Source organism: Hylobates moloch, unplaced genomic scaffold, assembly GCF_009828535.3.
Source record: "Hylobates moloch isolate HMO894 unplaced genomic scaffold, HMol_V3 SCAFFOLD_3, whole genome shotgun sequence".
Lineage (NCBI taxonomy): Eukaryota > Metazoa > Chordata > Mammalia > Primates > Hylobatidae > Hylobates > Hylobates moloch.
The window spans coordinates 151,939,989-152,012,077 of NW_026652278.1; the positions used below are offsets into that span (position 1 = coordinate 151,939,989).

Here is a 72,089-nt window from a genome sequence, read left to right on the forward strand (position 1 = left end):
CCTGACCCCCTGCCAACAGGCCCCAGTGTGTGTTGTTCTCCTCCCTGTGTCCATGTGTTCTCATTGTTCAGCTCCCACTTATGAGTGAGAAGATACAGTGTTTGGATTTTTGTTCCTGTGTTAGTTTGCTGAGGATAATGGCTTCCAGCTCCATCCATGTCCCTGCAAAGGACATGATCTCATTCCTCTTTATGGCTGCATAGTATTCCATGGTATATATGTACCACATTTTCTTTATTCAGGCTATGATTGATGGGCATTTGCATTGATTCCATGTCTCTACTATTGTGAATAGTGTTGCAATAAACATACATGTGCATGTGTCTTTATAATAGAATGATTTATATTCCTTTGGGTATATACCCAGTAATGGGATTGCTGGGTCAAATGGTATTTCAAAGTGGGCAAAGAACATGAACAGGAACTTCTCAAAAGAAGACATTTATGCAGCCAACAAACATATGAAAAAAAGCTCAACATCACTGATCATTAGAGAAATGCAAATCAAAACCACAATGAGATACCATCTCATGCCAGTCAGAATGGCAATTATTAAAAAGTCAAGAATCAACAGATCCTGGTGAGACTGTAGAGAAATAGAAACACTTTTACTCAGTTCGTGGGAATGTAAATTAGTTCAACCATTATAGAAGACAGTACATCAATTCCTCGAGGATCTAGAACCAGATACGTCTTTTGAAAATATTTTCTCCTAGGTCTTTGGCTTCTCTTCTCATTCTCTCTTTGCTTTTTTTACTTTTATTTCAGGTTCAGGGAGTACATGTGCAGGTTTGTTACATGGGTAAATTTCGTGTCACTGAGGCTTGGTGTATGAATGATCCCATCACCTAGGTAGTGAATGTAGTATAAGTAGCCTTCCAACTCATGCCTCCTTCCCACCTTCCCCCATCAAGTAGTTCCCAGTGTCTATTATTCTCATCTTTGTGTCTATGTGTATTCAATATTTAGCTTCCACTTGTAAGTGAGAACATGTGGTATTTGGTTTTCTGTTCCTCTATTAGTTGGCTTTGCTGAGAGTTTTTATTATAAATGGATGATAGATTTTTTCAAATGTTTTTTCTGCATCCATTAACATGATCATGTGAATTTTTTACCCTGTTGATGTGATAAATTACATTAATTGATATTCAATTATACCCAGTTGATTGATGCTGTTGTTGAGTTCAACTATGCCCTTACTGAATCTTTGCCTGCTGTATCTGTCCATTTCTAATAGAGGGATGTTGAAATATTCAACTATAATAGTGGATTCATTTATTTCTCCTTGTAGTTAAATCAGTTTTTACCTCACATATTATGCTACTCTTTTGTTAGTCATATAAATGTTAATGTTTTTATGTCTTCTTGGAGAACTGACATTTATCATTATATAACGGCCCATTTTATGTCTGATAACTTTCCTTCCTTTGAATTCTGTTCTGTCTGAAATTATCATAGCTATTCCTGCTTTACTTTGATTAGTATTAGCATTGTATATCATTCTCTATCCATGTACTTTTCATCTATGCATCTTTATATTTAAAATGGTTTCTTGTAGACAACAAATAGTTGGATCTTGTTTTTTGCCCACTCTAATAATCTCCATATTTTAATTGGTGCATTTAGATCGTTGATGTTCAAAGTGATTCTTGATATTGTTGGATTAATATTTGTCATAGTTGCTGCTATTTTCAGCTTGTTGCCCTTATTCTTTGTCCCAATTTTTTCCACTTTTTTTTGCCTTTGTGGTTTTAATTATTCATTTCATATAATACCATTTTATCCTTTCTCAGTAAGTCAGTTATGATGTTTTAAATTTTTTAGTGGGTTTTTAAAACTATTTTTAGTATTGTAGTTTTTTTACTATTATAATATTTTTTCTAGAGTTTGTAATAGGCATTTACAACTAATCTAAGCCCACTTTCAGAAACACTGTATCACTTGTATTAGTCCCTTCTTGCACTGCTGAAAAGAAGTGTCCGAGACTAGGTAATTTATAAAGAAAAGAAGTTTAATTGGGTCACAGTTTTGCACATTGTACAGGAAGCATAATGGCTTCTGCTTCTGGGGAAGCCTCAGGAGGCTTTTACACATGGCAGGAGGCAAAAGGGGAGTGATGCACTTCTTACATGGCAAGAGCAGGACTTGTGGGGGAAAAGTGCTCCACACTTTTAAACAACCAGATCTTCTAAAAACTCACTCACTATCACAAGAAGAGCACCAAGAGGATGGTGCTAAACCATTAATGAGAACTATACCCACATGATCCAATCACCTCCTCCCAGGCCCCACCTCCAACACTGGGGATTACAATTCAACATGAGATTTGAGTGGAGACACAGATTAAAACCATGTGATTCCACCCCTAGCACCTCAAAAATCTCATGTCCTTCTCACATTGCAAAATACAGTCATGCCTTCCCAACAGTCCCTCAAAGTCTTGACTTATTCTAGCATTAACTCAGAAGTCCAAAGTCCAAACTCTCATCTAAGACAAGGTTAGTTCCTACCACCTATGAGCCTGTAAAATCAAAAACAAGTTAGCTTCATCCAGCATACAATGGGGGTATAGGCATTGGGTATACACTGCCATTCCAAAAGGGAGAAATAAGCCAAAAGAAAGGGGCTATAGGCCCCCAGCAAGTCCAAAACCCAGCAGAATATTTATTAAATCTTAAAGCTCCAAAATAATCCCTTTTGACTCTATGTCTCACATCTAGGGCATATTGATGCAAAGAGGGGCTCCCTAGGCCTTGGGCAGCTCTGCCCCTGTGTCTTTGCAGGATCCAGTCCCAGTGGCTGCTCTCAAAGACTGATGTTGAGTGTCTGCAGTTTTTCCAGGCACAGGGTGCAAGCTGCTGGGGGATCTACCATTCTGGGATCTGGAGAATAGTGGCCTCTTTCTCACAGGTCCACTGGGCAGTGCCCCAGTAGGGACTCTGTGTAGGGGCTGCAACCCCACATTTCCCCTTTGCACTGCACTAATAGAGGTTCTCCATGAGGGCTCTGCCCCTACAGCAGGCTTCTGCTTGGACATCCAGGCATTTCCATCCATCCTCTCAAATCTAGGTAGAGGCTTCCAAGCCTCAACTCTTCTTACACTCTGCACACCTGCAGGCTTAATGCCACATGGAAGCAGCCAAGACTTATGGCTTACATCTTCTGAAGAAGTGGTCTAAGCTATACGTGGGCCCCTTTGAGCCACAGCTGGAGCTGGAGCAGCTGGAATGCAGAAAGCAGTGTCTAGAGCTGGCACAGGGCAGTGGGGTCCTGGCTCTGGCCCACAAAACCATTGTCTTCCTAAGCCTCTGGGTCTGTGATTGGAGGGGCTACTGTGAAGCTCTCTGAAATGTCTTAGAGGCCTTTTCCCTATTGTCCTGCATATTAGCACTTGCCTTCGTTTTAGTTATGCAAATTTATGCAGCTTGCTTGAATTCCTCTTCTGAAAATGGGCTTTCCTTTTCTACTAGATGACTAAGCTGCAAATTTTCCAAACTTTTAGACTCTGCTTCCCCTTTAAATATAAGTTCCAGTTTCAGGTCATTTCTTTGCTCATGCATATGAGCTTAGGCTGTTAGAAGCAGCCAGGCCACATCTTAAATACTTTGCTACTTAGAAATTTCTTGTGCCAGATACCCTAAATCATTATTCTTAAGTTTAAAGTTTCACAGATCCCTAGAACAGAAGCACAAGTTCTTTGCTAAAGCATAACCAAAGTGAGCTTTGTTCCACTTCCCAATAAGTTCATCATTTCCATCTGAGACCTCCTCAGCCTGGACTTCATTGTCTATATCACTATCAGCATTTTCATCACAATTTAAAAAGTCTCTAGGATGTTTCAAATTTCTCTTCATCTTCCTTTCTTCTTCTGAGCCCTCCACGGTCTTACAACCTCTACCTGTTACCCAATTCCAAAGCTGCTTCCACATTTTCAGGTATCTTTATAGCAATGCCCCACTTCTCAGTACCAATTTTCTGTATTAGTTCATTATTGCACTGCTATAAAGAAATATCTGAGACTATATAACTTATAAAGAAAGTAAGTTTAATTGGCTCACAGTTTTGTACACTGTACAGGAAGCATATTGGCTTCTGCTTGTGGGGAGGCCTTGGGAAGCTCTTACAGAAGAAGGCAAAGGGGGAGTGAGGCATTTCTTACATGGCAGGAGCAGAACTTTGGGGGGTGGGGGGAAGTGCTACACACTTCTTTTAAACAACCAGATCTTGCAATAACTCACTCACTCACTATCACAAGAAGAGCACCAACAGGATGGTGCTAAACCATTAACGAGAAATACACCCACATAATCTAATCACCTCCCACCAAGCCCCACCTCCAACACTGGGATTACAATTCGACATGAGATTTGGGTGAGAACAGAGATTTAACCATATCACCACTTCACAGGTAATGTATCTTGTAATAAAATAATTTAAATTATTTCCTCCCATCCCTTGTATCTTGGCTGTCATTCATGTTACTTGTATATAAGCAAACTGAAGCATATACATTGTATATATATATACAGAAATGTATATATAATCAAATAAACTTTTTCTATTATTATTTTGAGCAAACTGTTATCTGTTAGGTCAATTGGGAATACAAAAAAGTAAAGTTTTATTTTACCTTAACTTATTCTTTCTTTGATGTTCTTCCCATCTTTATGTAGATTTGAGTTTCTGACCTATAATATTTTCCTTCTTTCTAAAAAACTCCTTTTAACATTTTTTGTTAAAACAGGCCTATTTTGATTTCTGATGATTTGTTTGCCTGAAAAAGTATTTATTTCTCGTTCACTTTTAAAGGATAATTTTAAAGGATACAGAATTCTAGCTTGGTAAGTTTTTTTTTTCTTCTCAAGATTTTAAATATTTTGCTCCATTCTATTCCTGCTTACATGGTTTCTGACAAGTCAGATATAATTCCTATCTTTGCTCCTCTATAGGTAACATTTTTTTCCTCTGGTTTCTTTCAGAATGTTTTGTTTACCTTTGATTTTCTAAAATATGAAATGATATGCCTATATATAGCTTTTTAGATATTTATCTTGTGTTCTCTGAGCTTCCTGGGTCTGTGGTTTGGTGTCTGTTATTAATTTGAGAAATTCCTTATTGTTATTGCTTCAAATATTTCTTCTGTTCTTTACTCTCTTTCTTTCTCTTCTCATATTCCCATTTTGCTTATGTTATACTTTTTATAGGTGACCCACAGTTTTTGTATATCTGTTCTTTTCAAAATCTTCTTTCTCTTTACCTTCCTGTCAGGTGTTTCTGTGCCATATGTCCAAGCTCAATACTCTTTCTCAGCCATGTCCATTCTACCAATGAGCGTGAAAAGCATTCTTCATGTGTGTTAGTGTTTTTGCGCTCTAGCATTTCTTTTTTATTCTTAGAATTTTCATCTGTCTGCTTGCATTGTCCATCTGTTCTTGCATGCTATCTACTTTATCCATCTGAGCCCTTAGTGTATTAATTATAGTTGTTTCAAAGTATTGGTCTGATAGTTCCAATATCCCTACCATATCTTAGTCTGGTTTTGATGCTTGCTGTCTCCTCAAACTGTGTTTTTTTGTCTTTTAGTATGCCTTGTAATTTTTCCTTGATGGCTGGATATGAGGTGCTGGGGAATAGACTTGCCTTTAGTAATGTAGTGGGAAGGTATGGGGGATGGGAAAGCATTCTATAGAACTAAGATTTGTCCTCAGTCTTTTAGTAAGCCTTTGAACTGGGAATTTCAGAAGTGCTTTTCAGTTTTCTCTCTCACAAAGTGAAACAGGATGACTACAGGAGGCAGGAATTGGATATTTCTCTTCTGCCAGGTCACTTAAGTGCTGATAAAACTGTAACAGCTTACACTATAGTAAAATAGTGTCTCTTGAGGGCAGACCTGTTAGGAAGAGCAGAATGCTTTGGTCTGTTTCAGAGCATTGGTTTCTTTTCTCCTCTCCCTGGAATTTTTCTCCAATATTCATTGTGATAGTTGAACTCCTAGGGGTAAAACTCACAAAAGTGGGGGGGATCTCCCTATGACCGGTTTCCCTGGGAATTTTTAATGCTCACACTTGTCCTATTGTAGGAACCACTCAGGTCTCATACTCAGGCACTGGTTGGTTCCAATGGAGGTTTCTTCTTAGGGGTTTCTGCTATGGTGAATTGTGATTTTTTTTATATTGGTCTGTCTAATTTGGGGGGCAGCAGATTTTCCTTCTGACCTCACTTTTCTGAAAGATCTAAGAAGAGTTGTTGATTTTTCAGTTGGTTCAGGTTTTTGCTTGTTAGGACAAAGTGACAACTTCCAAGCCCCTTACATGTGAGACCAGAAACCAAAACTTGGAAATTTTTTTTGGAGTAGTGAAAATTCTCTGGAGCTAGATAGGGATGATGATTTAACAACTCTGTTAATATTCTAAAAACTACTGAATTGTATACTTTTAAAAAGTGAATGTATGTCACTTTTTAGTATGTCAATTGTATCTCAATAATAAAATCATACAACGGATTAGCCAGAAATACAAATAACCTTCACAATTTTCATTCCTGATGACAAAACAAAAAGATGCTTGAGAAATGCTATTTACGACAAAAGTAGTCCTATAATAAAATGTATTTAAATGCTATGTCACAAAGCACAGACCACAATATAATGCTGTTAGGTGACAGGGCTGTAGTGTCATTTTATCAATTACTTTGCTTCAGTATGTTTTTTGACTTGAATAAAATAGTGTTCACCATTAGTCAACAATTTTAACTGATAGCCCTTTTTGTTACCTCCCAGACAATATTCAAGATTTAGAAGTCAGATAGGCAGCAGTGTTTGTTCTAAAACTGAATTCATAGATGTTTTTCTAGTCTGTGGGCTAGAATATGGGACCATGTAGAGTAATACTCTAGACTTCAAAGGAGAGAGAGTTGATCAAAACTAGTCAGGTTTCAAAGCCCCAGCCGTTTACTGGGAAAATGATCCCAGAAGATGCCTCTGACATTGACTAGGAAACTAGAAAAATAAGGATTGTGTAAACCAAAACGACAGAGGAAATGAAGACCTGCAGCTTTGCAGTGATAATTTTTGGATGGAACAGATTTGTGTCTCAATTCTGCAACTGTGTCTAAACCACCATGGTTAGAAGTTTGTCTGAGATCTCAGAGAGTGACCTTAAAAATATCTTTTATTTTTTTGAAATTATTAAGTCTCAGAACAGACCTGGACTGCAGATGGGGTCATGTGTGGATCCAGTAATGGAAAGATACGAGATGCAGAGGTTGAGGAATTCAGGCAGAAGCTGGCGTATGGGGAAGATTTTTAGTGTGTGCTGGTTAAAAACTTATTGTCGTAGTAAGACTCAGGAACCAAACTGCCTGGATTTGAATCCTAGTTCTATCATTTACTAGCTGAGTGACATTGGGCAAGTTCATGCCTGAATTTCTTTATCTGTAAAATGAGAAAAACAAAAGTACTACTTCACAGGGTAGTTTGTGATAAGCACTACATATGTAATAGCTTTGATAAGAGATCAAGAAGTGAATAGCAATGAAAATAAACTCACTGTAGAATTATATAGGACATATATCTATATATACAAATATATATATTCTTAGCCATATAATGTGTGGCATGTGCACACACATTTACACAAAAATATATTAATAAACAAATCATTAAATAAACACAGTTTGAGAAATCTTACTAATTTGCCCTGGTAAGTCATGTTCTCATTCTCACTAGCTGCTCTCACCTGCTCAGACACTTAAGTCCAACATGTTGTTTGATGGATCATGGAGATAAGTAGAAAAAGAAAATATGGAGACTATCAAAGAATTCAAGACTCATTGAGAAACTACCTTAATTCCAGCACAATCCTTGATTGCTGAGGAAAGCAACCCTGGCTGTGATGAAACACCTAGCAGTGCCTATAAACTCTGAATTGCGGTAACGACACAAGGCCAGACATTCCTGAAGCCCCAGCTTAAACTGCCTCTTTCCACCACTATTATTGTGTGTAGATATTTAAATCGTCAAAGTCTCTATTTGACTGTCAAAATTGGAAATTACAGTATGTATTTATATTTCCTTGAGAATTTGTGGAATAAATTTCAGTATAATATGTACTTATATTTTCTTGGAATATGTAAAACAAAATAAGAGAATAAAGTTAACAGTACAGAAATAAAATTAATGTGAATAATGAAATTCTATTTTTAAGCAGAATTGTTTAATTCAGAAAGGGAGATAATGGGTACATATAATCAAAATGACCATTTTCTCTCAACTCTTCTACTTCACTCCATTCCTTCTGCAGCTAAAAATCAGAAAGAAGGTGGATGGCAGTGTTATGCCCTAAGATTGTAACTTGTAAAGAGAGAAGAAAATTATTTTCTAAACTGTTGCAGGTATAGTTCAGTCATTAGTTTAGTAGCACTGGACAGGCCTGGATTTGATTCCTGCTCTACCTGTTATTCAATGTGTGCCTCATACAGATATTTCAACTGGAGCTTCAATCTCTTCTTATGTGAAGTGGCAATAACATTAGTCCTCACAGGTACTTAAGTACTTGACACAGTACTTGGCACATACTAGTTTAAATATTCTAACTATTATCAATTTACTTAAAATTCATATAAGCTACATTATCATTATACTTTTCTACTAACTTGATTTTTTTTTGTTCTTGGGTTTAAGAAAACCCAGTGGTTCGTTCCATAGTTCATGTTTAATATGGCCATTTTTTTCTTTTTGAACTCCAATGCATCTGTTGCTGACCCTTGACTTTACTAGTAGCTCATCAACATTTTTGGACAAAAGAAGAATTTGATGTTTGGTTCATTATTTATGTGAAGTCAAGGGGTCGGCAGCATACACAGCTGAATGAGAATTCTAGAAATGGCCCTTTCAGCAAATGTATGACAAAGAAGCACTTACTTATTAAGACTCTTCCCAAGTAACAACTTGTTTCCATATTACCTAGACAGAGAAAGAAAGAAATTCCCATTTGTCCCCAAAAGCAGAAAAAACATCAAGTAGTTCAAAAATTCAGGCTTGGGTAAGGAAAAATTATGATATTTTCCAGTAAGTGTTAAAAGATAATTTTAGAATTTTATTTTATTTTATTTTTGAGATGGAGTCTCGCTCTGTTGCCCAGGCTGGAGCACAGTGGCACGATCTCAGCTCACCACAACCTCTGCCTCAGCCTCTGAGTAGCTGGGACTACAGGCACTACACCCAGCCTATTTTTGTATTTTTAGTAGAGACATGGTTTCACCATATTATTGGCCAGGGTGGTCTCAAACCCCTGACCTTGTGATCCACCTGTCTCGGCCTCCCAAAGTGCTGGGAGTGAGCCGCTGTGCCCAGCCGAATGGTTTTTTTTTTTTTTTAATTTGGTTAACTAAAGGACATTCTTAGGCTATAATTTTATTTCATATTACCATTCAATGCAAAAAGTGTGATATTTGTTTTAGTTAAAGGACCGATAATGCAAATTTCTAAAATCTAAAATGCCCTTTTGCTCAGTTTAGAAATGAAAATAATATAATAAAAGAGAAAACATCTTCTTGGTAAAGAATAACTTAGGAGGAAGGATCCAAGAATACTGCAGGACGTGAGTTGAATAAGATTATCAACGAGAAGGAAGGAAACTTGGTCATTAATCATTTGTTTTGGAAATATATTTTGAAAATATTTCTAAGTATTTGCACTGTGCTATATGCACCGCGGACAGCCATGTTAAACAATTCTTGCCTTAAAGAAGCTTACGATCTAGCAAGAGAGGGAGACTGAGCCATTAACGGCTATACTACATCAATGGTTATAACCATTGATGGCTATACCACAGCCATCAATGGTTATAGCATATCAGTGGTTATGTTTCATTAGCAAGCAGATACAGGATGCTTTGGGAACGTCATGGGAGGGAAGTCATGGGATGAGAAAAAATGAAACTGAAAGAGACTCCTCAGAAAAAGCAAAAACAATATTGATTTTAATAAAATGTCCGCCCTTTTAAAATCAAACACATTTAATACTTTATCTGTATAATACATTGAAGTATGTCTTGTTCTTTAAAATATAGTTTCTCCAAATGATTCTGAGGCTCAATCATGATTACAAGATACATGAAATTAGGAATATTAACATGACACAACTATTCAGTAATCTTTACAGTGCAATATTTATAAGACGCCACAAGTCACACAGTTTATACAAGTTAAAATGGGCTATATGAAGTATTTGCAGTTTTTGTGTATTTTTCCCTGCTAGGTGAAGTGAATATTCTTTTAACATTGTACCTTGGTGTTACTTCCTTTGAAAGATGGACATTGAAAGTTAAAAATCAGTCACTACATAGGCACTGCTGTATGGAAAACACATTTTGTGTTTCTATATATTGTAAGCGGAAATGCCTTTTGAGTACATATTTATGCCAGAAAGCTTGACAAACACTGAACAGTCTAAAAAAAAATGGAAAATCTCTTGACCATCAATTCAAATAAATGTAACTATTTTCAGCAATACTAATTTACTTTATTAAATTAATTACTCTGAAATGCTCTTGTTGTCAGGTACCAAAATAGTTTTGAAGTTAGGGAGCTGCTTTCTCTCTTCATTCCTATGGGTGCCCCAATTCTCCATACATAATATTTGCAGCTGAGAAGTATGTCTTTTTATTCATTTTTAAATTTTCATTTAAGTGACAATCAATTGGGAACAAATTAAATCCTCCCTTAAGGTGAAAAAAAAAAACCACCAAAAAACAGAAACCTCAAACCACGTCTGAATAACTTCAGGCTATCTTTTGGCTCCTGAATGCTGCTTTTGCATACTGTTACTATTGCAACACACTAAAATGATGCCTATCATAAAATAAGGATGGCCCAATCTGTTGACAATCTAATCTAATCTAATCTAATCAAGATGACCCAATCTAATGACAGTATTGGATGGCAAGTACTTCTGAAGTCAGTTAATAGTAATACTTTAAAGAAATTTCATTCCAATAAGTACAGTATAAAAGTCTTTATATTATATGCATAAATTCACAAAAAGCACTTCAAAGATGTCTGGTCAAAACTATTTCCAGAAGACCCCAAAACCCACACCTTTTGTTCCAAATGTAATTATGACAACTACAACAAAAGCAGTAAAAAGCAAGACAAGAAAATCTTAATCATTTTCAAATGATTTCAACCCCATTCCTTGGGAGAACAGGTAATCAAAGTATGTTGCAGGTTGTGCTTGTTTTTAAACAGATGTCATCCGGGACCATAGGCTATAAGTAGTTTCATATTTTTTCATTATCATCATTGTTGATTTTTTTAAATGCGACTGGGCTTGCTTGCTTCAAAGAAGTCTTGGAAACATCTGTGTGCATGGTGGACATGGCTATTGTTTCATAATCATCATCCCGAGACCGGAAATCACAAAAGTTGAAGAAGAACTGCAAGTCCCTCTGGAAGTTTTTGTTCAGGAACCCATAAAATATGGGGTTGACACAAGTGGATATCATTGCTGTGAGGTGGCAGAGCAGGAATAACAGATTGTGGTTGCAGGTTGCAATGATCTGATGATTCCAATCAAACACAGTGTTAAAGATGGTAAGAGGCAGCCAGCAGACTGCAAACGCTACCACAATGGAGAGCAGCATGATATTGATTCTTTTGGTTTCACTGGACCTGTACTTATTGTCTCTCATCTTGTCCATCATGTTGTTTCTCCTTTTTAGGCGTATATATATCTATGGAAGAAAAAAAAGTTTAAATAGAAAGACTCATTTGATGAGGAATTCTGTGTAAAGAAGGTAAAAATGGAAATGATAGAAAAAAGTTTTCTTACCTTGAAGTAGCAAATAAATATAAAACAAAGTGGACCAAAATACTGCAGCACCAAGAGGAGAGTGGTATAAGACAACCTATGAGAGTCCGATGGAAATTGATCAAAGCACACGTATTTGTCTTTGTACGCATCAAGTGTTACATTTTGGAACGGCTCATCAGTCATTACTTGGTAGATCAGGAAAGGCAAAGAAGAAGCCACAGCAAGGACCCAAATCACAGCAATACCTACATAAGCATGTCTATTATTTGGTCTCCACCCTCGAGGGTTGATTATCAGCTGATGTCGTTCCACAGCAATGAGAACCAGAGAGAAAATGGACACAGTGATTGAAACACATTGCACAAAAGGATTCAACTTACACATCGTCTCACCAAAGACCCAGTGGTCCATTAATGTGTAGACAAATGTAAAGGGGAGACACATGATGGCAACAAGCAAGTCTGAGAAGGAAAGGTTCACAATCAGGATGTTGGTAACATTTCTCATCTCCTTTTGTTTCAAGATGATTATGATCAAGGCCAGGTTTCCAGAGACACCAAGAATGATCACAGCTCCATAAGCAAGAGCTAAGGTAAATATCATGGCCAAGGGCAGATGACAATCATCATTTTCAAAAGCCAAAAGCTGGGCATTCTTCTCTGAGAAATTAGAGTGGACTGAATGATTTTCAACCTGGGAAAATAATGTTGAATTCATTTTGATTGGTTTGGTTGTTATAGATTATTTTAGGCAAATGGACAGTATGTTTCTTCAAAGCAGGTCAACTGTTCAGCTTATTCTTATTCCCCATATTGGAATCCATTTACCAAAATTATTCTGAATTCTTCATTCCCTTGAACTGAACAATCTGTAAAGAGAAAATGACCAATTGCATTACTAATTTTATTGAGGGCAGTCAAAATGACTTCTGACTCATAGAACTCTTTAAAGTGAAAACACTGAAATAAATAAACAAAATGTAATCTTGTAAACATCTTTCTAAAATAGCAGAAATAGTGAAAACATACTGCATAAAGAAAAAAAAATTTTAATTGGACTTGTTTACAGAACAAGTCTTAGTAAAACATAATGGTCTATAAGTTAGTAAGGAATATATAAATCTTATGCCCCAAGTCTTTTATAAACAGTAATAACAGCACATTCCTAAACATTGTAAGAATATGAATGTATAGAAACCACTTAATGCACAGATTAAAACATAAGAAAAATAAACAAACAAAGCAAAACCAAATAAATTACCTAATTCTTCCATATGCTATAGAAATGGAAGAATTAGTGTCAAGGTTAAGTTGTAGCAATAGCTCCACCATACATACGCTGGACTGCTTGCTTTTTAGGGCAGATGTTATTCAGCACAAGTATATTCAACAAAAGATGATCACTACAGTGAAACATCAAAAAACTTTGCCATGAATGACTATTGAGAGACTAGACAATGTTTAATCCGGAAAATACTTAGTAGGAATGGTACAAGAATGTCTTCTCGTATTTTAATGAGTAGCATGTAGAACACAGTGTTGAGCTTAGAATGTTACATCTAATTATATGTACGAGTTAAAAGTAGGACCAAGAGGTGCACATTATTTTTTTAAATCACATCGTTGTGAGGAACAAAAGTTTGATAAAATGTAATTATTTGCCTGCAAATCTAGCAAGTGTTCCACATACAAATTTTATAACCACCATATGAAAGACCATTTCAGAGAGTTCCTATATTGTGTAGGAGATTCTAACTTTAAGAGTCTGTTATTTTATTAATGTGTTAGAAGCTTTCAAGGATTTCTAAGGTATTATTTATGTAAATATCTTCCCTACCCACCAGACTATATGTATGTCCAATGCAAGGATCTAGATTTTAGTTGTAATTTTGATTTTTCACAGCATTTTGTGATATATTTTTCTCTTATTAACAACACAAATCACAGACTTGTAGAGTTTTAAAAAGTTTGAAATTATTTTAAAAACTCCTTTTCAAAAATAAGTCTGATATTCCCTAGATTACTCAGTAAATATGTGAGATGGGGTTTCTTATGTTAATTAACAGGCCATCATGCTTTTATTAAGAAACAGAATTTCATTCTTTTCTTTCTTAAATAAGACCAATAAAGAAAATTGTGCAGAGTTACTTCCATCGAAAGAAAGATAAGAAACTTAATGAACAAGAAATGCATTTGCCTTTTACTTAATGCCTCTAATAAACCTTTCCTTTAATTTTTTTGCTTTCTAGAACATGAGGTTTTTTTTTTAGTATGAAACCATGATTTGGCCTTAAAAACTTAAGAAGAATAAAGCTCAATGAAGTCAGAATGAAACTATTAAAGAATGGTAATGGAATGATTTCAGGTATGAATGTTATTAGAAACGTGGCTCTCTCTTCCTCTATGCATCAACCTGTAATGACTCCCTAATACTTATGTGATAACCACACTTTTTCTCTCAAGAATTCCAAAGGCAGAGAGAATGATCAGTGATTGTCAGAGTTTGAAAACAATCTCAAAGGAGCAGTAATAACTTCAAATTATTTGGAAATGTCTTATTTTAAGAATTCAAGAAAATTTACCATCATATTTCCTATTTAAGTTGCTATAGAGATATTTAACATGACTTATCAATTAATTATAAGTTTCCCTTCGTTATTTGAAGTAAAACTAGCAAAGTAGGGAAAAGCTTTTTATCCTTGTCACCAAGTACCAACAGGTGAATGAGGACCCTGGCTTGAGACACATGAGAGAGAGAATACTAAGTACATTCCCCAGCCTGACACATTAAGACCTCTGCATTATACCTCTTGTCCACACTTTACTCTAATAATCCCAATGTGAATACACTGCTCTAGGTAGGTGAGTCTGTTCACAGCCTACCAAATATAGCTCTGCATCTCCACCTCTGCCATTCCTCTTGCTGGGTGTTCTCTCTCTCCCACCACCAATCCAAACTCTACCCATCTTTCAAAGCACCATTTAGTCCCTAAAATCCTTAGTTGGCTCCTCTCATTTTTAATATAACATCTTTGAGGTAGGCATTGTGCATATTTCATAGTACCTTGCAAATATTAGATTTAGAATAAAACTGTTGACTGATATAACTGATGCATGGTTGGAATAGTAGGTTCTTGGGTAAATTAATCCTAACATCAATAGCTCAATTCCATCATAGTCCTTGAACAGGCAAAATGTATGCTAATCACAACAGCCGCACTCCTAGGTCATGTATATAGGGGAAAATGTTACACTTTATGTCAAAAAATTATTTCTGAAAGAAAATGTATTTACTCAACAAATATTAATTAAACATTTATTTTGTGTTAGGCATGGTTTTACTGGAGAGAATGTGACCTTTTCACTGAGTTTCTAGTCTTGTGTGCAGAGAAAGACAAGAAAAAAATTAGTAAAAGATATAGTATGCTAGACGATAATAAGTATTATGAAGTGAAACAAAGCAAGAAAGAGGGACTGGGGCGGGGCAAGGTGGCTCACGCCTGTAATCCCAGCATTGCGGGAGGCCGAGGCGGACCACCTGAAGTCAAGGGTTTGAGATCAGCCTGGCCAACATGGCGAAACCTTGTCTCTACTAAAAATACAAAAATTAGCCAGGCAGACTGGAGCACACCTATAGTCCCAGCTACTCGGGAGGCTGTGGCAGGAGAATTGCTTGAACCTGGGAGGCAGAGGTTGCAGTGAGCCAAGATCAGGCCACCGCACTCCAGCCTGGGTGACAGAGCAAGACTCCGTCGCAAAAAAAAAAAAAAAAAAGAGAGAAACTGGGATTTGGGGGAGCTGCAATTTATTACTTGACTGTAAAAGATGGCCTCTGACTGAGAAGAAGGCATGTAAGTTAAGACCTGAGAGGAGTGGTGAGTAGGGAAGCTACGCAAGTATCTCAGGGATTGCATCCCATATGGAAAGAACAAAAATCCCTAAGGCCCGTGTGTAACTGGTGTGCTAAGTAGCAATAAGAAGTAGGATAAATAAGGGAAGGACTCTTAGGAAATTAATTGGGAAGGCTAAAGAGGGGGGTACAGACTGTAGAGCCTTTTTTTTTAATGGTCTTTGTCTATAATCCTGAGAGAGCTGGGGAGCCTCTGGAGAGTCTTTGGCAAAGGTGTGAAGTTTTATTACTTTTGATTTAAAATTACTATTCTAGCTGCTGTTTTCAACACACTCAAGGAAAGAGAAGAAATGGGGAGATTCATTAGAAAGCTAGTGCAATAATTTTGGCGAGAAATAATAGGGACAGAGACCAAGATGTATACCATGGAGGAGAAGAAACAGAAATATTCTATCCACTGACTGATTTTGGCAAAAATGAATACATGTAAGAATTCACACAGACATTAAATTATTGCAAAGTACAGGCTACAAACATAGCTTTCTTACAGATGAGTTCAGGTAAATGTACTGAAACTCTAGTCTGATACCTTTGAAATTGTATTTAATACGCATGCCCAATGAGGAAGCATTTTTCTTACTAGGTAGAAGTTAATTTAGCTACAGAGAAAATGAAAACTTTATTTTTTTAAGGTGTTTTCAAGCCTGTTTTACTAAGTGCACATTTGATAGTTATTCCAGTTGTGTAAACCAATTCTGCATTGGATAAAGTGTGTATTTTCAGTTTACCTTAGTGTAATTTCAAGAAAGAATAACTGTCAGAAAACAACAATACTAAGAGAGAATTTACATACTTTATCTTTGCAAAAGAAAATAATTTGATATTTACTATTCTAATATAATTTGTAAAATAAGCTATGCAGCTACAGAAAGTGCAAAAATTAAACACTGTTAAATCTCAGTGTAGCTGCCATGTGCATATAGAGACAAAACACAGACATTACATACATCACCAGTTGGCAAATTAGCCCCCTTGCAGAGGGAAATTTCCTCTTCTTTCTTTCCAGTTAGAATGCTGGCCCTTAATTGCTTGCTCTTCGCAGTGCTGTTACTACTTGAAAATACAGCTCCCTGATCATAACCTGCTGCAGATAAATTTTTTCAAATACTCAGGATTGGCTGTTCACCTCACTTGTGTTGGAAAAGAAACGTCAGCCTTGTTACATACAGCCTCCCAAAGTTACTGCTAGCGTATCTAAATGAATTACATAATTCTCTGCTCCTTCCTTGCTGGGGAGGGCTTCTTCAACAGACTGCTGCCTTAAGACAATAAAGACTAATAAAGTAGTAGTCACGGAAGGGCACTCAGTCTAGTCCTGGGTGGGGAACCTGGTCGGGTTAGCTTTCTGCTCCCTCGCTTGCTTCGCCAGAGAGCCGGCCCAGGGTAGAGAACAAACAGCTACTGCTTTTCTGTTCCAGACCTGACAGACAAGCTCCACATGTCCCCTGCTTGTGTGTGCCATCCCGCCCGTCATGCTTTCTCATAGGATGGGGAGTGGGGGAAGCAATGCGTGCTCTGTGTGTGTGTGAGTGTGAGTGTGTATACATGGAAACACACTCTCTTTTGCTCCTCTCCCCTGGGTTTTTCCTGTGTTCCAGAAGTTATCAAACAACGAAATGGGAAATGGGACATGTTCAGTCAAAATTCCTGTTGGCACGCTTACCCACCCACCTTTTTCATATTGTGTAACTAGGTGAATCGCCCGAAATTTACTCCATTCGGGACTCCCTACTACACACACTCTCTCTCTCTCTCTCTCTTTCTCTCTCTCTCAGAAAACCTTTCTACCAGTGATAAGAGACTGGCAAAAGAGAAGAGATACAAACAACCAAAAACAAGCAGATCCCAAACCGAAGTCAATTATCTCTTTGGCCCAACATCAGATCTTAAAGCATTCTCATCTCTCCAGTCTACCTGGGAACCAACGGCACACCCTATCAAGACACCGCTACCTCCTGTCCATTCCCAATCTCCTAACCCAGCCACGTTCCGTTCCATCATTACTTTTCTAAAAGAAAGAACTAAAGAGTTCCCTGATTAGAACTCCGATGATTAAAAGCTTCGGATGTCTATCCGGGCGCAGCGCCACACTCGAAGCGCCCGGTACTGCGGTGCGCGGCTCGACTGCAGCCGAGACGCGCGGAACCCGCAAGTGGGGGTGGGCTGGGGTCCGCGCCGAGGGCCACTCCCACCTCCGCCAGCTCCCAGCCCGACACCTGCCGCAGGACCCGGGCGACGTTGGGCGACGCGCCAAGCCCACCCTTCTCCGGCTCATCCCAGCCAGTTACTCCGCGAAAACTCCGGTGCGGCCAGAGCCAGCGCCTCCAGCCAGCTCAAGACACATAAGGAAAAGGAGCGGGTGCGGGATAGACGAACTGGGCGCCTTCCCAGTGCCTCGGCCTTTTAAAGAGAACCTGGATAGAGGAAAACTTGGATCCCCATCCAGAAATTCCCCGGGAGCAGGTGGTGGGAAAGCCCGAACTCCGCGTAGGGTACGCTCTCCTTTCACCCGTGTCGGCCCCATACCCTTCGGCAGGAGCCCGCGAACGGTCCGGTGATTTGGAGCAACCTGCGACCTGCCTGCACTGGAGACCCCACCTTGGTCCCCCAGAGCCAGTTTCGGACACTCGCATCGTTTTTCTTCCCCTCTCATCCTTCACCTTGTCAATTAGAGATTTCGCAGAAGTCTCTGGAAAGGCATAAACTCGCAACTTACCCTCTTTGGAATTTGTCTTTTTCGCTCCTGCTTATTAAAGAAGGAAGGGTGGGAATGGAAGGGAGCAGAGTGGGGAAGATCCGCTGGTATTTCTCCTGCTCAGATCCTAAAGATTGATGAAGCTAGGAAGAGACGCCTCCTTAAAGCCGAACTCCACCTCATCCCGGATCACGTGACGGCGTCCCGCGAGTAGCGCCTGAAGCTCCCCCAACCCCACAAACACCTCACAAAGGTGCACACCTCCGGGAAGCATTGCCTAGGAATTTTGGAAAGAAAAGCAATCCAACAGAAGCCACACATTATTCGACACAGACGCCCCGCGCAGGGGAAAGGAAGCCCTAATCCCCACAGTCCTTGACTCGGGGGAAGGCAGGGCAGTTTCCCGAGGCTTGAAAAAGTCGGTGCCACTGTGCTTTTCTTTGTTTGCAGGTCAGTGCCATCTTGTGGCCGAAGTCATACCCGGTTGGAGAGCTCGAGCGCCAGCCCAAACCAGGAATCAAAGGGCTCGCTGGGAAACATGAAATTCGCCACAATATTGGCACTAATATTTTCTTTTGCTTTCTTTTGTGACGCTCAAATAACTCTCACGCCAGTGCCGAGAATGTGTTTTCCTCAGTTTATAAGTGAACAAAGAGAAGACGTTTAAAAAGTCAAAGCAGTCAATCGGCCCTCCTTTCTTTGGCCCACTGATAAAATGCATTAAGTCAGGTTTGTTCCCAGTGCTTAGCAGCTTTTTAGTTTTTTTAGGGGAGAACCATGAGCTGAATATTTCCCTGGTGGTCGAAAAGAGTCAATGCAATTTTCCTGGTGATTGGTACTACAGTACTGAACATTATGAAGAAAAAAACAGAATGTACACCGAGTACGTTGAAGGCGGCCAACCCCATCATGGTGCCCGATGATTCAGGCCAATTACTGACACACTGATCTTAGATGTTTTACCTGATTCTATTCTAGTTTCAAAAGTCAAAGTTGTAAACACACACACACACACACACACGCACAAATTATGTAGACGATGAACTGATGCAAATGAGACCTTCTTCCAAATAAAAGTGTTAAAAATAAGAAGTCTTTCTAATAAAGATATAGGGCACTGTCCAGAGAATTTATCAAGATTTCATTACAAAACAATTCTAATGGCAGTCTTTCTTCTAATTAAAATCAAAATAAAATTCCAAGACAAATGGACTCATCTGAACTTTATACTGTTAAAAAACGTTTTCTTTTTCTGATTGTTAGGCTGAATAAACATATTTAAGGTTCAATATAAGCTCATTTATATAGTGATGAACACAATTTCTGGATGTTTTTCCAAGAAAGCTTTCCAAAATATGTGTCACTAGACATATTTTTATATAGTTGGAAAGGCATTGTAATCAAGAATTAAAATGTCATGATTATGTAATGATTGTACTATTAGTGTATAACAACAGATATAAGCATACATATAAAAATCAGAGTAAAATGACAACATAACAGATTCATTTACATATATGCACACACATATACACACACACATACTTTTTTTTTTAACCGAGGCACAATAATTTTTACCAAGGCACAATTTAGGAATTTCAACTCTTTCAGGGAAGAATAACTAATATTCATTCAGGTTTCTATGCATCCTCTGTCTACTCTATTGCCTTAAGTCATATTCTGTTCTTAGAAGGAAGTTTTCCCCATGGTTTTGATCATCAAATTGGCTATCTTTAGCCTGCTGTAAGAATTACAAATGAAGTAATTTAATTCTCTACTGAGAATATATTTTTATGTAGAAACTTTTATTATGTCAGCAAATATTTTGGACTTGAGAATATAATTTGGACTCAGGTACAATGCTTTCTCTATTTCCCAAGAATACTAATGAGGCATGTCTGCAAGAGGTCTAAACTATTATGGCCATTGTATTTTATCATTTTATTAACTCAATTTTTATGAAGTGTTCTCCCTAAGGAAAATTTGTGAAACTGCATTCTTGAGTTATTAATGTCAAATACCAATCTTTGAAAGATCATTGGTCTCAAAGACTCTTTTCTATGACAACTTTATGATACAAAGAGAAGTTCTGAAATGCTCAACAGTGGCTGGGGACAGTGGCTCACGCCTGTAATCCCAGCACTTTGGGAGGCCGAGGCAGGTGGATCATGAGGTCAGGAGTTCGAGACCAGGCTGGCCAACATAGTGAAAGCCCGTCTCTACTAAAAATACAAAAATTAGCCAGGTGTGGTGGTGTGCATCTGTAATCCCAGCTACTCAGGAGGCTGAGGCAGGAGAATTGCTTGAACCCGAGAGGCAGATGTTGCAATGAGCCGAGATCGCCCCACTGCACTCCAGCCTGGGCAACAGAGCAAGACTCTGTTTCGGAAAAAAAAAAACAAAGAAAAAAAAAGAAATGCTCAACAGCAAAATTATATAATTCTTTAGGAATACCATTTACTAGGATTCTTTCCAATGTGAAAAATAGAGAAATTAGGCATAGTCCAATGGCCAAACACAACATGAAATTCTCCAATAATGTGATCTTATAAAAGATTTAAAATATGCAAAGTAGTTTGAATTTCTTAGAAAATATTTATTAAAGAGTTTCCTCATTCCAATTTTAAGATCATTTATTTTTCTACTCTTCAGTGAATCTGGGATTCAAATTAGATAAAACTTCATCTTTGCTAGGGAGAATTTTTTCTTTAATTCTGTATATTTCTTTCTGTAGTTTCATAACAGCCTGACCTATAAATCAAGGGGAATGATATTAATGGCCTATTATCATGTTCTCTTGAACAACAGTCTTGCTGTGTGATATAAACTGAGGGATAGGATCTACTCATTAAATTTCTGTAAATCTAAGTTTTGTATTCTAAACAATGGAACAAACTTATGGCCTGGCTCAGCTTTTAAATTCCATGATTCAGTAACTGTTTAAATAAAAGTGTGACAATATGCTTGCTACTGGAATTGAAACACACTAATTACTTTACTAGTCTTCTGAGGAATTTCTGCTACGTGAGTTAAAGTTTCTGAAATGCTATCAGGCCTTGATACAGGTAAATTATCATGGACACTCAGAAGAAACATAATAGGCGTTAATACTACACGTGAAAACTAAAATGTATGACATTGATAAGGGGGTAATTCCATGGGGGTAGAACTATAATGAAGCACCTCAGTGAATCAGTTCATACTCTGTGAATTGATTTTGTGTCAGGATTTTCCTTCTTTCTGTGACTTACCTGCTGCATTTCTTTGGATCTTTGATGCCCAGGAATGTAAGGCACAATTTTATTTTATGGACCACCAAGAAAAAAAATGCTTTCAGTAAAGCAATGGCATCCCATCAATAGCAAATGAATATTAAAATACTAAAATGCTTTTTAAGCCCACATCTTAAAGCCAATGAAATATAGTTGGTAAAGAGTTTTGACTTAATCAGCACAATCAAATTGTCAGTACAGTCATTTTATTCATCTGACTTTTGGAGAGCATTAACTAGCAGAAAAAAAGTGATGATTAATTTAGTTAAACATGTGAGTATACAAGTGCACAGACAATTCAATGATCTCCTTTGTGCAGAAAACACACAATACTATTTGTGGATTTTCTCTTGATCTTGATTTGAAATGTGAATGCCTTTCAGTAAAGTTCACATTTTCTTACATGGGCTGCATATTTCGGGGCATTTTTAAAAACTCTGTCACAATAAGGCTCTAGACAAGTAGGATCTTAAAATTTAGTAAATGGCCAAATCTTTTTCTGCATGCCTCATACTGTCAGATACCCTTTAGGCATTCAAAAAAAAAGTGTAATGTTATATTACAAAACCATAAAATTATGTTTTTACTATATGACATAATGAAAGGAGCTTTGCCACTGTTACTATTATTGTTTTTAGTTGTTTTTATTACTATTCCCTTCATATCTTCTTTTGAAGAGACAAAATAAAAACAGCTGGTAAAAAGAATAAGTGTGAATGCCACCACAACAGTTCTCATCATCTGTGACAAACATCTCTAATTGTTCGTCTTGTCCCTGACTCCTGCTCCCCAAAATCTCAAGCTTGGCGTTAGACTTTCTCACAGCACAACATTTCAGATGGCCAATGTCAACAAATCAGACTTGGCCTATGAAGAAAAGCTATGAAGGTATAATTTTTTCTAAAGAAAGGAGAAAGTTAGGCTGGGTGCGGTGGCTCATGCTTGTAATCTCAGCACTTTGGGAGGCCGAGGCGGGTGGATCACCTGAGGTCAGGAGTTCAAGAACAGCCTGGCCAACATGGTGAAACCCTGTCTCTACTAAAAATGTAAAAATCAGCCAGGCGTGGTGGCATGCGCCTGTAATTCCAGCTGCTCGAGAGGCTGAAGCAGGAGAATCACTTGAATCTAGGAGGCAGGGGTTGCAGTGAGCTGAGATTGCACCACTGCATTCCAGCCTGGGCAACAGAGTGATACTCCATCTCTAAATAAATAAATAAATAGGAGAAAGTTTTTTTTTTTTGTACACCTACATAATAGCACAAGCAGGTGCATGCAAAAGTGGCATGAAATGTTCTGAGGCATCATTTTGCTAAGGTAAGTATCTTCCTTTCATTCCTTTGTTTAAGGTCTAGCTATTGCTTCCTTTCCCCAGATACAAACACATCTAGAAAGAGTACACATATCTAAGGATGGTCAATGGTATAATATGATCCATCTGATCTTATGAGATTGTTTAGCTGCCACTCTCTGCTAGCATAGCATGTAGGTTAAAACTCAACTGTGCAGATTATTGCAACTACAAATTCAAAACCTTCATTGAGCCTTAAATATTACCCAGAAATGCCTTGGCTTGGGTGATTACCAATCTCTCTCCTCTTAGAAGCTATTTTGAAATTCCACCCCTCTCCCAGCCTCCTACCTCATACCCTCAGTCTCAACGGACTCCTTCTTTTTGGGATAATTAAAGGCCATAGGGTATTTACCCTCTAACTTTTAAGTCCCTCCTTTTGGCAATAGTTCTCCAACTCAGCTGTTTCAACCCCAGGCTTTGAGTCAGCCTGTCCCGCTGAGGTTTCCCAGCTGAGGCCCCAAGCACCATGTGACAGACAAGCCATCTCAATCTGCTCCTCTGAGGTGCTGTCCCACCACACAGTCCATGAGCATAAAATCCATGAGTTGTATTCCACTAAGTTTGAGGAAGGTTTGTTAAACAACAACAAAATAACTATAATACCTGTTTAGTCAACAATTCACTTTTCTTAGCTTAGGACTAAAATAAAGACCAAAACAAAATTGCTCATCTCTTTCTCATAGTAACTCCTAGCTGCTTCTCTTTCCTGGCAAGCTTTTTTGAGGATAAGGTACATATATTGTCACCTCATTTTTTCCTCAAATATGACCCACCTGAAACTGTTTCTGCCCAGGACACTAATGATCAAAGCCAATGAACACAATTCAGACTTTCTTGTATTTATTCTTTATGTAGCAGTGGACTCAATTGAGCATCCACTGTTGCTGGAATCTTTTTTTCCTTTGACTTCACCAACTCCACACTTCAGGCTTTTCTTCACTGGCTGTTGCTCAGTCACCTCTCCCAAGATCTATTATTTCCATCTACTTCCTAGGCGTTTTTTCCCCCTAGGATCCTGTTATGTAGATGGGCGAGAGATGGCCCGTGGGTGATGGCCTAAAATGGTCCCCATACTGTTTGCTTCTTCACAGCAAGCTAAGGCCCTTAGCCCAAAGCCTGCCAGCACCACCTCAAAATCTCACGCATCTAATTGCTCTAAATATAGTCAAAACCAAATTAATTTTAGCCCATTTAGAGCCTACCTTCTTAAATGCCCCATGAAACTCCACCCAACATCTGCTAACGATAGATAAGACAAATCTTGTAGCTGTGAAAGACACCAAACCACAGCTCCCTTCAGAGGACTCTGACCCAGAGGCTCCCCAACTTGCTGCTGAGTGACATCACCCAGATATGTAAGTCTCCTCTCTACTTTCCCCTTCAGCCCCTTCTAGGTGGTAGCCCCACATCATTGTCTCTAGAAGTTCTCTTGCTAAGAGGGACTACTCTTGTCATGCAACCTCCTACAAGTGCCACCCAAATAAACTTGTACTTTTAGTGGTCCTGTTTCTTCCTTGATCAACCCCCAAATTACCAGAATTCACCAGAGATCCCAATCTTAATCTTCTCCTTTTTTCATTCTTAACACACAAATACACCCTCTGCTATCAACTACATGCTTGCATGTACATAACCCTCAATCTTTACCAAAAGTACAGATCCCTCTCAGGTTTCCTTGGATATTGTGCTTCTCTGCTCACGGACCTGATCAGCAGCGTCATTCTTCTCCCTCAAGCCAGAACCTAAGAATCGTCCCACGTATTCCCCTGTCTCTCACTCTCACTCACAAATCCAACTGGTCTCAGATTGCCATTGATTTTATCTCCTAAATATCTCTCACTTGTGTTCTTTCACCTCTATCAAGCTCTACTTATTTCTCTTCTAAATAGTCCAAATCCATCAGCTTCTTTCAGAGCCATTCAGTCATATCAGCTTCCCAGTTTAAATCTTTTAGCTGCTTTCCATCCAGATGTCTCAAGTGAAGGGCCAAAGACATCCTTTTTAAACAGCATTTTCAGTATCATCCTCTACCCTATACACTGCAGTCATACGAAACCATTTACATGATTCTGAATGCCTCACACTCTCTCACCTTCATGCTATTACAACACTTCTCGCTTCTCCATCCCCTCCATCTGCCTGTTTAACTCTTACCAACCCTTCACATTTCAGTTCAAGTGTCTTCTCAGCTATAAAGCCCTCTGTTACATCCCCAGTTTATTTTTAAAAATGAATTACCCAGGAATATAAATAAGAAATAAACCTAGAGCCTATTTCAATTGCAGAACTTACCACATTGTATTGCCATTAATTACGTAGCTGCACATATCTACAGCTATACTCTGATTTCTTACTGACAGTGACTGGTTTTTTTTCATCTCTTAAACTTAGGAGCCTGGAAGGGTATCTAACACATCATAAGATACTGAAGAAGTTTTGTTGAAAGATTGAAAAACTAGGAATAGGGTAGGACTACAACAATTTTGAATATCACAAATCAAGCCCATTTGTTCATCTCAAACATTAAAAAAGTGTCTTCAGCATTTACAGCTATGATGGATGATTGCTACTTTATGCATATACATTTTATGCATAGTTTGCTTACTAATACACTCCTTCTGATGATCTGCCTCATATTTTTGGATATTCTTATGTGTTAGCTCTGCCTCCTCTATTAGGTATAAACTTGAATATGAACCCTACTTCCTTTGAAAATGCTTATAATGTCTACTTGAGGAATGGTCTCACATTTTTTTCTACCTGTTCAATAACATATTTTAATAGCTGTATTACCTGTGAGAATGATAAGACTAAGAATGTGGTAACATACATTTTGAAGAGTATATCATTCGACTTTTGATCCTGGGCTTATGCTTTGAACAGTTCTGTAAACATTCTTTTTAAAGATTAAAACAAACCAATATACCAAAAATAAACAAACCGTTTCCCTTTCATTTCCACTTAAATATAGTAAAGCTATATTTAGACTTATAATTAGATTTAAAATATTAACTACAAAAAATAGATAGGAAATGGAAACATTTAAAAAAATATTACAGGATACTTATCTTTTCTCAGAGGAGTTTTGAACTACAAAAGGAAATAATTGTATGGCCTATATATGGATTTACATAATAAAATGTTATATCGTCAAAGGAATCCATGCTCTCTTCTTGTACATATATACAAATTTGTGCTGCGAAACTGAAAAACAACATAATTAAAGAATAAGGTACTGATATGTAAGACAGCCATACCTTTTTGAAATGCGTAAATGAAATATAGTTAATACTAGCTGCAGAGAAGAGAATGTACCAATAATAATGGAAAACTTTAGCATCAGTATTTTCTTTGTAAATTTTAATATAGAGGGAAAATAAACAATGCCTATGGCTATCACATTTTTTTGAAGATCTAAAAAGATGATTTTTCTACACATATGTTTGTAATGAATGCTCATTAATGGCATAAAGTCGTAAGTAGTCAGGTCTCAAAGGGGACTCCAGATCTTCGATTCAAAATATTTCATTTTACAGCAAAGAAAATGAAGACTAAAAAATCAAGTGCCTGTCTAAAGCCACACCATTAATTTGAGATCAAGCCTGGCTACAACTCAGGTGTTCTGATAAGTGTCTATTATAAAAATACATACGTAATACATGAACATATAAAATACATCTGTATCACATCTATGTGTGTATGTATTTTTAACATGAATATTTGCTAGTAAAAAGAATTATACATTCTTTCTGAAAATCAGTCACTGTTTTATGGTCTAATCATTAGAGCATCAAAAGGATAAATAAAGTGTTGCTTAAGGAGCACAGTGTTTATCAGAAGTCAATAAAATGTTAATGATGCCTCCGTAGGACCTCACAATTATCGTTAAGTTGCCTGGGAAATGGACTCAATGTACACAATACTTTGGGCTAAACTTTTTTTCAATAGCTTTTGGGTTTTTTTTTTTGTTCAAAAAAAATCATGTATTTCATAAGAAGAAGTTAGCTCCTCAATTGAAGTCCTAAATATTGATTTCTATGACAAATTATTACTATTCCAAAGAAATCAATGCAGCATAGAGCATCATAAAATATTTTTGATAACACATCTTTTAAATATTAAGGATTTAAATTTACCATGATAGAAAAAGTGGATGAAGAAACATTTACTCTTAAGGAATACAGCGAAATTCTCAGAGAAATAAACGCATAAAGTAAAATAACACTGTTTTCTCTAGTTTATTTACCCCACTACTTCTGTAACTAATGTATCAAAGTCAAATATCATTTGAGATTATACCAAAGCACTTTAGTAATTGCCTTCCACAAATAGTAGCTGTTATTAAAAGGCAACAGTAGCTTTGACAAAAACCACAGTCATGTTCCTCAGCAAAATATTACCCCAGGAATTGTTGAGTGACTGTTTTATTGCTCAATAATTTGTCTTAGGAGTCCCAAGTGACCTTTAACTTTTACCTTTATAGATAAACTTTCTTTTGTAACTGATAATGAACTGTAATAACAGGGCAATAGCCAGTTTAATTTTGTAACATGCATAAACTCCAACTTAATTTCCCAAATGAGCATTTTATAAATAGTGAGTAGGAAAAATACATAAAACAGAGGTGGACATTACTATTTCTGTTCTGGTATTCTCCTTTGCTAAAATGTTGCTCCATAAAATAAAAATAAAATTATTATGTTCTACAAAGAGTAATGATGATCAGTCTCAAATCCCCCCTGGGAAATTTAAAGGTAAAAACACAGTTATCTTCATATCTTCCTCTTTATGTAGCATATTGCTTAAATTTGTAAATTTATAATTTCCTCAAAACAAAAAAACTCTCAATAACTTGTCCACTCCAGGTGTCCTTAATACTGTGTATTGTCATGTGTATTTAAAGAAGAAATGCCAACTCCCTTTTTTGAGACTTGCTTGTTTGTGGGTGCAGTGGAAAGGAAAAATAGTCAGGTTAATTAGAATCTTTGTATCAGTGGCAGGTGGCCTTTTATTTTCAACACTCTAATAACAGTGACTTCAACCTAAAGGTTCCTATCATCAAAATAGAAAACAAATTTGTGGAAAAGAAAAAGTAAGATTTGTTTTATACTTTCAATATACAGAAGCCTGTAGCATAGACTAGTGTTTTGAAAGTCACAGTGGGGTTCACTTGGAAGTTGTTTTAAAGACAATGTGTATTTGAAGTGTACATGTTATGACTGTGCAAGAGACGGAAGGATAGCAATTTATGTGGCAATGTGTACTGCATTAACCACAGAGACGGTGGAGTTAAGAAAGTCTGAAAAACAAGCCTTATTTTCTCAAGGTCATCCCTTCTTGACACTTTCATCCCCTGCTCCTTACTGCAGAATCCCAGGTGCCTGCTCAGACGGCCTATTCTGTTAAGCTTTTGGGGAGAATATATTAATATTTCAGAAATAACACACAGAAGAATAAAACAGGAACTGTGTTTACTTGAGTTCTTTAAAAGCTCTTGGATGACTCTTTGACTGATGAAATGGCAATCTGTACAGATCCCCTGAGTATTGAATGCTGAAATTCAGCAGAAAGGGCACACAAAAAATTTTCTTTGACCTCTGGTGTAACGGTGATGTCTGCCCCAGATGTTAGAATTACAAGTCACATTGCTCCCAAGGGGCACAGTTCTCTTCGGTTTATCCCACAGGACTCTACTCAGCAGGAGATGCTGTCTATTACATAATAGTTCTCAGTATTAAAAGGTACAATAACTACACCCTTTCTCATGGTAAAGCTATGTCCAAAGACACATGGACATCTACCCAATGTCTCTTTTCTCCCTTCTCTCCCTCTCCCTCTCCCTCTCTCTCTCTCTCTCTCTCACACACACACACACACACACACACACACGCGCGCGCGCGCCTAAAGTACCTGCCAACTAATGATTAGCTAAAAATAAAGCAAACCTGCGCAATACAGATTTGGAAACATTAGGGATGGAAATCATGTTGAGAAGGAACAGAAGGACAGGTTTTTTCTTCTTCTTTTGTGTGGGCTTTTTTCCCGTCTTTTTTTTTTTTAACCTATGACAATTCGTTTTTAGCCCTTTGTCTTCTCTTTGCTATTGAATATAGCCTTGAGCAGCGTTGATTTCATTTCAGCTTCACTCTCCTGCTCCTGCCACTTGCCCACACCCACAGCTGCCACTCCTCGGAGTGGGGAAACTTCCCTTCTATTCTGCTGGGCTCATTACCGCAGACTCCGTTGCCTCTCCTGAACATTGGGTCAGCCTCCCCACCTCCACTCTTCCTTACTTCAAAAAGGTGCAAAGGAAGAGCAGTGTTTTGTTTTTCTTTTTTCTTTCTTCTTTTCACCACACCACCCCCCACCGTCCCCCACCGCAAACAAAGATAAAACCTGAGACTCGAAGCTTGTCCTCAGGAATACTAAGAACTTAGGGGCACAACCATCCTCACACCAGTCCAAGACTTCTCAGAGTTCATTACACAGGGCTGGGGGCTGGACCGGCAAAACTCGATTTGCCCATGAAGTTAACTTGGTCGGCCTAGGACCCGAGGCCAGGGTGAAAGGACGACAACCCGGGGCCCTGTGGCTTCTCCCTAGAGCGCCCAAACAGCGGCGTAGGTCTGGGATGCCCCCGGCCCCCGGCTTTGGAAGAGGCTGGCGCGGAGCAGGCGCCTTGGAGCAGGGTCTCGGGGGTCTCCGGAACAGTCACGTGTTCTCGAGACGCCGTTAAACCCCCGCCCCCTCTTCCCCACCGCCGCCTCCAGGTCCTGCTCCTGCTGCTGCCGCCACCGCCGGGGTGCAGGAGTGATCGCGCTGGGCCGCGCTCCCGGGAGCCCAGGGCCTGCAGCGGCCGGGGCGCCCCGAGGTACGGGCTCCCGCCCCCCCCCGCCAACCCCTTTCGCGCCGGGTATGCCTACACCGAGGGGCCGTGGCGGGTCCCTGAGCGGGGTGCGAGTCTGCGCAGGTCCCTGGGAGCCCACACCCCTGTCTCTGGTGCCAGGGCGTTGTCGGGGGTCCCAAGAGGGCGGGGTGGGGAAGGTAAAGGGAGCGCGGCTGGAAAAATGGGGATTAGGGCGGCGGAACAGGCACTTGTCAGGAGTGAAGAGACAGCGGAGAGGGTACTGGGCTGAATTCTTTCCTGCCGAGCAGGTCCCTCCGGTTCCCAACTCACCCGGGTGGAGCAGGCGCGGGCCGAACCCGGGAGGAGAGTGTCGGGGATCCGCGAAGGAGCCTCCTGGGGATGGGGCGGAGGATGGACAAAGCACTGCCCCCGGCTGGACGCGCTCTGGCTGCAGCCCGGCTGGCGTCTGGAGCTGGGAACAGCAGCCCGCAGGGTTCCCGGGTCAGGGCTCAGCCCTAGCGGGTCTCTGGCGAGGCCAGGGGCGCAGCCCGCGGGGCGCCACTCAGGCCGTCCAGCTGCCGCGCGCGGTCCAGCGCTGACCCGAGCCCGGGAGGCAGCTGCGCTCTCAGGTTTGCGCTCCTGTTTGCGAGGTGTCTTCATATAACAAATGAGAGCAATAACAAACATCCATAGAACTCGAATTCCAGAAACGGGAATTCTTTTTTCCAAGTTCACAGACCTTTAGTTAATCTTTTAAAGGAACTGAGGCGTTGTGTTGGACCAAAGCCAAAACGATTTTACCTTCGACCATGGACAACAGCCTAAGGCTCTTTCAGCAGAATTTTGCAGTCCGAATGCAATTTTAGATTTCAGATTTCTCAAGGGAAGAGAAACTCTGCTGTTAGAATTTGGAAGGGAGGGTGGTGCATGCCTATGTGTTTGTCAGCTGAGCAGAGCTGTATTTATCTTTCCAATTCAAATTGTGCCAGATTTTGGCTTTAAGAACAAACCATGCGAATATTTGAGAACATGGAATCGTGCTGCTGTTCCACGATCACAGCAAAACAGACAATAGTTGATATGGTATCATTGCAGGAGGAAAAGAATTACATATATTTTATTCTTTTGAGTGATTGTCATCCTTTGTGAAAAGAATGATGTGTATTTTCATAAAGCAAGAAATTATTCAAACAAAGAAATCTTATTTAAATGTACAAGTCAGACTCTTAATATCCTTTGAATTCCCTGCAGTTCCTCCTATTATTCTTAAGAACTATCTACTTTCTTAAAATACTTAAAATCTATTCAGAAGGTTTCATTTGTCTAGGTGTCAGGTATAGAAGAGTTTATAAGAAAATTCCAGTAAACCTTTAAAAAGATATTATTTTTTATAAGTTGCCATAGTTTAATAAATAACTTTTATTTTTCACACTTTTTACTCAGAGATCAAAGTTCGGTGTTTCAGCCTGAAAATTCTGATGATGGGAGATACAACTAATACAAAAGAGGATGAGTAAATATAGTAATTAGATATGACAAAAGTCTCACGCGGTCAATATCAGATTTCTTGTCAAATAATATTCCATGTTAAAATATTCTTTCTCTGGCTATATTTCATAATTTCTATAGCAATCTGAGAAGATTCACATATATTATTACTTTTATAATGGATAAAATATGTTGCATAAAAATGTACAGCACTCATAATAACACTTGTTGAAAAGTAGAGGGTTATTAAACGTATTTGCATTTCCATCGTAGGTCTCTCATCGTGTTTTTCAGGAAACAGGAAGGGAAAGGGTAAGTTTAATGAAAAAAATCCTGCTTTTTTGTTTTTTCATTTTAAGAGCGTTCCTGTACCTTAGATTTTCAACTTAAATCTGATTGTACAAAATTTTCCTAATGTTTAAGCTATCCCCTGGCTACCAGGAGGCACTTTAAAAAAAGCCTACATGTCCACCACCAGCCCTCCCCCACCCCTCCTCCCCACCTCCAGCATTTGCAATATTCATTATTTAGTTGTAAGAAGAAATTCTTCCTTCATTGGAGCAAAGATTCACAGAATGTTCATTTTGTGCAGACTATATATTAGGTATTATATGTGTGTATGTTTATGTGGTAGATGGTGTGGGGTGGGGCTAGAGGGAGAGCAGGAGAAAGTTGACTACAGTCACACCAAAATAAAATGAATAAATGAATGTTGAATGGATGACTGCTAAGAGAGATTTTTTTTAATTTGCTAATCAATCTATCGGTAGCTACATAAAGTATTCATTATATTCAGCAATAATACAAGTGTCCATGCTATAGAGAAATAATATCTTACTATCAGTCAGAAGAATGCCATTCATTTATTAATTCATTCATCATCCAATTTGGGGCCTTTTATATCTCAGCAATCTACAGTTACTCAGGGTGTGAGCTTGAATTAATCCATCATAGAATATTCTTGGCATAGCACCTTGCATTAGTCATCTTTATGCTTAGAGCAGAGCAGAGCACCTAGCAGAATATATGTTCAATAAATACTTCTTGAATGAATAAAAGAAGGAACAACTAATTCTTAGCTATTCATTAATAGAAGGAGCCTCCCCTTTAAAATTATATATAAATTATCTACTTTCTTAAAATACTCAAATATTTTAAGGAATGAAAGAAGCATCCTCAGTTTTTTCTCCAGTGTCCAATGAATACTCAAGATGGCATTTATTTCATCTTCTTACTAAGGAGATGTGGTTTTATAATTTAATGCATTCAATATTTTATGTGCATATATTTAAAATAAAAGTTTTAATAACAGACTGCACAGTCGTGGAAATGGATATACTTCTTTTTTCATTTACATTTTTTAAATGTTGTAAATATATCTTACAGTTTTAGTTTCATGTTGCTTGTGTGGTAGCCTTTATCAATGAAGATATCCAAATTTAAAGTGCTAAACTCTCTTTATTGTCTATCTAGGTATCTCCTCCTCATTGCATTTTGGGGCCATTTAAAACATCTAGAATTTCAATGGTTCTCTGTAAATGTATATATAAATATACATATACACACATATATATGTATACACAAAAATATAGTCATACTCTATCCTGAATTTTCCCACATTGCCAGAATGATTCATTTCTGTTATTTTAAAGCAAAGGGAATTAAACTGCTTTTCTAAAATGATTGGTAAAAAATATTTACTTAGCATCCACTATGTGCAATATGCTTTATTAAACATTATTTCTAGAATGAAAATAATTAAGACTTTTATCTCCATTCAAATATAATAGAGAGGTCTAACCACATGGAATGGAGAAAAATCTGAATTTTAGACTCAAAACTACATTGTTTCTATTACCACAAATTGTGCTGCATCTTCTCTTTCTTCAAAAAATTTTGGACAGCAATTTTACACTAAGTAAGTATCATCCACAGTTACATGTTCCAAAAAGGCAAAAAGCCATTGTGGAAGGTGCCATTTAATTTCTCTCTTGCTCTTGCTTAGGTGGTACAAGGAAAGGCTCAGTAACAATTGACCTGCCACAAAGTTAGAAGAAAAGGATTGATTCAAGAAAGTAAGTCAAGAGAAGAACAACTAAGCAGGATTGCAGTTACAAGCAGCCTGTACACATTATAAATATAAATAGGGTCATGAATAAGCTGAATTGAGCTAGGGGGTCATCAGAACTCAGGAAATTAGGCAAAAGCACCAGTCAAAGCTGTTTTGATTAGAAGCTTGCTGACCTATCCAGAGTAGGTGCTGAGAGGCTATTGACTGGGAATATGATGAATAATATGATTCAGTAGGTCATGCAAGTCACTTTTGTACCAGGTGTTCTTTTTCATTGAGGCAGTATCAATGTAAATTGTTGGCTAGGGCCTAAGAATGAATGAATACAATCCTAAGTCTTTGAATTAACTCATCCTTTAAAAGAATGTAGTTAGCTTCCAGAAAATAATTTGGTCAACATAGAATCACTTGTAGAAGTTGTGACAAACTTGTAACTTTTCTCATAGCATAATGATGACTCTATCATCCTCTTTGAAACTTGCTACATATAGAACTGAAGTTAAACTTATTTGTAATGAATGTATGTACACACAGTATTTGCCATTTGGAAATTTATTGAACTAAGACCTGCAGGTCCCTCATAAATTAAAGATAACAGTGTTTACTATTAATTTAAATAAACATGTATTTTTATAGTTTTAGTATAATTATTCAATTATAGATCTAGAAATAAGTAGATAAACATATATTGGTAGGTAACAAAAATGGTGTTTTAACTATATATATATCACAATCTCTATGCCAATGTATTTATTGGAATTAATTTCTTTGCTGGTTTGTGTTTTCTGTAGGAAATTCTTGTTAAAAAAAATTAAAGTGGCCGGGGATAGTGGCTCATGCCTCTCGTGCCTATAATCCCAAGACTTTGGGAGGCCAAGGTGAGAGGATTACTTGAGGCCAGGAGTTTGAGACCAGCCTGGGCAACATAGCCAGACCCCATCTCCACAAAAAATAGAAAGATTAGCCAGATGTAGTGGCATGTGCCTGTAGTCCCACATGCCTGTAGCCCCAGCTGCTTGGTAAGCTGAGATGAGAGGATTGCTTGAGTCCAGGTGCTCAAGATTACAATGAGCTATTATCACACTACTGCACTCCAGCCTGGGCAACAGAAAGAGACCCTGTTTCTAAGAAAAATAAAAAAGTAAAAAAAAAAAGAAAAAAAGTGCTTTTTTTTTTTTTTAAATGAGAGGAGGAAGTCCTTTTGCCTCTTATTGGTATGCTATAGGCAATTTAGTACTTCATCAAGCAGTAGCATCAAAAGTCTAACATGCAGAGGTAAATACATAATGCCATTGAGGTATGACATTAATTTAATTTGAAATGAAGAAAACTTATTACTGGGAGTTATATTAATATCACTTCTACATTACGTTTAAGGTATAATGTTTTCCTTGAACAATGAATTCATTGACTCATTCATAAGCCAAAATCTTACACAGTTTTTTAATTAATAAACAGGTGAAATTTGATTATTTGTTGTTGTTGTTTTTTAAAAGAACACCAAGAGCACTGCTAGTCTGTCAGTGGTTGTCCTAATCAGAGATAATCTGGCACATCTCAAACAACTGAGGATTGGTCACAGAAAGATGTCATCATCCAGCATTGTGTCCACACAGTCAACAGTACAGCTTGATAAACATATTTAATGAGTGCCTACTATATGCATCTAGGTCATGAGATAGTGATCCTATTCTCCAGGAGCATAAATTTGAACATTGTACGAACTAGGTGATATTTGTTACTAGAGTTTTGTTTGAATTTTTTATTCTCTCATAAACATTTATTTAATACCTGCAGTGATGAAGTTACTCTGCCATGTATTGGGATGGATTCCAAAGTGAGTAAGAGATAGTTTCTGCTTTTCCATTGCTTGTAAATAAATAAGGTAGATGGGTAGGCAGTATAATGCAATGAAAGCAGATTATGATATGTAGCATCAGACAACTGTAAACAGAATGTAACAGGAGTTCTGAAGAGGAGATCACGTCCAGCCGAGTTGACCAGGACAGGTGACTTTTAAGTTTGGCCTAGACTGAGACAGAAATAAGTGGAATTTTTATGATAAGATTATGTGACTATACTACATACCAGGTATATTGACTTGGAGAATAATATTAATGAGTGATTGTAAAGCATGTATCTTGAAGTTCTTGTCTACATTTGCCTTTTTCTTTCCTTATGTTATTTACTACACAAATTTTAAAAATGCAATCCACTACCTTAACATAAGTTAATACATCTTAGAAGTAATGATAAAATTAAACTTACTATAATCATTAGTGGCTGATACTTGCACTGCACTTGGAAAGAGTTAAAGATATCATAAACTTCCTTAGGAGATTAATAAGGTCATGGGAGCTGATTTTAAAATTTAGTTTCCCTCTGAATAGATTAATTTAAAGTAGTCATGTAATTTTTTTTAGGTTGCTGACAAATGTCTTTTTATTCCAAGCAGGAATATAATATGGATTTAGAGCTCTACGAGTATTATAACAAGACACTTGCCACAGAGAATAATACTGCTGCCACTCGGAATTCTGATTTCCCAGTCTGGGATGACTATAAAAGCAGTGTAGATGACTTGCAGTATTTTCTGATTGGGCTGTATACATTTGTAAGTCTTCTTGGCTTTATGGGGAATCTACTTATTTTAATGGCTCTCATGAAAAAGCGTAATCAGAAGACCACGGTAAACTTCCTCATAGGAAATCTGGCCTTTTCTGATATCTTGGTTGTGCTGTTTTGCTCACCTTTCACACTGACGTCTGTCTTGCTGGATCAGTGGATGTTTGGCAAAGTCATGTGCCATATTATGCCTTTTCTTCAATGTGTGTCAGTTTTGGTTTCAACTTTAATTTTAATATCAATTGCCATTGTCAGGTATCATATGATAAAACATCCCATATCTAATAACTTAACAGCAAACCATGGCTACTTTCTGATAGCTACTGTCTGGACACTAGGTTTTGCCATCTGTTCTCCCCTTCCAGTGTTTCACAGTCTTGTGGAACTTCAAGAAACATTTGGTTCAGCATTGCTGAGCAGCAGGTATTTATGTGTTGAGTCATGGCCATCTGATTCATACAGAATTGCCTTTACTATCTCTTTATTGCTAGTTCAGTATATTCTGCCCTTAGTTTGTCTTACTGTAAGTCATACAAGTGTCTGCAGAAGTATAAGCTGTGGATTGTCCAACAAAGAAAACAGACTTGAAGAAAATGAGATGATCAACTTAACTCTTCATCCATCCAAAAAGAGTGGGCCTCAGGTGAAACTCTCTGGCAGCCATAAATGGAGCTATTCATTCATCAAAAAACACAGAAGAAGATATAGCAAGAAGACAGCATGTGTGTTACCTGCTCCAGAAAGACCTTCTCAAGAGAACCACTCCAGAATAGTTCCAGAAAACTCTGGCTCTGTAAGAGGTCAGCTCTCTTCATCCAGTAAGTTCATACCAGGGGTCCCCACTTGCTTTGAGATAAAACCTGAAGAAAATTCAGATGTTCATGAATTGAGAGTAAAACGTTCTGTTACAAGAATAAAAAAGAGATCTCGAAGTGTTTTCTACAGACTGACCATACTGATATTAGTATTTGCTGTTAGTTGGATGCCACTACACCTTTTCCATGTGGTAACTGATTTTAATGACAATCTTATTTCTAATAGGCATTTCAAGTTGGTGTATTGCATTTGTCATTTGTTGGGCATGATGTCCTGTTGTCTTAATCCAATTCTATATGGATTTCTTAATAATGGGATTAAAGCTGATTTAATGTCCCTTATACACTGTCTTCATATGTAATAATTCTCACTGTTTACCAAGAAAAGAACAAATGCTGGGGTCATATAAAATATATTTATGATAACTATGTATAATAAATAGAAATTTTGTTAACATGGAATTTAATTTATGTGAAAGAGTTCTGGATTCGAATGTCAGTTCATAATATATGGAAGATATTTTTATGTGTTATAGTAGGATTAATTTATTTAGTGGTGCAGTCAGTGTCAATCCAATCTGTAATTTCATTTTAGAAAGTTATATTACCTTCCACTTCCATGTTGTCTTATAAATAAATGAATTGTATTTTTTGTAGAAACTAAAAGTTATATCTAACCAACTCAGTACTTTTGTCCAAAAATATAGTAAGAAAAAATTTTTCTTGAGGAACTTTTAATTTCAAACTTGAAGAATATCTACTAGCTATCTATATTCATTTCTACTCCACAGGCTTCTTAATGTTTAGTTTGTGAAGTACAGAAAAAATTTAATATGCCTGGAAAATCATAACTAAATGACAGATGTATGCCCAAATTATGATTATAATCTTTAACATTAAGTACAGTTTTGGAAGTCCTATAGGAAAATGCTATTGCCTATTGAGAATTGGTCAAATTGTCAATTTAACTCCACTGTCCTAGTAATACACAAGTAATTTACCAAATAAAGAATTTTAAATCCTTTCCAGACTCATTATACAACCTTAAACACTACCAATAAAAGTTGTTTTCATATACATCTTTTCTACTCTAAAATGTGAAGTCTAAATGGTATCTGTATTTCCAATTATTAAATAATTTTAAAGAATATTTTAAATGTGCACAGATAATTATTTTTTTGGCCAACATATAGAACGATTAATATACTTTATACTATTTCAATACTGTAGTCTCATATGCTGTCTTGTTAAATTGAGGTTAGTCTTTTCAATTGTTGAAACTTTGTTTTAGCCTAGTCTTTTAAAGAACCAAGTCTCTGAAAAAAAATAGCATATTTGCATATACGATTCAGATGTGCATAATAACATTGGTATCTTCAGTTCCTATAACTGATTTAAGCCTTCTCCGTATTGATTCCTGTTCATAATAAGGGAAAACAATGAAACAAAACAAACACAAAACCTCTAAGTTTACAAGTAATAAGCCATGCTGGTAAGTATTTGATTAATTAAACATCCAAAATCTCTATGGGGCATTCTTGATGCCCTCCTTCTTCCCTGGATGATATCCACATACGGGAAATTGGTGTGATTTCTTGCCATGGGGAAAATAGTGCTGGTCCACAAAATATCCTCTACTGGTTCCTGCTGAGCTCCAGTTGAGGCATGATAATCTTGCCTTGTCTCTGTGCTACGTCAGGCTCTGCTGTACCATGTATGCTCTGTTCTCAACAAGGTTAAGGCCTGAGAGTCCAGCTCCAGAATCCCCAACCCCTGCTGACATGGTAGGATTGAGATTCTCATTGACTTAAACTGTCGTTGATTGAGTGTCAGCCACATCCTCTGTTTTGTTCAAAGTTTAGGTTGTCTACTCTGTGGAGTCTTGCTATGCAGTCAATAACATTGCCCCTTGCCAAACCTGGAAACTATGGGAGAACTTTACATTCATCACTGGAACTCGGCAGGAACTTATGAAACACTATTCCTCACATAGATAACGAAGAACTGAGGCGACTTGGGCTTACTCAGGCCTTCTCTCTGCTCAGACGTGACAAGCTGCCCTATCAACTCTGTTGTGTCCATTTCACGTTGGTACAATAGCACTCTGCTTCTCAGTCCTTTTTTAGACTTTCGAATATAAATCTGGTCACAAGCCCCCTCTGCTTTTAGCTTCCCTCGAATCTTTCTGGTGCTATATGAGTGCCTTTCCCAAGATTTTATATTGTAACAGACCGAAAAGGTGAAAAAACTTGGTTCACTTTTGCTTTTCTCTGTTTTCCTCTTTCCTTTTTGTTCTAAGGGATTCTACTTTTTTCTGCCTAGTAAGAACGTCCCTCACTAATATCATCCCTTTTCTCTGCACTATGACATAGTAGAACTATGTTAATCAAGGTTTGCTTTTGGAAGGGAAGATTTTATGATTAAAACTTTTTTTTCTTCTCTCAGTCTCACCATGGCCAAAAGAAGAAGGGGACGGGGAGTAATCTGAAGACTGACCTCTCATTTAAAAGCAATTGGCATTTGCACTTTCACTAGCACAATTAATTTCAAGGTTTGATGTTAGTGGCTGAAGGGAGAAAAATCTCAACGATAAGAGCTCATATAAATGCATAGGGAGGTGTTTTATCCTGTTAGAAAAACTTGCATTAGCAAATATAACTGTCAAACTTCACAGGTTTTATGGCCGTTGATAGATGAGTTTAGTTAAGCCGGATAAACTAATTTGGGGCCCTTAAACTATTGAACTCTAAGCAAGAAATTTATCTTTCCTAAACAGAAGTAACTGAATGTTCTTAATAATTGAAAGTTGAGAACTTTGGATGCATTGGTGGACAGAAGTCATTAAGACTGGGATTAATGGTTTTAGAAGATTATTATGAATAATGATTTTTTAATAGACATTTGCTTAGTGAGTTAAACAATTTATGTTCATTCAACTCTCCATTGCTCAAAGGCTGATTATCTTTTTCCTATTCTCTCCTGGTGTCTGACTTGATTACTTGTTCAATAGCATCTTCACAAAAGCATGGCTAGGGGAAAAGAGATGAAATTATAAAGTCAACCTCATTACTTTTTTGCAATTATTTAGAAATATTTAATTCAGGAAGAGATGTTAAATTGGGTGTTAGTGGTTATTTAAATTATTCCTGACCAGACATGGTGGCTCACACCTATAATCCCAGCATTTTAGGAGGCCAAGGTGGGAAAATTGCTTGAGCCCAGGAGTTCAAGACTAGCCTGGGCAACATAGGGAGACCTTGTCTCTACAAACATTTTAAAAGTTAGCTGGGGGTGGTGGCGCATGCCTGTAGTCCTAGCTGCTCAGGAGGCTTAGTTGGAAAGATTACTTGAGCCCAGGAGTTGGAGGCTGCAGTGAGCCATAATCATGCCACCGTACTCCAACCTGGGGAACAAAACAAGACCCTGTCTCAAAAAAAAAAAAAAAATTATTCCTGCCAGCTATGTTGCCCATTACTGTGAATAATAAAACACTAGATTTTTTTTTTAAAAAAAGCTGGCAAAAGCACAAAGAGCAATTCAATTAAATGATGAAGAAATACATATGAGGATTATTTTAACCAACAGATGTCTATCGAATATCTAGTGTGTACTAGGGACTCTTTTAGATAACAGACCAAAAAGATCCCTACTCATTTGATATTGGCTTTCTGGAAGGTGGGGAGTCAGTGGCAGGAAGTGAACAAGCAATAGAAATATTAACAATAAAATGAGGTATATAGTAGTGGTACACTATATAGATACAGGTATTATTTCCAAAGGCTACCAAAACAAAGCACCACAAGCTGAGTGGCTTAAAACAACAGACATTTATTTTCTCACAATTCTAGAGACTAGAAGCCCGAAATCAGTGTGTCTGCGGGACCATGCTCCATCCGAAACCTAAAGGAAAGCCCTTCCTTGTCCCTTTCTGGCTTCTGGGGCTAGCTGGCAATCTTTGGTATTCCTTGCAGCTGCATAACTCCAACCTCTGCCTTGTTGTATGATGTTCTCCCCTGTGTCTCTGTGCTCCAGTCTCTTTTCTTATAAAGACACCAGTCATATTGGATCACCCCCAAACCCATCCACACTCTAGTAGAACATCATCTTAGTTGAACTAATTACATCTGCCATGTCTTTATTTTCAAATAAGGTCACATTCTGAGGTATTGGATACTAATATTTCAGTATTTTTTTAGGCAGGAGGACAATTCAACCCAATAACAGTATATTAGTAGTAATGATTAGAACCTTAATACAATACAGAGCAGGGTCAGAAGTCATACACATGTGGCATGAGGGAAAAAAGAGACGGATGCAACTTCAAATGGGATGGTTCCATACTTTCATTGAGAAGATGACTTTTGTGCAAAGACTTGAAAGAGGTGAGGAAGTGAGCTGTGTGACTATTGGGGAAAAGAAGACTGCAGGCAGAAGGTACAGCCAGTGCAAAGGCTTTGAAGCAGGAGCACACTGAGTGTCAAAGGAACAGGAAGGATTCACTGTAGCACAAGTGCAACAGACAGAAATGAAACAAGGAGCCGATTCAAGGACAGATGTCACAAGTCCTTGTAGGTATTTGTAAGGATGTTGAATTTCACTTTTGGTGAAATGAGGAGTTATTGTGGATATTGATCAGCGAGAAGACATAATCTGACTTACACTAAAAAGATAGCTGTTTTACACTATGAAAACAGACTGTGTTCCTCTGACTTCATTTGTGATATTCACCACCATGGATGCTTAATGCCAATATATATGTTAGTTCACTGGGGGTTGCAAAAGTGGTGAAGTTTTAATTCTATTATTTCTTTCACATTTATTAGATTAAATACATTAATGAAAAGATGCTTTCTTGTATCTATTATTTGGTTATGCAATGGTACAGTTCTTTTAGGAAAGACAATAGAAGTTTGATACTGTCTATTTACTAATTGTTAGAAAGTGATCAACTCATGGATGTAAACACATTTGATTGGCTTTGATTCATTGCCTTTATTATCATTATTGAAGCTCAAATAGTTCCATCTTTGGCCAGTAGGAGCCCCTTCAAGTTACCTCCAGGTCATTATATTTTTTTGGTTCAGAGTTTATAATTTTTACCTGTGAAACAGTCGGATACAGTAGAAGCTACTTAATCACAACAGAAGAAGTCCGTTATGTGCATTCTAAATCATAAATGATAATGGGAAAATTTGAAAGAATGAGAGTTTCTCAACTATGGGATTTTAGGTTTCTCTCTTTTTCTCTCAAGGGGTTGAACGTCAAGAGCTAGTTAGCATAATATTGAATCTGGATAATCCTGAACACTTTTAGTAATTTTAGTATACTCCATATAATTTGTTTGAAAGTCAGGCTAATGCAACACATGCAGTTCAATGTAAATCAGAAACATTATCAAAAGTGTTAAAAGCTAGGACTGTTTAGTAGTGGATATTCAGGAAAACAGCTTTTCCAGGTGAAATGGTGGCCAGTCTGGCACTAATTACTCTCAAATTCACCATAGAAGTGTTTGTGAGGATGGTGATAAAAAGGATGACAAGATAGTACGATTATATTATTTTACGTTTTCCATGAAAATTCTTGTTCCTAGTATTACATCCTAAATACAGGTTTATAATCCTTTAAAAATCATTACTGATCTGACCTGAACTCATAAGAGGCTAATTATGGTCGTTATTTAGCCCACTTGGCAGGTATCATCATGCATTTTGCTACGGAAATATTAATATTTTTGATTATAGACAGTGACCCCAGACCACACTGGGGGTAGTAAATAATGCATAGCATAGATATCCATATAATATTTATATCCAATATGAAGTTATATTAATATTTTTCTAAATATGCCTGATCTCAGAATTTTAGATACAGGGTTATGGATATACAATCTATATATCTACTACTTACTTATTCCCCATCAACTACACTTTAGTAAATAATTTCTTTGGACTTTTTTATTCCTTATATATGTAGGTAGGTATGTATTTTAAAAAAGTGTCAGTAGATCTGTCACATAAGTCTAAACTTTCTAGTTCTAAAGTTCATACCCTTTTCTTAGATGCTAGCTTGGAAAACCTGCCATCTAAATTCCCTAATCCTTGAGATAAGAGGTCTAGAATAGCAATAGTTTTTGGCAGGCATGGCAATTTTGATTAGTCTTGGGTGCTTGGATACCAGGTAGCAGGGACTGTAAAGGCCTCTCTGGTCTCCGGAGGTGGGGGGTGATATGAATGATGTCCAGTGCCTTCCCTGGAGGCAAAGAAGCAAAATCAGAGCAGCACTGGTGTGGACCTTGCTTCAGTCCATTTTCCCATCTAATCCAGGCACAGTTTCTAGTCTTCCTCTTTTCAACAATTGAATCGAAACCTAACAATTAGAAAACATTATAATGATTATTGGTATGATAAAAATATGAAGTGTTATTTTATCATCATCGTTGTTGTCGTCACTGTCATCATAGACAATGGAAGCTTATTATTTGCTAGACACACTGAAGGCACTTTATGTGAGTGATCTCATTTGCATCCCTGCCTTCAAGGACAGTGTCATTGGTGCTGCTGTGGGTCAGTGTCTCCTTAGTGTGTTCTTCAGACCTTTGGGTAGCCCATGGAAGTATTTTGGGCCATTGAAGTCACTAAAGACACAATTAGGTGCTATTTAAATATCCACTAAAATATTATTTATTTAATCTCCCTTATTTTAACAGATCAGTTTTGAGAGTTCCCATGTGCACATTGAATGGAAGTTTAGGACGGTTAATATAGTCCAGAGAGCCTGCTGGTGACGCAGTAACTCAGCTGATAAGGCACTTAGCAGAATGCTGTAAACCACAGTGGAACTTTTGACCATTATACAGTTTGTAATTATTTTAAGACTTAGGCTTAGGTTGTTTAACATGGACCACTGTTGAATAGGAAACAGGGAACACTGCGTTAAACTACAAGTTAATAAGGAGGATGACTGCGGTGATAAACCTGCAAATTTGTCTCAAGATGCTGTATAACAGCTTTAGAAATTCCATTATCTAATTTAAATGTTTATATAGCATATTAAGATACTTCTATACCTAATAAAAACATTGTTAAATGAGAAAATAATTGGGCCTATTTGGTGTTTGATTGATTGGGAACAAAGATTATCAAATCCATAGTAAAGCTTTGAAGAGAAGAACTAAACTGCTAAAATATTGAATCATTTGGAATCAAAATGCAAAAATACTATAAAGTTGAATTTATGAAGTACAAAATGAAACAACTACAAACATTAGATTGTGAAAGTAGGTTTTTGAGGGTTTTTTTGTATATTATTAACCTCATCAATATTTAGTTTCATCAGAATCTATAGTTTAAAATACATCTACCATCAAAAGATACTATTTTTATTTGGGAATTTGTGAAGTTATTTCAATATATTTTAAAGTAAGTTAAGTATCATGTGTATGTGCAAAAAAAATCAAAATCTCTCTCTCTCCCTACAGATATAGTGAATATTGTTAAAGGCAAATGAAAATAAGATCCTCCTCCCCCTAAAATTAAAAAAAGAGAATATATTAAACAGCAGCTTGGGCAGTCTCTATAGACACCTTTGTTGTACACTCATACATAGTGTAGAGCTAAGAGTTTGGTGGCCATTCAAGAGATAGAAAAGAAATAGGCAATAGAGGTCCACTCTGATCTTGGACTTTATTTGTTCTTGGTCTTTGTTAAAGTCTGCTGACAGCCTTCCCACACTCAATGCTAACCAATTTGCAGTCCTCTTCTCCAATTAGCTGGTCTCACCTCTCTTTTCTCCTAGAGTTAACCAAGCATCTTTCACTGAATTTTTTTTTTTCTATCACCTTTTGTACACATTTTCCTTTTTTTCTATTGTGTATCTTGATTAAAGTGGTGACAGATTATCCCCTACCCTAACTTTAATGATTTTTCTTACAGGACAATTTGATTCTTATTAGAGTTTTCTTTTTTGACTTATTAGAACATGATGGTGAAAAGATTTGTTTCTTGTTTGAACCTAACTCTATTATCATAAGAGGTCTCTGTCAGAAGCTTTGCCACTTTTCAGATCACTGCATTTGTCTTCTCAGGGTTTAGGCAGCAGACACCTACATTTAGATTCTTCTTTCAATTCCTGAGTCCTTTAAGGAATATATGTCCACTTTTTCTGCCTCCGTTTTACCAAAACCCAAGTTTTTTTGTTTCTTGTCCTCCAATAAGACAGACAATTTCAGATACATATATGTAGCTGTAATTTGCTAATCCTGACATGTAATCAAAAGGAATAGGAATGGGAGAGGGAGGGATGTCACAGGTAATTCAACGAAAATATTTAGCTGACTTTGCTATGCCTTTTTCACTTTGGAAAATTTACTGTTTTTGTTATCGTGTTCACATAAATTCTTGATAAAACAGGTGTTTACTACCCTGAATACACATTATTCCAGGATTGCAGTGATGAGTAGCAAAGAAATGACTTCCTAATCACTTAAGTGGGTGATGAAGGGTTTATGGTGGTCAATACAATAAACTGATATTTTCACTGTATCAATTTCAGGTAACCACAGAAAGCTTTGAAGTGCCCGATTTTAAAAAGTCATTTCCATTATTCTCATTGTAATCTTATTCCAGCAACCAGGTGAAGATCTATTTCTTGTAACAGCTTTATTGAGACATAAGTAATATACTGTAAAATTCACACTTTTAAAGTGTTTAATATATAGTAACAGAGTTTTGCAATTAATACTCCTCTCTGATTTTAGGCTATTTTCATCACTCCAAAAGTCCCTGTGCCCATTAGCAGCCACTCATCATTTTCTCCCTCTCCCTTCCTTTGGCAACCACTAATCTAGTTGCTATTTCTATGACTTTTTCCTTTCTGGACATTTTACATAAATGCAGCCATATAATATGTAGTCTTTTATGACTGGCTTCATTCAATAGTATGTATTCAAGTTTAATTCATGTGGTAAAATGGATAGTACTTCATTAATTTTTATTGTCACTTACTATTTTATTGCATTGATACACCACACTTTGTTTATCTATTTTCTGCTGATGGACATTTGGGTTGTTGGCATGAAGTGGTACCATCTGTAGTTTTGATTTGCATTTCTTTTTTTTTTTTTTTTGGAGATAAGGTCTCACTCTGTCACCCAGGCTGGAGTGCAGTGGAGCAATCGCCATAAACTGCAACCTCTGCCTCCCGGGTTCACAGTGTAACTTTTGACCATTATACAGTTTGTAATTATTTTAAGACTTAGGCTTAGGTTGTTTAACATGGACCACTGTTGAATAGGAAACATAGGGAACACTGCGTTAAACTACAAGTTAATAAGGAGGATGACTGCGGTGATAAACCTGCAAATTTGTCTCAAGATGCTGTATAACAGCTTTAGAAATTCCATTATCCCATGCCTCAGCTTCCTGAGTAGCTAGGATTACAGGCTCTTTTTTTTTTTTTTTTTTTTTTTTTTTTTTTTTTTTATTTTTAGTAGAGATGGGGTTTCACCATGTTGGCCAGGCTGGTCTCGAGCTCTTGACCTCAAATGATCCTTTATGCTTCAGCCTCCCAAAGTGCTAAGATTACAGGCATGAGCCACCGCGCCCGGACTGATCTGCATTTTTCTAATGACCAGTGATGTTGAACATCTTTTCATGTGCTTATTGGACATTTGCTTATCTGCTTTAGAGAAATGTCCATTTATCTTTCCATTGTTGAGTTGAAAGAGTTCTTTCCATATTCTGGATAAAAGTCCTCATCAGACAGAGGATTTGCCAGTGCTCTCTCTCATGCTGTAGGCTGTCTTCACTTTCTCAATGGTATTCTTCAAAGCTCAAAATTTTCTAGTTTTGATGAAGTACAATTTCACTAGTTTCTCTTTTCACTTGGGCTTTGGGTATCATGTCTAAGATGCCATTGCCTAACTCAAAGTCACAGAGATTTATTTTTAAGTTTTCTTCTAGAATTTTAATAGTTTTAGGTCTAACATTTCTGTCTATGATTCAATTTGAGATACTTTCTGTATATTGTTTAAGGCAGAGGTCCAGCTTCATTATCTTGCATATTGCTATAGAGTTGTCTCAACAACATTTTTTAAAAAGACTCCTTTCCCTATGGAATTCTCTTGGTACTGTTGTCAAATATTAATTAATTATCAATGTAAGGATTTATTTCTGGACTTGGAATTCTACTCCACTGATTAGCATTTCTACCCTATGTCAATACCATACCATCTTGATTACTGTAGCTTTGTAGTTAAATTTTGAAACCAGGAAGTAAGTCATCCAAATTTGTGCTGTTTCAAGATTGTTTTGGGTACTTCTATTTGCATAAATTTCTCACTCTCTCCTCTCTTTCTGGAACTCCTATTATGCCTATATTGATCTCATAGTAAAATGAGTTTGTTTTAGAAAATTCTCTATATTTTAATATATTTGTTATTTTCCCAAGGCCATTTTTCATCTTATTATGAAATGATAGTATTCTTTAATTCTTATGCTTTTAAGTATTGTCACTTTTCAAGTCTTTTGCATATTTCCTTTGATTTGTGTGTTAGATAAGCTAGGTGTTACAGAAGCATGTTGTTTTCTCTTTTCTGGTAATTACAAATAATTGTCATAATCAGTTCCTGCTCAAGCCCAACTTGCTGGTATGATGACAACAGCAGAAGTAGCAAACTAAATAATAGACTCTCAACTCTGGGTAACTTGTGTAGAATTCTTTCTTTTACTAGGAAAATTAGCCTCTGCTTTTCCCATACCATAGGAAACTGTGGTATGGGTAAACACCAGCAACTACTACATCATAAAACAGGTATAATAACTGAAACTTCCCTGAACTGACCGGAGAACCCATGAAAATTCTCCAGGACCCAGAAATACATGTTTAGATTTACTTTTTTGTTGTTTTTATTGTTGTTCTTGTTTCGACTCCAACTTTTATGTTTTTTCTACTACTCATGGTAGAAAATAGTGCTTCCTATTTCAATGCTAAAATTTAGATGTACAGATCCACTATTTTAAGGTGATGTCATTAAATATAGGGAGTAGTAGAAATCTCTAATGCCAGTTTACTTTCCTCTAAGTATGAGCAAACCATGTATTCAAAGAACCAGATGTATATTTTCATTATTCTGTAGAAACCAGTTGGAAGTGTTATACTGACACCACTTATTGTTTACTCTCCTTGTAATTTTTTTTGGTGCTAATCTTTTCCTCTAAGATCAGGTTAATATTTGTAAAATGCTATTTGAACATACTTATATATTATAGTGTCAGTTTTCATTCATATCATTTTACTCCCTAATATTAGGAATTTCTGATTTCATAGTCTTTCTTTTCAAAAGAGTTTGTTTCAGGTGATTTTTCCATTCATTTAGGTGTTTTGATTATTTAGCCATAAGTATGTAATTCTAACAAAAATCAATTTTCATTCCAACAGAAGGTTTAAAGAAAAATTTTCTTCTTATAGTTATCTGTGGATATAAAGGAAAATATGTAAAGTCTAACCATATAAAACTGCCAATAATCAATCATTTTGACTTACAAAAAATGATCATATCATAAGCTTCAACCTATAAATAAAAGCCTGGAAGTTGTCCAACATTGGCAAGTTATAGAGGCTTAAGACTATTCCGGGAAGGAGATTTATTTTCTTCTGCTTCTTTATATTTGTATAATGTTTCCTGTATGTTTATTGGTTATAAAAAAAACTTAAGCTATATTCAAATACTATGGCATTCACTTTAAGAATATATGTGACAAGAGGGAGCTATGGAATCTTTTGAGCGCATTCCACTAAACTATAATCCCCATGAAGGCAGAGACTTGTCTAAATTATTCATCAGTATATCCTCAGTGTTTATTCTGGTGCTTGGCTAAGCGAGTGATAAATAATTAAGTGTTGTAAGATCAAATCTATGAACAGACATATGACAAGCCTTCTCAAATAATTAAATATATTTTTAGAATCAAGAGGGTTCATGAAGCATTGGGGCCTCAGTCACAAGACATTATGAATCTTCAATCTTGGGTTTTGCCACTGAGGTGATTTAATTATTGTCCATGTATTTGCTTTTCTTCTGAGTAACTATCAACTCTTTATGAATTTGGTCTTTTCTGTATATTATTCTCTTCTGTTTCCTTCCTATTTTCTCTACTTGCTATGACACTCCTCTCTTCTCAACATCAATTTTATCTCAGGATCCTAAATTTAATATCTGGCATTTCTTAATTGCACCCCATTCACTTTGCTTATATTGCTAACTGCTTCATTTTTTCACAATTGGGACTAAGCATAGTACCTGCCTAGATAAATGGTATTTTTAGACACTGTGGGAAGTAAAAATGGTCACACAAAAATGATGTATCAGGCAGCTTTTATGGCCATTGGTCTAGAGATAGGAAGTCCAAAGTGGTAAATCCAGTGATGAAGAGAGAAAAAGTTGCCTAGTGGAAAAGTCCCTGTGGCAAGGGAGAAACTTTAGAATAATGATTACACTGTATGGTATTTAGTTTTCTACTGGTGACTGTGCTGTGCTATAATGTTGCATTCTTCCTCCGTATCACCTACCCCATTTTCTCCAGAAAATCTATAGTACACAATAGTCTTGCTTAAGTGGCTGTTTTAGGGGATGAATGAAGTGGGATGGAGAGAAGGTGGCAACTAGAGGAGCCCAGAACAATGGTGAGAAGACGGACAATACAGGGAAGCAATCCTCAGCACATCTTCACTTAGGAGCAGACGTGATGTGAGGGAGAAACATTTCCCCCCATATATGAGATGAGAGTGGCCCTTGAAAGAGTTACACTTAAGACTCAGTGCTCCCTTTGTTTATTATCTCTGATGGTGACACAGTTGTAGTCACCCCTATGTCCTATTTTGCTTCCACTTTCCCAATTCCTTCTCATTCCTGATGTTCTCATTGGGGAAAATAAAAATAAAATTTTCTGCCAGTCCACTGAATTCCCTCCTCAAAGGTAGAAAATAATTAAGCAATTTCATTATTAGGTAAACATTAAACCAGATTGCAATGCACATCACAGGCAATTTGCTAAAGCAATTGTAAGAACAGAAAGAAGTCTCACCATTTTATAAAAATAGGCAGATGTGGCTGGGTGCGGTGGCTCATGCCTGTAATCCCAGCACTTTGGGAGGCCAAGGCGGGCGGATCACAAGGTCAGGAGATCGAGACCATCCTGGCTAACACGGTGAAACCCCGTCTCTACTAGAAATACAAAAAATTAGCCGGGCGTGGTGGTGGGCACCTGTAGTCCCAGCTACTCAGGAGGCTGAGGCAGGAGAATGGTGTGAACCCGGGAGGCGGAGGCTGCAGTGAGCTGAGATGGCGCCACTGCACTCCAGCCTGAGTGACAAAGAGAGACTCTGTCTTGGAAAAAAAAAAAGAAAAGAAATGTGTGCTTATACTTGTAAGCATGGAATTTTAGAGGGGCTTGTTACACAACACTGTTCTGGCAATACCCGACTAATCCTGTTTGCCACATTCAGTCTAATGATTACTCCTATCTACTAGAGAGGCTGTTAAGTGGAAACTTTTTTCTGTCATACACTCTTAACAAAAAATCAGTTTTAAAAAATTACTAAAGGAGGAGGGTAGTGGATATTGAGGGCAACTAACAGTGTCTATTATAATTTTAGACTTTGCCTTTTCCGTAAGCATCTATCCTCCTTACTATTGAGATTCGCCAAGTGGTCACAACAGAGTCTTTTATAGGAGCAAGTGTGTCTGTCTTCTTTGGTATTTTTAAGTCCTGAGCAACCTGCTTGTTGTCAGATGTTGAACACTAAGATATAGCCACCCTTCATATAACTGCATTATAACACAATTTATTAAATATAATCATTATTTGAAATACTCAATAATATAATTAACAACATAAAAATGTCAAACTGTGTCTTAAAGGGAAGTTAGTCATGAAAAACCTGGATATATTTATTAAAAATATATATGTATGTATATATAAAATCATGTTTGAAACATCTCTTAAAACTGCTAGTTCCTGGGTTATTCATTTAGTCAAATGATAGAAATAAAATCATTGGATTTAACATTGTTTCCAAAGCGACCTATTAAATCTGCCAGCTTAGAGACAGGAAGAGGCTGCAAACAAGAGTGACACACAAGTCAGCATTCGTCTCATGGTGATTGGTTTAATTGTAAGTGTGTATGTGGCAACTGAAGAACACAATAAAGTCATTATACTTTTTTATTGCAGCTCTCGACCAAAGCAGGGAACTGGGGAAATCTAGTTTAGAGTAGACAAAATAAATACAAACTGTACAGCCTACCTCCTTGCTCCAGCAGAGCCCCACATCACCTGCAATAAGCTGTAAACTTTCACAACCCGCCTTGGATGGACTTCCCTAATGACAACGCCGTTGAATAATGGACTGAGAAGAAAAGAGTGAAATGGAAAATTTGGAATTTAGAAATGGAGTTGGAGAAAGACAGTTGAGAAGACTGGGGTCATTAGTCTGATTATGACAACTAGAAAGCTGAGAACACCTGATTAGACTAAGAGCATAAAATAGATTAAAGATTGCAGCTAGCCTGGCAACAAAACAACACTATATCTTACTGAAATAAATTTAAAAACTAGCCATGCACAGTGGAACTTACCTGTAGTCCTAGCTACTTCGGAGGCTGAGACAGGAGGCTCACTTAAGTCCAGGAATTCACTGCTGCAGTAAGCTCTGATCACCCCACTGCACTCTAGACTAAAAAAAGAGAGAGACCCCATCTGTAAAAAATAGATAAATAAGCAAATAACTTTTATAAATTAAAAAAAATTTCAGCTGCGCAAAGAAGCTAAGGTTTCTTATTCTAAGAGCCCTGAAATATGCCAGCACCAAAATCACTTAGTTTATCTAGCCACTTAATCCATTTTTAAATTTAGTATACTATGTTTCCTAATTATCCTTTATTATCAAAAATTTTCTATGAGAAAATCCTCAATAAAATACTGGCAAACTGCATCCAACAGCACATCAAAAAGCTTATCCACCATGATCAAGTCAACTTCGTCCCTGAGATGCAAGGCTGGTTCAACATATGCAAATCAATAGACGTAATCCATCACATAAACAGAACCAATGACAAAAACCACGTAATTATCTCAATAGATGCAGAAAAGGCCTTCAACAAAACTCAACAGCCCTTCATGCTAAAAACTCTCAATAAACTAGATATTGATGGAACATATCTCAAAATAATAAGAGCTATTTATGACAAACCCACAGCCAATATCATACTGAATGGGCAAAAACTGGAAGCATTCCCTTTGAAAACTGGCACAAGACAAGGATGCCCTCTCTCACCACTCGTATTCAACATAGTATTGGAAGTTCTGGCAAGGGAAATCAGGCAAGAGAAAGAAGTAAAGGGCATTCAATTAGGAAAAGAGGAAGTCAAACTGTCTCTGTTTGCAGATGACATTACTGTATATTTAGAAAACCCCGTCATCACAACCCCAAATCTTCTTAAGCTAATAAGCAACTTCAGCCGTCTCAGGATACAAAATCAGTGTGCAAAAATCACAAGCATTCTTGTACTCCAATAACAGAAACACAAAGCCAAATCATGAGTGAACTCCCATTCATGATAGCTATAAAGGAATAAAATACCTAGGAATACAACTTACAAAGGATGTGAAGGACCTCTTCAAGGAGAACTACAAACCCCCTGCTCAAGGAAATCAGAGAGGACACAAACAAATGGAAAAACATTCCATGTTCATTGATAGGAAGAATCAATATTGTGAAAATGGTCATACTGCCCAAAGTAATTTATAGATTCGATGCTATTCTCATCAAGCTACCATTGACTTTCTTCTCAGAATTGGAAAAAACTACTTTAAATTTCATATGGAACCAAAAAAGGGCCCGCGTAGCCAAAACAATCCTAAGCAAAAAGAACAAAGCTGGAGGCATCATGCTACCTGACTTCAAACTATTCTAGAAGGCTATAGTAACCAAAACATCATGGTACTGGTACCAAAACAGACATATAGTCCAATGGAACAGAACATAGACCTCAGAAATACCACTACACATGTAAAACCATCTGCTCTTTGACAAACCTGACAAAAACAAACAATGGGGAAAGGATTCCTTATTTAATAAACGGTGCTGGGAAAACTGGCTAGCCATATGCAGAAAGCTGAAACTGGATGTCTTCCTTACACCTTATACAAAAATTAACTTAAGATGGATTAAACACTTAAATGTAAGATCTAAAACCATGAAAACCCTAGAAGAAAACCTAGGCAATACCATTCAGGACATAGGCTTGGGCAAAGACTTCATGACTAAAACACAAAAAGCAATGGCAATGAAAGCCAAAATAGACAAATGGGATCTGATAAAAATAAGGAGCTTCTGCACAGCAAAAGAAACTATCATCAGAGTGAACAGGCAACCTACAGAATGGGAGAAAAATTTTGCAATCTAGCCGTCAGACAAAGGGCTAATATCCAGAATCTACAAGGAACTTAAACAAATTTACAAGAAAAAAACAAACAACCCCATCAAAAAGTGGGTGAAGGATATGAACAGACACTTATTAAAGGAAGACATTTATGCAGCCAACAAACATATGAAAAAAAGCTCATCATCCCTAGTCATTACAGAAATGTAAATCAAAACCACAGTGAGATGCCATCTCATGCCAGTTAGAATGGCGATCATTAAAAAAGTCAGAAAACAACAGATGTTGGAGAGAATGTGGAGAAATAGGAAAGCTTTTACATTGCTGGAGGGAGTATAAATTAGTTCAACCATTGTGGAAGACAGTGTGGCAATTCCTCAAGGATCTAGAACTAGAAATACCATTTGACCCAGCAATCCCATTACTAGGTATATACCCAAAGGATTATAAATCATTCTACTATAAAGGCACATGCACACTTATGTTTACTGTGGCATTGTTCACAATAGCAAAGACTTGGAACCAACCCAAATGCCTATCAATGATAGACTGGATGAAGAAAATGTGACACATATTCACCATGGAATACTATGCAGCCATAAACAAGGATGAATTCATGTCCTTTGCAGGGACATGGATGACATTGGAAACCATCATTCTCAGCAAACTAACACAAGAACAGAAAACCAAACACCACATGTTCTCACTCATAAGTGGGAGCTGAGCAGTGAGAACACATGGACACAGGGAAGGGAATATCACACACTGGAGCCTTTGAGGGGGTGGGGGGCTAGAGGAGGAATAGGGTTGATGGGTGCAGGAAACCACCATGGTACGTGTATACCTATGTGACAAACCTGCATGTTCTGCACATGTACCCCAGAACTTAAAGTATAATTTCAAAAAAGAATTTTTTATCCGTTCTTATCCATTTAATTTTCCAGATGAATTTTATAAAGTGAAACATGAATTGCATCAAATATAAAAATAATTTAGGTAAAAAACTGAGTTTCTCCTGCCAGGATCATGATATTTTCTATAATGAGACAATCTTCAGCAATCTCTTTCACTCTAGATATGCACATCACCCCGACGAGGATGCAGTGTGACTCTCAAGGAAGTCTACGTGTTTTCATTTGTGGATTTGAGTGTTTATCTCTGCTTAGCTAATTCAAGTCCATTGCAAAGTTGGTTGAGGCTCTTCCTTTCTATCCAGTAAGCTTCACCTCAGTTTAGTTTTGGGGGATAAGAGTCTGGTAAAGGAAATCAGAACATGTCTATGCAGCCCCTTTTGGCCCATCTTACATTACTATTCTTTGATGTTGTATGATTAAAGTTCGCTTTCTTCATATTTGTATGTGTAAACCAAATATAAAATCCTAAGCCCCCTCACTGACTGAACAGACAGACCTCCTTGTGGCCAAGGAGACCCCAGAAAAGCCTTAAAACTGAGGTTCTGGCCATGACAAGATAGGAGGTCAGACACACCTCATAATAACTCCCCTCCCTTTTATGGTTCAGATGCAACAACTGACCAGCATTAATGTTAAAACAGAGATCATAAGATTCACAGAGCAGACTCTTTATGGCAATAAAGAAACAAATTATAAACGGGACTTAATGCAATGCAAAACAAGGGTTAAGTCACACACTCCTACACTTAAAGAATAAACTATGTTCTGACTGCCACAAGGTTTTTCTTTTTCTCTAGCAGTTAAACAAGCACTGGTCTCGAGATCAGCAACATCAAAACAATTACAACTCATCCAGTCACAGACACTGACAAGCTGTACCCCCTGTTTCACCAGCCATAACTACAGCTTACTTTGGACATGGGACTGACTTCAGTCACTTTCTCCTGACCATGGATTGGTTCTGGCTGGTTTACAGAGGCTGCACACTGGAGTGCCTTCATGTCCAGAAAAGACCTTTTGACATATAAGGCCTAATCGTAATACATTTAAGTGTTAAGTCTCCACCCCAAAATGAACGTGGGCCTTACGGTACATGCATGTTCCTTCAATACACATGCAGCAGGACTACCTTCACGAATATTCAGAGCTCCTTCTGTAACCTCTTGAATACATAGGTTTAGCCAGTTCTTTCAGCATAAAGCTCCTATCCCAACCCCTCCTCCTCTGAAGAGCCTGTCTCTGGTCTTGGTCGGAGGCTGTGCTTCTCAGCTTGTGTGATGGCCACGTAGCAGGCTGTACACCTTTATAAGAAATAAAGTCTGCTTTTCCAAATGTATAAATTTTGTGTGTGGTTTTTTTTAAGTTGACATACATCAGCACAGCTTGGTGATTTCACAACTAATATGATTGTCTTATGGATGTCAGAGATTTAGCTAACACTTATTTCAACATGGCAGTAAGTGTCTGTATACTTGTTTGGAAAAAAACACAAGCTACTTATTGCTTTGCTTTCACACGACCACCACAACAATCATCAACACAGAAGACTTCTGTGACCCATTGTGTGGGGTTCTCTGCACCACCAAGTAAGCAACCAATTCTGTTGCAGAAATCAGCTGGTGTCCTCCAATTCAATTCTGATTCTATCTACCTGGTGACAGCATCAGATCTGGCAAGTGAGGGCTCAGTCCTTGAGACCGCATCCCACTCCTTCAGACACCAGTCACAAGTCTGGGCTTCCAGAACTTCTGACCAGCTTCAAGATGGGGTTCCCATAACTCCCTCTTTAGGTTTGATTAATTTGCTAGAATGGCTCACCAAACTCAGGGAAACACTTGCCTACATTTACTGGTTTATAATAAAGGACATTACAAAGGATACAGATGAAGCAGCGCATAGCAGGAGGGGCTGAGAGCTTCCATGCCCTCCCTGGGTGTGCCACCCTCCAGGAACCTCCATGTGTTCAGCTATCTGGAAACTCTCTTAGCCCTGCCCTCTTGAGTTTTTATGGTAGCTTTTTCACTTAGGCATGATTGAAACATATAATCATACTGAAATATGATTGGACAAAAAGGGTACGAACTAAACTCAGCAATGCCTGTCGGTGCAGATTCTTTTTGGCCTCTCTGTGCGTAGCATTTTTTCTTCTGGGATATGGAGCAGGACACTCTCTGGCAGGTGAAAGGAGGATAGGAGAGCATCAGGGAGAGATTCTTTCTATTGTAATAAGGGTTATGAGAGATATAAGCCAGCAACTGTGGATGAAAATACATATATATATTTTATATATGTCTATATCATATACATAATACATCATATTTTATATATCATATATATTATATATGTAATATTTATACATAAATATCATATATAAAATATGATATATGTACAATGCCTAAAATGATGCAGTCATCATTATTTGGTTGCTGTGTCCTCCACTTACCCCCACCCCTAGGTAGATTCAGCCAGTGAATTTTAGTGGAAAGGCCATCAATTTCGAACCAGCACAGGCCTGGATTAGTATTTCACCAGAGTCATTCAAAAGATGTATAACCCTAGCCCAACAGACTCATTTTTCCTAACCACAGTATCTTCACCTATTAAACGGGGATAAAAGCAATGGTAAAGCTATGTGAATATTAACCAAGATCACACAATAATAAGTGTCTAGTGTAATGTCTGATACCATGAGCAGGCCCCAAATACAAACGAACTGCTATTAATGGCATCAGCAATAATAAGATATGTCTAAATCATGTAATAGCAAATAATGATGAAAACCTGGCTCAGGCTGTATAATCATCTAGATGTGTATTTAAATCTTAGCTACACCAATTACAAACTGTGTAAATACACAGAATATATTCACACCTCTGGCAAGTTACTTAACACCTCTGAAAATAAGTTCCCACATATATATTGTAGAAAATAATACAAACCTTATTGAGTTAAAATGAAAGTTAAATAAGATTCTGTGTATAAGGAATTTAGCCCAGATTCTAGCATATGATAAGCCCACAATTGATGGTAACAACTATTGTATTATGACTGTTGTTAGACATTGCAAAGGCCAAGTAAGCTAGGGTATAGAAAGCTCTAAAAGGATACCTTAGGTAGGAAGTGCTAAAATTGCAGCAATCAACATTTATCACCACAAATGTAACTACCATCACTACTACCTCTACTATCAATATTATTAAAGATCGACTTAGCAATTCCAAACTTCTAAATGTCAGAATTGAACAGATGATTACAATGAGTGGTGCATATGTATAAGACAAAAGTATTCCCCCAAATTTCTAGTCTCTGCACACTCACCTTCATCCTGTAGGCTAACTTCTCATTGACAAATGAATCTTCCCTAAATGCTATTTGTTTTGTTTTAAGTTCAGATATAGAAACAAGATTTCACATGTTGATCATCTAAAAAATAGTACTTGGACTTTTCTACAAAAAGTTCAAACCTAGCTAAGCAAGTATTCTTCCCCAAACCCAGCAAGACTATGATGATTACTATTCAGAAACTCGAAAGCCCACAAATCTTTTTTTTTTTTTTTCTTTTCAGTATCTTTAACCTGCTGGTGATCATATTCTCTGGACTTCAGTAAGCTTCCCTGCCTCTCAGTGAATAATCTAAGACCTTCATTTCCTGAATAGGAGTAGAAACACATCAGTGAATTTTACTCATCAGGAAACATTGAATTATTTTCCTTAGAAGCAGCTAGATTCAGTATCTGAGAGAAATACAAAAGACTTTTTCTTTTTTCGTGCTGTGAAACTAAATTCAGTCTTCATGACCAGGAAGTTAGAAAATGACTTACTCTTGCAAGTGACTAAAGGGGAATATATCATCCTTTGAAAGAAATAACATATCCTAGAGGACACAGAAATGGTCTGAGAGGTGGGAGATGTAGTTTATTTTTCTGGGTCCTACATGATCATCTGTATAATCTGATTTAAATTCTGCACTGTTGATATATATCATATTATTTTCTTACCAGTATACTGGGATTAATCAGAAACATGAAGAAAGAGACAAAGGTGAAGATGAACTAGGTAATTTAACATTTGTTTGCTCTAGTTAATTGCTGCAACAACTTAATGAGGAGTTATCTTCATTTTAGAGATAGGGAGACAGAGGCTTATAGGACTAAATTACTCACATATATCAACATCTGGATAGCAGCAGAGACAAGATTTGAGGCTCAGTTGTCTGAGGTCAACGTCACTGTTCTCCTTTTGTTCATGCTATATGGTCTTAAAAACAACAATAAAATAACAACAACAAAAAAAGACCTTGTTTCTCCTGCCCTAAACTGACTTTATCCACCTTTGCCTCTATAGATACAAGTTTTCTTTAGTGACTCTTGCTACTGTTTTTTTTTTAAACTTTTATTTTAGGTTCAAGGGTACATGCACAGGTTTGTTATTTAGGCAAACTCATGCCACAGGGGTTTGTTGTACAGATTATTTTGTCACCCAGGTACTAAGCCTAGTACTCAGTGATCATTATTTCTGATCCTCTCCCTCCTTCCACCCTCTATTCTCAAAAATTGACAAATGGTATCTAACTAAACTAAGAGCTTCTGCACAGCAAAAGAAACTATCTACAGGGTAAACAGACGACCTACAAAACGGGAGAAAATATTTGCAATCTATGCCTCTGATCAAGGTCGAATATCCAGCATCTATACGGAACTTAGACAAATTTACAAGAGAAAAACAACCCCATTAAAAAGTGGGCAAAGGACATGAAGAGATACTTTTCACAATGAGACATATAGATATAATTAATTTCCTTAAGGTTTACAAGCAGGTGGTAAATAATCCAAGACCACCCTACCCCACTCAACCCCACCACATATGCCAGGGTTACATTATTGGAGAAAAACCCATTGGAACAAATGTAACATCTAAGCCAAAGAAGCCCAACTCAAGTTCCATTTTGTAAGGGCTGTAGTTTAGCTGAGTTGCTAATTCCCGGGCAGGAGAATCTTTATTGCTATTGTCACTTGAGGCCTGTGCCTGTTCGTAATACCTGGAGGGGTTCCTTATTTTGCAATTTAATACTATCAACAGAAAAGATTTATTGAGATGAGTTGTGTGAACCAGACTATAAATTCAGATCCTATTGCTCTAGTTTTATTTGATACTCACACAGACAGAAGGCCCTTTCTTAAGCTGACAGCCTATAATGGAAGTTTATTACCTTGTGGGCTAGATAAAACGCACAAGAATATGTCTGGTTTAGATATCATCTTTTATATACCTACCTTTTGTATATGAGAACATTCTTTCAAAAAATGTTTTCATTATTAATGAAATATAGTTACATGTATTACATAGAATGGTGTTCTCCCTAGGATGTTCAGTTATAATATTTTCTAGGAAATGGTTTTTAATGTTCATATCAGTTAGTAGTTAATAAGACTTGTGGTAATTTTTTTACTTTCTTCTTTTTTTATATTATTTGTATTGCTGTATTTTTTTATATTATATATAATTCTTTAGAATGAGCATGTATTATATATTTTTTCATATAATCCAGTGAGGTATTCTATTATAACAATATATATGGGGCACACAAAATTCTGTCTCTTAAAATGTGTTAAGCTATTAAAACAGTAAAGTAAAAATATTATTATCAATTAGACTGCCATGTTGTAACTGTATAACAGTAAAACCTATGGAGTACGTGAATGACCTTACATTGAACTGAGAAAGTCCCATTCCAAAAAAATAACAAAGCAGTTGCTTCCAAACAACCCCTCATACATTAGCTTCCTCCCATCTGGGCATGGATGCTGGATAAATGATGCAAGCCTACTGACATTCACATAATATCCAAACTCACATTACAGCAAAGCATGATATTAAAGTGTTTGACTGTATTTATTTTGCTAAAATAATAATTTTGTTCAAATGGTGGAGGAGTAATGATGTGTATTAATTTAACTGAGAGACCGCCTCCTCCACCCCATACCTCTAGCTCAGGTCTTTATTAACTCACATGTGTGCCCCAATCCCTACCTCAAGTAGTATTATTTATTTACCTACTTTTTGTATGAAGAAGCAGAACCCATAGAATGAAGACAGCTAAGAGGCTGAGTTTATCTATACAATAAAGGGTTGACACGGAGGGAGAAGAAAGACAGAAAACCATACAGGTGGGTTTAAATGAATATTTGGAGAGTTTAGCATCTGAAATACTATATATATTATATATATGAGATATATATTTACATATGTAATCATATATATAAATATTACAAAATACCTGTAAAACATATCTAAACTCAGAGTGGAAACGAATGAGTTTGGAAAGTATTTTTAACTATCAATTTGTTGCCTATTTTTTTTATATCAAGCTTTTATCAAATAAGTGTTAATATTTGTTTCTAATTATTGTTGGCTTTCTGGCCTGTGCCTTTTCGAATACTATTCTATGTAAAGACTGAGTCATATGGACTCCAAGCATATCTAGTTTCAAATTCAACATAAACGAAATACTTTTCTGGTATCAGTAATAGATCTTTTTAAAAAGAGAAAGGGGGCTGGGCAAGGTGGCTCGTACCTGTAATCCCAGCACTTTGGGAGGCCGAGGCTGGCAAATCACCTGAGGTCAGGAGTTCGAGACCAGCCCGGCCAACATGGTGAAACCCTGTCTTTACTAAAAATACAAAAATTAGCCGGGCATGGTGGTGCGTGCCTATAATCCCAGCTACTTGGGAGGCTGAGACAGGAGAATGGCTTGAACCCGGGAGGCGGAGCTTGCAGTGAGCAGAGATCGTGCCACTGCACTCTACCCTGGATGACAGAGCAAGAATCCATCTCAAAAAAAAAAAAAAAAAAGAGAAACAGTAACATGATTAGTAGTGCACAACAAGGGAATACCTTTATTCTGGTTTCCTTTGGTCCCTCTTCTTCATTCATCTGCTTTGCTAATATTCTATGATGACTGCAATACTCCATCAGAACAGTCACCTTGATTTTTGGCTAATTTCAGAGGCTCTAAAATTTCTCTGTTTATCTCTTATAGTAGAAAATATTCACAAGCTGTTCTTCTGTAGTTCAAAATATTGTTCATAATTTTCTGCTACCATGCTCAGTTTAAGACGAAGAAGGCCAAAAACCTTGTGATTGACAATGACAGTCATTGCTAGCCTGGACTAAGAAAGCACTGCATTATCAAAGCATAAGGACTAGCCCTTATATCAGGACAGAGGTGCCAGGGCAGGGCTTCCCTAACAGTTTACATTGAAAAGAGAAATAAATTATTTACTTCCTGTTCTTTTTTTAAAAAGTGCTCTTAATACTGTTTATAGTCATAAATGTTTTTCTCCAATTAATTTCTGCATGGTACCATGTGGAAATCTGTTGACAGTATTGATAGCTAACAATGCTTTCAAAACTCATTCTTTCCACTCTGAGTTTAGATATGTTTTACAGGAACTCTGTAGCTGAAAACCTGTGTTTGGGTTTGGGCTTTATCAATTTTTGAAAAGAAAAGAATATACATAGCCATTTTAATAGCTTTTTCTTTCTGTAAGAAATATATAATATAAAGATGTATTGAATTCTACTGTTTTCATAAAACCTTGACTTGGAGAATATGTACTTTTCACACACAAAAAATAAAAACACATTTCTCCTTTCCTTTACTATTGTTTTCAGGTGATTTTCCCCAGCAATAAACTTTAAGATTTCATAAAATAAATATTAAATCATACTAATTGCATTGTAGTCATTATTTTTCTTTTGAGGCAAATGAATTACCAATAGGGTTTTGAAAGTGCATACTACAGATGAGTAATATGTCTAACATTTCAATTAAACATATTACGGCTGAAAATTAACTATCTAGTTCAAAAGTTCAACAGAACATAGATAAATCAGTTGCTTACCATGAGACCTGTTGCTAAGTGAGGATGTTTTTGTCAGTTTGGAAAAAGAGATCATCAACTATTACTCTATTAGAGTTTTCTTGCTTTTCTTGCACCTTTCATCTCAAATTATTCTTGTGCTTTCACTCTTTTAAAAACAGTCCTGCTGGCTTTAGTTCACTTCTTTGGCTTCACAGCTTCAAGGAAGGTTTTAAAGACAGAGGTCACATATCACCCTAGCAACCTGGTTGGAGAGAAGTGATGTTTCCTAAAATATTATAAAGCAAATCAAGCATCTGGCTGATTTATTAGATAGGGCTAGCCACTTGTTCTTAACTGGTCATGCTGTCCTGGTGAAAAGTGAACAATGCCAGGTCTTCAAGGTGTTAAATGTGTTTCCTAAAAGCCTTATGTGCAATGGCAAGATCAGCTCTTTATTCTCAAAAGAGTACGTTAGCAAATAACTACTAAATTAATGTGAACTATTTTTGTGTGTGTGTGTGTAAGTGGTGTTTGGCAAAAATCAAGTAACTGGCAAAATATTCAGGCTGAATATGAATAGGCACTGTTTGAGAATATGTAAAACATGTTATCTGGTAAAAAGTTGCAAATTGAATAATTATGTTGCAGTCTCAACATGGACACATACTTTCTTTTTTCATTATTAAAGAAAACAAACAGTCAGCTAAGGTGGCTACAGACAGGCATACTTACTGCTAATAAAGAGATACCATGTTTTCCTCTCTCCTGCCATGTGTGAGTTTTCCTATCAGTGAGGGCTTCAAATCGTGGATTAATACTTTTCTCTTCATCTTTCTTCTGCAATTTCTAGATCAACACTGGAACCAAAAATTTTGCACAATTCTACACCAACATACCAGAAAATTAGAAACACTAAGCACAGCTATTAAAAAGTAAACACGTTTCCCAATATTGTATATTATTCTTACTCCTATCTTTTTTTCTCTTTATTATAAAATTTCAGCTTGGTCCAAGAGAAAGAAGTAAATAAACAAAATTCCAGGGCCAGGCTCGGTGGTTCACGCCTGTAATTCCAGCATTTTGGGAGGCCTAGGTGGGTGGATCACGAGGTCAGGAGTTTGAGACCAGCTTGACCAATATGGTGAAACCCCGTCTCTACCAAAAATACAAAAATTATCTGGGCGTGGTGGTGCGCACCTGTAGTCCCAGCTGCTCGGGAGGGAGGCAGGAGAATCGCTTGAACCTGGGAGATGGAGATTGCAGTGAGCCGAGATCGCGCTACTGCACTCCAACTTGAATGACAGAGCAAGAGTCTGTCTCAAAAAAAAAAAAAAAAGAAAAAGAAAAGAAAATTCCAGAGAGATGACAGAGGGATTTGGGGCTTGTGACAGCCATATCATTGCAAAGCTATCAGACACCAGCTCTCTAGTAGCTCTCTGTGCAAATCATTCCAAAGTGATAATTGTCAAAATTTTCCCCCTCTCTAAGGGAAGCATTATGTTAGAGCATAATCTCCACTGAATTCCAACAGCAACTCACTTTTGCCCAAAAGCTAAATGGACTCTTAACTAACATCTTATCTAAATAGCTTCATTACTGATAGAATATGTTAGAAAAGAGGACAATGAGAGACCCTCAGAATTTGGCTTATTAACAGTAAAATTTAAGAACGAGTGCCCATCTCCTTGCATTGTAACTGAATGCAGGTTCAGCAGCTCACTGCTTGAGAAGTCAAATAACAAGGACGAGATTCCATAGAAAGGAAGTGACTTTATTTGCCAAAGCTAGCAATGGGGAAGTGGTTCAGGCTCCTGCCTTAATGGAATTGCTTCAAATTTTGGGCAGAAAGGAAAAGCTTAAAAAGGGAAGTTTTGCATGAGGGAGATGCATAAGGGGGCGAGGCAGTACAGGTCTGTGACTTGTTCTGATGACGTATCTTGAGCCATTGCCCCATCCGCTGAATGGGCTGGTGCCATGGCGGGCACAGCCAGGTTGTAAATTAACCACAGCCTTTAAGTGATCTCCTGATGGGGGAGAATTTCACAGGCACCTGGGTTGTTTTAAGATCTCCTCTCTGAAACTTTGAAGCAAACATATAGTTACATAAGCTAGCAGTGTAAGGAACGCCTGGTGCATAAAGAGCAAAGGTTGTAATCACATTCCTGAGAGCTAAGGCGTGAGTATGCATGAAAAACAAGAAAAGGAGAAAAAGGAAAAAAACTATTTTTAAGAAAAAAGGGTACTTGGTTACACTTCTAGGTAGTTACATTCTGATTGTTATGATGTCACAGGTGAGAATGTTAGAAGAAAGATTTTAACAAGAATTCAAGAACCTAATAAAATTGTAAACAGCATATAGAGCCTATTTTCTGTATAATCTGAAGACCAACTGCATGGCCTGTTGCAGTAAGGCTCAGTACTCATTTTCTGACCCTACCCACCTCCCACAACTCAATTTTTTTTTCTCCCATATGTTGCTGTTTTTTTCTGTGACTGATTCTACAAACCCATAAAAATATTAAGTGATGGTTTAAATATTGTCTGATAACTCTCATGCACTTCTCAAAGGACTACAATACCATAGCCTTGTAGTAGTATAATTTGGCACTGTGTTTCAAAAGACTTTAAAAAGTTCATTCTCTTTGACCTAGAAATCTTACTTCAAGGAGTTTTGTAGTAGGGAAATAATCAGGAATGTGCACAAATCAGCTATAGGATATTAATTGTACATAATTGAAAAAGTGTAGGGGCCGGGCATGGTGGCTCATGCCTGAAATCCCAGCACTTTGGGAGGCTGAGGCGGGCGGATCACGAGGTCAGGAGATCAAGACCATCCTGGCTAACACGGTGAAACCCCATCTCCACTAAAAATACAAAAAATTAGCCGGGCGTGGTGGAGGGCGCCTGTAGTCCCAGCTACTCGGGAGGCTGACACAGAAGAATGGCGTGAACCTGGGAGGTGGAGCTTGCAGTGAGCAGAGATCGTGACGCTGTGCTCCAGCCTGGGCGAGAGCGAGACTCCGTCTCAAAAAAAAAAAAAAAAGGTGTAAATGATAAAAATATCCATCAATAAGAGATTGCTAAAATTAATTCTGATATATTAATAAAGCAAAATAATATGCAGACAATAAAATATATTGCAATAATGAGATTATCTTATGTTATTGCATGAACAAAACAAGTCATAGAAAAAATACGAAGTATGATTTTTTTAGAAATAATTTTTAAAAATCTGCCTTTCCTGCCATCTTGGAACCTGTGGCAGTCTATTGGAAATAGAACTTCTAAAACGTTTCTGGAAAGCTATAGTCCAATGCTATAGCCAGTTTTCTTGACTATAAATAGGGCTTCCAAAACCAAATGGAGCACACAGCTCTTCTTAAAACTGAAGGTGGTTATGCCTGAGATGAAACTGAATTCTACTCGGGCAAGAGATGTGCTTATGTATACAGAGCAAATCACAACACAGTGACGTCAGTGGTAAACCAAACAAAACAAAAGTAATCTAGGGAAAGGTAACCTGTGTCCATGGAAACAGTGGCATGATTTGTGCCAAATTCTGAAGCAATCTGCCTATTAAGGGCACTGGACACAGAATCCGTGTGAAGCTGTACCCCTAAAGGTTTTAAACTGATGAAAAGTAAATCAATAAAGGGGGGATTTGTGCCCTGGTATTTTTGTTAGGTGGCTTTTAAAAAGTATTGCCCTGAATTGAGTTGTATGCTTAAAATGGCGAAGGTTATTCAGCATTTTCAGAGTATAAGGAAGTCAGAGCTATATGAACTATATGAATGATGATTGAAGGGTGATTACAGAGACTTAGACGATAATGAGGGTTTTAATGTATCTTAGTAGAAGGCCTTATTGCATGGATTGCGGGGGATAAGTAAGCTTTGGGGAAAGTGCAAAGGGGACTGTCTCCCTCATTACGATGAGAGTTAGTGAAAGAAGCTTAAAATTATCCCTTAAATTACCTTGTAAGAGTATGTACTTTTTCAATATAGTTTGATTGGGAAACTGAAAAGCAAAAATGGAAATTAAAAATAATTTAAATGGAGATTATGTTGATGGTTTTTGGCAGCTCATTCAGACAGGCTAGGGCAAGATATCCTTGGAATTTGTGGCTGGACAAAGCATTCCAGTATATAACACTTGACTTAGAATAAGTAATACATAAACTGAAAATATCAAAATAAAACCATATAATTTCATCTCAAACATGTATGCACATATATACAAATCAAAGCAGCAATAGCTAGAAGAATATACATTCAAAGGCCAATAGCAAGCAAAGGTTTGGTGAGATTATGGTTGAGATAGGTAGCTAGATATGTCATATGCTATTCTTTAATTTTCCTGACTGAATAAGCATTACTTAAGTAATCAAATAGGATACTCAGTTGCTGGGGGTTTTTGGAGATGGGGTCTCACTTTGTCACCCAGGCTGGAGTGCAGTGGTACGATCTTGGCTCACTGCAACCTCCACTTCCTAGGCTCCAGTGATCCTCCAACCTCAGCCTCCAGAGTAGCTGGAACCACAGGCACATGCCACCATGCCTGGCTAATTTTTTGTAGAGATAGGGTTTTGCCATGTTGGCCAGGCTGGTCTCAAACTCCTGAGCTCAAGCCATCTGCCTGCCTCAGCTTTCCAAAGTGCTGAGTTTACAGGTGTGAGCCACTGCACCTGACCACTAACGTGCTGTTTTTAAATTAGCTAATAAACATAAGTTATACCTCTCATAGATATTTACATTTGAAAAGTTTTATCACCAATACATTACTAGTCCTTGGCTAAAAAAGGAAGTAATTATCAAGAGAGATCAAATTCCATCCTATTCACCCTTTGCCTCAGGAAATAAAAAATGAGAACTTTGACCTATGAGACTAGTTCAGAAAATTTACCAAATCTTGTTATGGGACAGGTAGATGAAATATACTGCATGCTTAGCTAAGGATAAGATTTGTTCCATTCTTGTCAATGTACTAGTGTCAGAGAATGTAGGTAGGTACCTATCTTTTTATTTATTTATGTTCAGGCTAAGATAGTTCTACTTGAAGAGAGAGAGAAGAAAAAAGGCTCAAATAGAGAGAGAAAAAAAAGAAAACTCAAACCTGGGTAATCAAACTTTTTCTTTTTCTAAGAGGCAAATGCAGAATGCCAGGGAAACAAATTATAGAAATAAAGGGAGTGATACCATTACACACTATTAGAATGACCAAAATCTAGAACACTGACAACAGCAAATGTTGGCAAGGATATGGAGCAACAGGGACACTCATTCACTGCTGGTGAGAATGCGAAATGACACAGCCACTTTGAAAGACAGTTTGACATTTTCCTCCAAAACTAAACATATTATTATTATATGATTCAGCAATTGTACTCCTTAGTATTTACCCAAATTGGATGAAAACTTATGGCACATAAAAACCTGCATACTGATGTACCTAGATATCTTTCAATAGGTGAATGCACAAATAAATTGTGGTATATTCAGACAATAAATCATTATTTAGCACTAAAAAGATATGAGTTATCATCATGAAAAAGCCTGGCATAACCTTAAATGCATACGACTAAGTAAAAGAAAGCCATCTGAAAGGGCTACAGACTGTATGAATCCAACTATATGACACTGGAAAAGGCGTGGAGACAGTGAAAATATGGTGACAGAAAAAAGATACGTGATTGCCAAGGGTTAGAGGGGAGGGAGGGATGAACAGGTGGAGCACAGAGGATTTTTAGGGAAGTGAAACTATTCTATATGATGTTATAGCAATGGACACATATCATTATACACTTGTCAACACCCATCGAATGTACAACACCAAGAATAAACCCCGATATGAACCACGGACTTTGGGTGATGATGATGTCTTAAATGTAGGCTCGTGATTGTAACAAACGTACCACTGTGGTATCGGATTCTGATAGTAAAGAAACCGTGCATATGTGAGCAAAAGGATTATATAAGAAATTGCTGTACCTTCCATTCAATTTTGCTGTGAGTCTAAAACTGTTCTGATAAAAATTAATTGTATTTGAAAAATATGTATATATAAGGAATATTTTACAATGCTGAGAGCACAATTTTAATTCTTCAAGTATAAAATAAACAACATCATAAAAAAGAGAAAAGATATGACAAAAAACTGAGTGGGAATGTTTCTCCTAAGGATAGATGGTTTCATAACTGATTGTTATCAAATATTTATTTGTTTTCCGAGGCCATGTGTATGTTTGTCCTCGGTGGATTTTATGTTGCCAGATTGCTTCTTACTCATTGACTCATCTTCTTTCATGTTCTTTTGTAGTTTTCCATGTATTCATGCTGCTTTTAGCTTGGCTTGTCTGATTTCTATGTACTTTCATTACCCCTATTCTTCAGGATAAAACAAATGGTAAATACAAACTCTGAGACCTGAAGACTTGGGGCATGTGGCTTCCTGGAATAAATGTCTCATTATAAAGCACTCATAAAAAATCTTCCATCCAAAATCAATTATAGCTTTAGGTTTTCAAGCACACAGAAAAATATGGAAAACCAACATTACACTCAAAGTAAAAGCGAGAGTAGCAGTAGTTCTGGCATAAAAATATTTGCTGCTGCCTACTGTATTTGTCTCAATGGAAAGACCAATTCATTTAACAGGCTATTCTGTTTTAGAAAGCACTAACATGTCAGCTAAACAGAGACTATGATAGTGTCAGAGGTGTTTGGCAGAGTGACTCCATCTTGAGTATGAGCTGTGTAAAATAAGGCTGAGACCTGCTGGGCTGCATTCCCGGAAGGTTAGGCATTCTTAGTCACAGGATGCGATAGGAGGTTGGCAAAAGGTACGGGTCACAAAGACCTTGCTGATAAAAGGATGCGCTAAAGAAGCTGGCCAAAGCCTACCAAAACCAAGATGTTGACGGAAGTGACCTCTGGTCATCCTCACTGCTCATTATTCGCTAATTATAATGCATTAGCATGCTAAAAGACATTCCCCCCCCCCCCCCCCGCTGCCATGACAGTTTATAAATGTCATGGCAACATCAGCAAGTTATCCTATATGGTCAAAAAAACGAGGAACCCTCAGTTCCAGGAATTGCCCACTCCTTTCCCAGAAAACGCATGGATAATTCACCCATTGTTTGGCATATAATCAAGAAGTAACTATAAGTATACTTTGTTGAGTAGCATGCCACTGCTCTGCCTCGGGAGTTGCCATTCTCATGTTCCTTTACTTTCTTAATAAACTTGCTTTCATTTTATTCTGTGGACTTGCCCCAAATTCTTTCTTGCACGAGATCCAAAAAACCTCTCTTGGGGTCTGGATTGGGACCCGTTTCAGGTAAAAATATGATGCTATTTATTACACACATAGGAATAACTGACTTATTTCCTCTTTGTCTAAAAAGAGTTTTTAAAAGCCCCAAAGATTTGACATTCTAGACTATTTCAAAAAAATTGTCAAATCCTATTATAAGATACATAGATGGGATATAATATCAACTTGGCTAGGGATGATATTTGTTATATCCTTGCCAGTGTGCTCCCATACGGTTGGTATTTGTAGAATATTCAGTGTAATGGTGCACCCTCCATCTTTCTGGCTGCCTCTGCCTGCCTTGGGATAGCATCTGTGGAAAGTAAGTAGGCATGTTAAAACAAAGGAATGATCATCAGTACTGACTGGAGTGAGAGTTGCTATGACCTTCCTAATACTTTAGAGGCTGGCAGAATAACTCAATAAACCCCATGCCAGTCAGTTAACTGTAGACGAACGGAAGAATTGGAAACAGACAAAACAGTCAGTATAAACTACTTTGAGAAGCTTTAATCTAAAGGACAGTGGAGAGATGAGGCATGCTGAAGGATTATATAGGACCAGAAGAGAATTTTTTCGAAGACGAGAGAAATTACAGCAAATTGGCATGATGATGGGTATAATTCAGTCAGAGGGGGGAAATCACATAGAAGAAAGTTGAAAGAATTGTTGAAGCAATGTCTTTGAGCAGATTAGAGTAAATGGAATATAATGCATAAGTGGTGAGGTTAGTCTTGGTTAAGGACTCATCTGTAGAAACAACAGATAAATGGCACAGCATATACAGAACAGATTGAGGCTGGCTACATTGTGACCCCAATGCAAAATGAAAACGTAGGGCCCTGGCTAAGGGAAGTCAATCTATTTTCCTCAGGAGCTGGCTGCCCCAACCACAGTGGATGGGCATATTAAGTTAAGGTTCTCCAGAGAAGCAGAACCAGTAGGGTGTGTGTGTGTGTGTGTGTGTGCGTGCGTGTGTGCACGCAATTATGGAGGCTAGAAAGTCCAAAATCTTCCTTCCCAGGCTGGAAACCTGGAAAGAACTGATGCTGCAGTTCAAGTCCGAAGGTAATCTGCTGGCAGAACCCCCTCTCACTTGTGGCGGGTCAGTCTTTTGTTGTATTGAAGCCTTCAACTGATTGGAAGAGGTCCACACACGCACATTATGGAGGGCAATCTGCTTTAAAAATCTACCAATTTAGATGCTAATTGCATCAAAAACACTCTTGTAGAAACATTCAGAATAATGTTTGACAACATATCTGAGCATTTTGGTCCCAACAAGTTGACACATAAAGTTAACCCTCTCAATGGGTAATCCCTGAAGAGACTACATCTTTCAGGAGTGAGCGAGAGGCCCCTGCCTAGATGCCTGTTGCATGAACTGTCCAGCTGCCACACTGGCTTCCCTTGCCTTGCTCCGAGATGCCCACAGGGGTGTGCCTGACCCTGACCCACCCTGCACTAGGGCCCAGGTCTTCTTCCTGGCATGGAGGGTGACAGCAGAATTCAGACCACCAGTCCAACCCAACCTGCAACCTTATGTGGAGGGTGTCAGGGGACGGGAAGGATGGGGCAGAGATTGAGTGAACAAGAATCCATTTGGGTCAGGCAGAGAAGCAATACAAGGCAGGACCTGTGAGCTGTTTCCAAGTCCCTCAAGGGTGCTCTGTTGTCATATTGGACTTCACACAAAACACAAATTCAAAGACAAAATTATTAAGAATTGTTATTTTAAGATGGGATCCAAAGAGGATTAAACCCTCAGTGCAGTGCCTTATGAGTATGGGTCCCTATGTGATTGCACTGGTCCCACAGCCATAAAGTCAGTGCAGTCTCTTCTAAGTATGGGTCCGTAGGTGATTTCGCTGGTCCCACAGCCACAAAGTGTAACCCAGCCCAGATGGAGATAGGTAATGTCTTAGTGAAGCTTGTGGAATTTTTGATTACTTTTATTTTCTCAATAAAAAGAGATTATCAACTAAGGAAAGAATTGGTGGTGGTGCTCTTAGGAGACAAAAAGAAATTAAATCATTTAGGAAGAGTAGAAGAGAGAGGAAATGAACTAGAGAAAGCTGCTCAAGGGCCCTATTTGCATTTAAGTAATGAATTTTAAAAAAGACCAAGCCACAAGATGGTGTGATTTTCTCCAGCCACATTCAGATGTGTAGCTGCAGCAGGGAGGGGTATGTGAAGAGTTGGATTTAACTGGAATTGGAATTTTTTTTTCCAGGAAAACATGATGAAGGAAAAGAGGGCTACAGAGTTGAGCTTGTATATAAAGAAGTGATTACAATGTCAGAACATGGCCAAAAATAACCCAAAACCAAAACAAAAGACAAAACAACAATCATAGATTTCTTAGTAAATTTCAGACACTTTGTTCCAGATAGATTACCTTCATTATATCATTAATCTTCAAAACATTATTTGATACTGTATTCATTCATTTCACTGATACTTAAATATTTGTTGAGTACCTATTAGGTGGCAAGGACTTTACTTCAGCTGTTGCTCATTCACAGAGGTTTGGACTTTAATGGGGCAGGAAAATCACAATAACCACAAATAAATGAATAGGAAAATTTCAGGTCATAGGAAGTCCTTTGAAGACAATGTAATTGAGTAGGAAAGTACAGACTGAATGAGGTTGGAGAGGATACTAAATCA

General features: G+C 37.5%; 2 protein-coding genes across 3 annotated transcripts; one reads left to right on the forward strand and one right to left on the reverse strand.

Annotated features, from left to right (window-relative positions):
* Positions 1–9,933: 9,933 nt before the first annotated feature.
* NPY1R (neuropeptide Y receptor Y1) lies at positions 9,934–18,552 on the reverse strand. 2 transcript variants are annotated; one of them, XM_058436858.1, is made up of 4 exons: positions 17,636–17,716; positions 16,669–16,805; positions 11,831–12,680; positions 9,934–11,732 (listed from the first exon to the last, which is right to left on the reverse strand). In XM_058436858.1, the coding sequence occupies exons 3-4, from the start codon at positions 12,527–12,529 to the stop codon at positions 11,280–11,282; spliced, it is 1,152 nt and encodes a 383-aa protein (XP_058292841.1). In that variant the 5' UTR covers positions 12,530–12,680; positions 16,669–16,805; positions 17,636–17,716; the 3' UTR covers positions 9,934–11,279. The 2 variants fall into 2 exon arrangements, with proteins under 2 accessions (XP_058292841.1, XP_032004657.1); XM_032148766.2 differs by lacking the exons at positions 16,669–16,805; positions 17,636–17,716 and adding an exon at positions 18,438–18,552.
* Positions 18,553–31,647: 13,095 nt separating this feature from the next.
* Positions 31,648–37,929, forward strand: NPY5R (neuropeptide Y receptor Y5). The gene is made up of 3 exons (XM_032148749.2): positions 31,648–31,686; positions 33,380–33,449; positions 35,901–37,929. Exon 3 carries the CDS (start codon positions 35,910–35,912, stop codon positions 37,245–37,247), a length of 1,338 nt encoding a protein of 445 aa, XP_032004640.1. The 5' UTR covers positions 31,648–31,686; positions 33,380–33,449; positions 35,901–35,909; the 3' UTR covers positions 37,248–37,929.
* Positions 37,930–72,089: the final 34,160 nt, after the last annotated feature.

Bases quoted from the DNA above. Each gene is read 5' to 3' on its own strand.
- NPY5R (XM_032148749.2), top strand. From the start codon at position 35,910: ATGGATTTAGAGCTCTACGAGTATTATAACAAGACACTTGCCACAGAG.
- NPY1R (XM_032148766.2), bottom strand. From the start codon at position 12,529: ATGAATTCAACATTATTTTCCCAGGTTGAAAATCATTCAGTCCACTCT. The intron at 11,733-11,830 runs GTAAGAAAACTT...TTTCTTCCATAG, and splicing joins TATTTATTTGCTACTTCAAG to ATATATATACGCCTAAAAAG.